Raw genomic sequence first — 72,089 nt, 5'->3', positions numbered from 1 at the left:
AACGGCGATCAAGGGGTCACCCAAATGTTAAATTGAACACTCATGCGCAAATATTGTTTCAGGTGGACGTTGCACAGGGCGATAAGGCGCAGCGCTTCGCCACAGCCGTAGTTACAGTTGCACAGAGAGAGTGATGTCCTTCCAGGAAAGCCCCCACTTGCACATGGGTAACTTCCTCAGGCTCACTCTTCCCTCACCACTCCACTCCACTCCTCTCGCTCTAAGCCCCCAAACTCTCCACCCATACTCGAGGACAGGGGGAGGGAGTGCAACATCAAAGCAGGGATGTCAAAAGAGCAGGATTCTCAGGCGCTGGTGTCTGACTGTCTTGCTGATTGTACTCCTGTTCACAAAGAGTTTGCTGCATTTCTATGGTCAATAGAAATGTGGATAGTGCAAAAGTCAATAAAGAAAATGACACAAGAACTGAAGATATCCTGATGAGATGTGATGTCTATTCAGCATGACTGCGGGTTCTTTATTTTTAATCATTTTCTGATCAAATAATGTAAATGTATCTAATAGTGTCTCTAAAGAATAGTTTGTCCAGTCCACTTTCTGTAAACTAAAAATAAAACTCAGAGATATTAAACAGCAAATGAAACACAAATTGAGTAAAAATACAAATTCATCCATCTGTGTGAACTTTGACCTAAAAAAATGTTTAGGAACCTGATGCTGTGACAATAACAAAAACATTGCATCACCTTCCTGTCTCTGTATAGGAACTTATTTAGAAACTACAAAATAATTTGAAACATGCTTTATTTCACATCTTAGATTATTGAAGTGATTTTGAAGCTTTACTGTTTTTTTCACAAACAAAATAGTTATGGGCCCATGGCAATTATGATAATGCAAAGCTGGGAAATACTTTGAAAATCCTCTATTTCAAAGTTGAATCTTTTATGAATTCTTGTACTACGCACAAAAGCACTGGCGGCCAGGAATGCAGATGATGAGAAGAAGCCCACAGTGTTTTCTAGGGCCTTTTTAATGATCTCTTCAGGATATGACTGAAGTTAATGAAGTCTGTCCCACTGGGGCTTACCTTTGACCCCGAACTGAGAGGTTCTCACTCTGGTCTTTCCATTTTACTGTCCTTGTTGCTGTGGATAGCTTTCAGTTTGTTGATGTTTCTTTCCCCTCATTGTTTTCCCAGGAAGAAGTGAAAGCTGCAGTGTGTGTGTGCCTGTGTGTGTTTAGTCAGTACAGTAATCTTGCCTTGGCAGCATCCCAATGGAGTCTAGGTCTTACTTTTTATTCTTTTAGTTGTCCTGTGGTTCATTACAAGATGGCAGAAGCCTCTTCAGAAGAGCGGCTCCAAATATTATCTACCACATTTCGGAAAACATGGCGTGCTGACTTGTTTACGGTTTGGACAGACCTGTCATAATACTGCTCTGTATTGGATTTCAAAACAATTAAGCAAGAAGATCTTCGCTATAATGAATTACAAATGAAACCTTTTAAAATGTCTGTTCTGCAGATCTGGGTATTGCAACATTGTGGGCTACAGTTGCCGCAAAAAGGAGCCACTCGCTCCCAGAGGAGGCACCAGCAAGCTGTTTGTGAGAGAAAAGCATGTACGCAAGCTTAGCACGAGAGAGCTCAGGCAGAGAGCCAAGAGCAACTCTGTGCTTTGCAGGATGTTATAAAAGTTGGAGCAACAGCTGATGTCTAAGGCCATGGCGGTGCACTGGTTCCCAACTCTGTGCTCAGACATCCCTGTCAAATTTGTCCTGGGAATTGGCAGACTCAACCTACCATGGAAAAGCAGTGAGAACAGTTGTAAAGCAAGACATGCGGCTAAAATGTCTAGCAGCCTGAATCAGAGCCTCTGAAAACATAAGAGCCATGAATGAGGAATGAAAGATGCTTAGGTCCTGGACCCACGGACCCGGAATGAGCATAGAAAACAAAACAGAGATATGGATCTGCATTCCTCTCCGGGTAGATATCCAGAACAAGTGATGTATGACCGCTAGCTTGCTATTTAAGGAGTAACAGCGTATCAGATTTTTCCCCAATAAAGGATTGCTGCTATTAACTACAAACATGCTCGACATACTCATGGAGAGTTCTAATGTTATTTCCCCTTTTGATTAATAACAGTCTATTTAAGGAATGGTGGCTTGTCTATTATTATTAGATTGTGTTGTTTAATAAGCTAAAAAGAGAAAAGTTCTTCAAGACAGTGTAACTAAATAAGGCAGAATTATGGTAGCATTTTCTTAGTACTTGCACTTGGGAGCTATTGGATTCAGGTGTGTTGGACCAGGGAGACATTTAAGAGTTGCACAACACTGGCCCTCGAGGACCAGGAGTGCCCACCTCTGGCTTACAGCCAAGTCTGTTTCAGAAGTCTTGTGGTTCTTTCAAATGTAACTTTTGAAACCAAATGATTGCATTTTAGATGCATTTGCTCTGCTTAGTAACATGCTTAAATCCAACCACTTGTCTTATCAGTCATACTTTGTTTAAAAGAAAGATAGATTCTTTTAAATGATAGTGAACCCCTGCCTATTTGTGAATTCTTCCTTGGAACTTGACTTATAAAACTGGCCTATTCACTGATTTTTTTTCCATAGTGCACATCTATAATATTTAATGAAAAATACAGCTTGGGAACCACAAAAATGCTAGGCTCACTGCTACTTGACACGCTATTGACTAGCATTTGCAAAGCAGCCAATCTGGCGGTGGCATTCATTTTCCTTGCCACTGACTGACCGTACCACAAAAAGCGAAGACAAGTAATACTCTAGATGTTAACATCTGTAGTAGTGCTAAGACACTTTGCATTAATGCATATTAAGGTATATTTGGTGTGGGTAGTTTGTTGTTTTTAGAAGTGTCTCAAGCATTTGCAGATTTCAGCTATTCGTAAGTGGCTGTGACCCTTAATCCTCTGCAAATACCAGGGGGCACGCTGTAGATGGAGATTTAGAAATGTATATGTTTTAGAAATTGTAACTTTTATGCTGCTAACAGTTTATCAAGAAAGTTGGAACTATATCTGCTAACGACATCCATTTCAGCTGTGCCTTAGGTGGTGTATATTTCAGCTGTTTATGTAACCACAGCACTTTCCAAAAACCAACAAGTGGAGCTGCTTTGATGAAATACAAACCGTCATAAGAACAAGTTAAAATTTTATGCTCTCTATGCACATGACACCCATACTGGATGGCATTTGTGAGAAATCTCCTAGTACAAATTAAGACTAGAAGGGGGACTAAGGTAGATTTTAGCAATTTTAACCTTAAAGTACAAATGCACCAACATGCTGACCAAACCCAGCAAAGTCTCAGATGTCGATCATGTAGAAATCTGCAGAGAATTTGGCTGTTGATGTCATTTAAATCTTTTTCTTTCTTTCAGTAATTATATCCTATTAATATGGTACCAGATTTGTAACATCAGCTTTCATCTGTGTAAAAGTGGTAACAAAAGGAAGACGAGACACAGTTAGTTATTTGGAGTAACTGTAATGTTTTTAAAATTAATGAGAGGATTTAAACTATTTAAAAGGAAAATGTCTGCTCTATGGCATGCAAAGACATGTACAGTGTTCATTTAGACTGAAAGAGCGTCACTTTGAACAGATAACAGAAAGACTTAACTGAGTGCAGCAAAGTTGCTCAATTTGATCCTTTTAACTGTAGGGGGACTTAAAAAATGTTATTACATATTGCAGTCATTGCAGTGAATGAGGGACAAGGACAAGATCAAGCAAATGTTTATAAACATATGTTAAGCTTTAAGGAATTGAAGTGCTTGGGAAGAGACATATGATAAATAATTGTATTTTAACAGGGATGTCATGGCAATAGCCTGTCCAAACTCTAATACAGTTTTAATTTATAACTTGCCGGGCATTAAATTTTAGCTACAGCTCTGCCAAAACAACTAAAACTGAGACCAGTTGCATTGCAAGCCTGGAAGAAAAACACTGTATAAAATAAATCATAACTCATGTCTGCGGCTAAAACCCAGCAGGCATTAATAAATACAAATATTCTCCTATCAAAACACAGAACCCAGTATTTGACTCGATGTAATCTCTGCTGCTCATTATAACAGAAAGGTCTGAATTTAAAACAGGATCAAATACACCAAAACATTTTAAAGTGCAATTTGATTCCAATTCAGGTTGTGATACACACACAATTCTATAAAGTTGTGCCTTAGATTGTAAGTGCTGCAATTACACAGACTGATTCTGGGTGATAAAACAGTTTGTAAAAGACTCCTGCAAATCCCCAACTTTTCTTCAGCAAACACAGTAATTTGGCTGCTTGCCATGCTTCAGAGCAGAGGATTGTAACCCAATGCTGCTAATGCTGGAGCATTTAGATTTTTTTTTTTCACTGAATAAATAATTTTATCTCTCAGACATTAGTCAGCCCTGGATTACATGGCTAATCTAATTTAAGAAATGGGTGAATAACGAGGATTATGATTACAAACCTGGGAAAAGAAGATGTTTTAGTCTCACCATGAACTCCATAACAAGAACAACTTGAATTGTACTCTTTGTAAGTTGAATAAAAGCCTTTAAAAATGATCTTTTTATTACAATAACATTGTTTTACTCCGCGCACCTTTCCAGTAAGTACATTTATTTAGTGAGAAAGAAATTCTATGTTGAGGTACAAAATCACCTCTGGCACAATTATTGATACCTTAAAATATAAATACCGTAAATTATTTTTATTCAAACGTTATTTTAAGTTAATCAGAGTTTCTAGTAACTTTTAGCAATCTATGGCTTTGATTTTCCTTGGTGTATAAATGACAAGACACAGAGACATTTTCTTTTAGCCACTGGTCACTCTAATGACCGAGAAATAGCTAAAATACTGGGTGGAAGGAAGCGTTGGTGACTTTTAAATTATCAACGCTCACTGTTGGGTTCACAAAATAATAAAAAATAACATAATAACCATAGTTGCAATTCTCATGCTAGGAAAAAGTTGATGACAAATGACACATTTCCTTCTCACCTCTCTTTGTTTTGCATCATCATAACAATTTTCACAAGACCGTCCCTGAACTCTCTGATCAGGATCGCTAAGCTCTGTATCAGTTGAATACATGGAGGAGGATAATTAAATCCCGTTCCAAATGGCCAAATATTTTATAGGATAGAGGAGTTTTAAGGCATAGCACTTGAAATACTGTATGGTAATGCCTGCAATTACATTGTTGCATGCATTCATGTTGCATTGACAACTGAGGTTGAGTATATTTTGGTTAAACAGCAGGGGGGCAATTATTGTGTCATGACAGATTTTATTAAACATTATTTCATGCTGGAAGTTTCTAAAATTTAAGGTAGAAATGCATCTTCTGCATCTTCACTACTACACAACTGCTGGCATCTGTGTAGTGGTTTATGTAATTGATGTCATAGAAAGTTGTTTTTAGAAATCAACTGCTGTTTTCTAACCACAGTTAAATATAAATTAAATTTGCAATTTTTTTAGTTTTCTGCAGTGCCACTAACAAAGAGATCATAGCTGATCCCTTTTATAACATTAAGCCTGTGGCAGTTTTGTGGCTCTGCAAGCTGCTCATCATTGTTGGAAACCAGCTTCTTTTTACAAAAAGCCAATTAAATGGTGCAAATTGTTCTATGAGCCACAAAGAAATGTCCACAACTTCCTCTTTGGATTTGTTTCTGGGCCAGAGGGGTTTGTATTGTCAGCTGTTAGTGTCAGACACCCATACACACTCAGTGTGTGGGGGCATATTTGTCTCAGCTGTAAGCCAACATTGGGAGGAGACTTTCCCTAAATAATTCCAGGTTTTTAAAAGAAATGTATGGATGTTTGTCTGTGTTGTTGCCAAAGGGCAAAACAAAAAGTATAAAGCAAAAATAAAAACCTCCCAGCTCTCTACTTTTAAAATGTCAGTTTTCAAAAATGAAACACAGCCTTGTTTTGGGCTTGATGCTAGTCATAGTGCATATTTGACATTATCCAGGGACTTTTTGAAAGAGCCTGGAGTGCAAAAGGTCAGGATTTTCTCAAACTACGGAGGACATATAATCCTTTAATTGAAGGCAAAATACCAAAATCCTCCCCCTAATGCTGTAGTCTGAAAATAAAGACAAAATCAGAAAGTGAACCAGTGGCAAAGTTTGGGACAGTTTAGTTTATTGGGGTGTAAAGGGGTGGAGAGAGGACCGGGAGGGTGTCAAAGGCTAAGCAACTTCCGTCAGCTTCCCAGCATTGAGAAGTAAAGAACAACTGAATTGCATGTCAGCTAGACCTTTGCTTTTAGTCAACAAATTCCTGCTAGATTAGGCAACAGGCCACAGTTTCTGCCCAGTGCATCTTAAACACTGTGACAAACATTCCAGAGCGGAGACTCGACACATGACTTTTCTGTTTCTTCCAAAATTAAATGCTAGTAAAATGAAGATTTAAAAAATATACCTTTTTAGTGCCTTGCAAAAGTATTCACACCCCTATAAGTTTTGCGCGTTGTCACATTACAGTCACAAACCTCAGAGAATAGCACATATTTGTGAAGTGAAGTCATCTTTTCCTGCAAAAAGCTCATTTCTGCTGGAATAGCTACTCAGTGTTTGAGTGTATATTCTCAAGCCATGTTACAGATTTAGGCCCCGTTTACACGGAGCCAGCTTGTTGCAATCCAGCCACTCGTTTACACGTCTCAGGTGACCAAAGTCTCACATGATTAGGTCTGGACATCCCTAATGTGCAGTAACAGTTTTGATTCTATGTAGTCCACAGTTCAAAACTTGTCAACAACAGCTGTCTTGACCTATAGATTTCTCCCACATGAGCTATGGACTTCAACTCCTCTAGCATTACTAGGCACCTCTTGACATTTTTTAATGTCAAGGTTTGCCTACTCTGCCAGTTGAGGTGGAAAGCTATGTTTTGGTTTCTTTACAGTTGTGCCAAACCTCCCTTTTATTTTCAGATTCTGAATTGAACAGAACTCTGAGAAGTATTTGGGGTTTGGAATATTTTTTTATAACCTAACAGTGCTTAAAGGACTCCCCAACTTCTTTAACAAACCCCTCAGGCTTCATTGAATAGCTGTGTTTATGCTGAGATTGAATTACAGTTAGCTGATCCAGGTTTTATGTACGTGTATCTGGAAAGTTGAACTGAGTAAAACTGGACGGTGCCCTTTGAAAACCATGTTTTTTTTTCCTTTCACTTTACAATTGTTTATTACTTTGTTTTGTTCTGTCTCATAAAGTTCCAATAAAAAACTTTGGATTTGTGGTTGTAGCTTAACAAAATGCAAAGGCAATGCAGATTAATTAACCACTTTTCTCACTGTTTAGAAAATATTTCTGCACAGTGAACTTCTTCTGAACATAAACTCCTCCAGGTACACTCCTGCTGGAATAAATATTGTCTCTCTTTGCCTCTCTTAGGGGGAAACTTCAACCTTGTGGCAAATTTCCTGAGGCGGCACTCCAATCTCAGATGTGTTGTCGAGCAGGGTATGTGACCTACATATTTTTATGGACCCCTGTCCCATTTGAAAGAATCAGAAATGGGTTGTCTCAAAGGCTCATTTTCAGCCAAATTTCCCACAGAAAGAGCAAGTCATCTGCAGCTCTCGTGTTGATTTTTCTCCCCCCCACTTGTTTTTATGTCTTGTCCCTACCTGCTTAGGGTGCTGTTAAAATAGCCCCCTTGAGAGGTTTCAGGGAGTAGGAGAGAGAGAGGAGCAGTGTGACTGTCTATGGAGGGCAGTGGGAATCTATCTTCACGGCCCATATAGTGCCTCTGACCCTTGGTCACCTTTTCATGGGACCAACATGGTTCTCTTCCTGTCAGTAAAGTTAATATCTGCTCCCACAGGACGGAGGCCTGGATGTTGGGGCAACGGTGATCTGCTGCAGAGTAAAATGACGGGTTCTTTCAGTAGGTCCGTCACAGATCAAATTAGGCCTGGTCCTCTGGGGTCAAAGGTTGTGAAACTTAGTCTGCTGAATTCACTACGGCCTACACATGTGGTTAGCTAATGCCAAAACATGTAATTAGTTTTAAATTGCATTTATAAGAAGTTCTTATTATAATTACATTCTGATAACAGTTGAAAGATGTTCATTTCAATAAGCTGGGAAGTTTTATGTTCTTCTGCCTAAAATGATTTTGAGAAATTTTTGAAATAATGTTGTTGTTGTTTTTTTTTACAGCTTTTAATTGTGCTTTAATTAATTCCAGTTTAACAGTGGAAGAGCAATAAAAACAACACCAAAATGGTCAAATAAGATTTTGTTTATTTACAATTTTTATGGCTCATCTCGTTTCTACTTAAATTATGATCTTACCTATATTTGTATACGAAGTCCACGCACCTACCCGTCTCCACAAATATCTTCAACACTAGGGCTCAGCACTGCCCCCTATCAGTGCGGCCCGGTACTTTCTGCATCACCTTGCGTATTTTCACTTTGCATGTATGGCCGATCAGTCTAAGCATGTCAAGACAGACCGTCTTGTGTATTTAAGACGCTAAACGTATATTGCTCACGTGTAGCACATGAGTAATCCAAGATGTATATTAGTGATATTAAGAGAGATGCCAATGGACATGCCTCAGCTGCTTGCATAAGTGCCTCCAGATGTGGCAACATTTAAAAATGTTGAAATAATACACAAAAAAGTGCCTCCCCTGACTGGATGCCACTGCTCCTCATTATTTCATTGAATTTTTCCACTGCATCAGAACCTCTAGCAAATCAGCCCATAGCATCATGCTACCATCACCAAGCCAGATAGTTGCCGCAGAGTAAGTTTGGAAGCTTCATACTCACTCATTCAAAGATACTTTCTGGTTTTGTCGCTAACTAGCTCAGTGTTTGTCTTATATTTATGTATAAAACTTTCTCCAGAATGCATTTGACTTGTTCAGTTGGGAGTTGCAAGTCAATCGTAAAGGTATTATCTTTAGGAGCAGAATGCCAAACAAGGCAGAATCTTGTTTGGCATTCTGCTTTTCAGTGGTGAAGTAAAAGTGGTTTCTCTATGGGCATTGGTGTGCCAACAGTTTCCTGTTCATGGGAGGCCTGCACTTGGGTGGTTGCTGTTATTTTTTTATTTTGAACATCAAAACTAATTTTCTTTGTTCAGAGGTCGACAGTTTAGGTTGGATAATTAAAACTTGGATGGAACACGGTGTTCCAAAAAGACAATTATCCCAAAAACACATCAAAACTCGTTTTGGAATCAAGAGATCACGTTTCTTGAATGTGTTTCCCAAAACCCCAACCTCAGTTCTGTTTAAAATGTGTTGTGTTCTCAAAAGTGGCAAACCTTTTCTGCCATGACTAGTGATCACTCATTCGACAGGAATGAACCCAGAAGTTTGATGATGGCTGCAAGTGTATGAGAGAGGTGCAACAATCATCCAGACAGGATGTATTGATATATTTGAATCTGCATGCATTGTAGCATAATGTGATTGTGGACTAGAAAAATCCACAATTAATTTATACTCATGCAGATTATTCTTGTTTTATATTCCAGCTCACTCTGTTAAAAAAACGATACTTCGTTCCTTCCAAAAATTCAGTCCATTCAAGTTTCTTTATGTTTTTCCCTGCTTATGTATATAATTTATTAAGCAATCTATTGTGCATTTTAAGTGTTCTGTTCTCTAACTGAAAATGGTGTCAAATCTAAGGCAGGTTTTGATAATTAGGGTTCAAGTGTAAGGCTGTAAGGCAATGAAACAATACTGAAAAGCAGCAATGTTTCAGATCTTCCAGCCGAACATGAAACCCAGTTGTAGTTATTGTTTTCTGATTAAAATCATAAAGCAGCATGAACTAGAAAGAAATGCATACTTCCCTATGAATTTGTGTATAATTACTGCACCATTAATAAAGCTGCACACATATCCCAAACATATGAAGAATTTATTGTAACCTATATTGTAATTGCATCATTGTCAATGTTAAATAGTTTTAAACTATGAAAACCCATGCAAGGCCACAACCATTTTTACCTGAAAATCTGTTGGTACAAACCTTGTACAAGATCTCAACCTACTTTTAAGACTGAATCGCCAAAAACCTTGAAAACCTTTAGAGAATAATAGAAAATTTGTCAGGTCTGCAGGTGAAGTTGTTTTGAGAACCACAGATGCATCTTCTGCCTATTTGGGTATCTTGTTTTAGTATAGAATATGTTTGAGCTGCTTTGATTAAAACACATATGAACTTTGAATACTTGAAGTCATGTTTGCTGTTTGCTAATTGCTGCTGCTGCTAGTCTGAAGGTGCTGATTGGGGGGGGGGGGGGGCAGTGGGGAAAGGGAGCTCTGTAATGTAGAAGCTCAGAGGAGCTTTGTGGAAGAGGTGAAACTTGGCACCCTGAATGGTTGCCACCAGAGATTAAAGGCATCTCAAAAATATGAGCAAGAATTAAACCAACATAAGAATTAAAGCAACACTCCAAGTATGTTTTTATAAAGGGATAATATTATAACATAATATAAAGCTCCTAAAAGTCAACTTTCTCCTAAAAGTCTCCCTTTCATTAAAAATTGCTGTATTTTATTTGATCTTTTAAGAAGATTATAATTTCCATCCATCATCTTTACCCGGTTGTTCATGCAGTGTTCTATGTGGGCTGGTTGCTATTTTCAGCAGTCATTAGGCAAGAGGTGGGATACAATTTGGACAGGGTCCAGGGACTTTGTGTGTCCCTGTCCGTCAGGGGGACACACAACAGGACAAATAACCATGCACACACACACACCTTGTGACCAATTAACCTAAGCCGGAGAACCCATGCATTCACAGCGAGAACATGCAAACGTTTACTAAGATCTTACACTACAAAGAAGAAACAAAGTACCCTGGAGGTTTGCACATGATCGTTCTGAGAGCTACAGAATGAATATGTGTGGGTCGGGCTTTGGACACCCCGCCCTAAGGCAACATCTTCTAAATGGTCTTGAATGGCTGCAGTGCATGTTGCTCATGAACAATAGAATATTAAAATGAGTTATACTATCTACAGACTCTGTTGAAGTAGCTTTTTTAGAAGTTTGTAAAACTGATCTCCTTAATCTTCAAAAATCTTACTGAACAATAGGACTGCATGATATCGCTCTTCACTTTTCTCTTGCCCATCATTACAGTGGATCCGTCGTTCTCCATGAGCGTTCTCATATTTGTTACAAAGGTGTATTTCGGGTGAGGACATAAAAAGTGATGAGACTTTCTTTCTTGCTTGATGTATTGTTTCCAAGGAGATTGGAAGAACCGAATATAAAAACTAAGTAAATGCTGCATCTATGCAGTGTTTGCTATTGCGACCAATGCTGCCTGACTTGGGAAGAAGGGTTCTGACTTGTTTTATTAGTGCTTTCAGTTCTTGCCAGAAATTGTCACAAAGTTTGTTGCAGTAGTTGCTTAGACATCTAATATTAATAATACATAGTACATGTAAGTAATAATTCTCCACACACGAGGAAAGTCATTGAAGAAGATTTAAAAAGGGAGCTTATGTGCTATGTAGCCCTCAATTAAAAAGTTACAGACAAAATTAATCAAACCGGAAAGTTAGAGATTTATTCCTTTTATTTTTTTAAATCCTTTCTTGTGCTGGTTTTTTATTAACTTTAATCTGTTTTTCTTTGATTTATATAAAACAAAATTATATGGAGCCACATAAAACAAAATTTGTTTTTGAATTGGACATATTTCCTTTTGAAATCAGTTTAACTGTAGGTTTACTCCAAAGCCCAGAGTTAATGTAAAAATGTAAACTATTTCTATGTTATTGACTCAGCTCATAAAGTTCTGGATATATTTAAGCTCCCATTGTGTGATGAATAGTTCGTAGATGTTAATTCAAGCTTTCACCACAATTCCTCCTGTCTGACATGGACTGATAATTAGAGGTAAGCCCACATTATTAAGATGTGTGCTGTTTCCCTGCCTGCTTTCAGATTTGCGTTTGTTTCCTGAGCGATATGTCGTGTGTGTGAGCTGCCCAGAAGATGCCTCGGTGCACCATGGAAACCCGAGCCTGGCCGCGGTGAGTGCTGTTTATACTCCTCTATTTCCCCTTCCAGTTGCTTGGCAAAAAGTTCAGCATTGGTCTGTGTGTTATTATAGAGTTTCATTGCCAAATTGTGCTCTCCCTTTATGCATAGTGGTCTGCTTTACTACAGGACAGGGGGTTTGAACTCTGTTGGAGCATCTTGTAGACCTAGAAAAGAAAATATGAAGAGATTTGTGTCAAAATGTTCAGGGTCGCCTTTTTTGAGAATAAGTCTAACCTACCACAATCAAACATGAAACATTAATTACATTTTTATAGTTTTATGTTGTTGAAAGAGAGATTTATCAAATTGTAGCTAGCTAATTCCAAAGCTTTTCTACACTTCTAAGTTCATTTTGGCATTAAAGTCAGCCCTGATTGTTTCAGGAGTTTTTATTGGCAGCTTCCAATTGCCCATCCTGTCTTTCCAGAATATGTCAGATTAGATGAAGACAGTCTGTTTAAATTTTGCCACTGATTCTCAATTGGATTAAGGCCTGGACTTTGACTGGATCCATTAAAAAACTTAAAGGGTTTGGTCTAAATTTACCAATATTCAGTTTTCTGGGTTTTTCAGCCCCTAGCAGGTTTTCTGTCTGTATTTAATCACATCCATCGCCCCGTCAACTCTGCTGAGGAAAAACATTCCCACTGCATGATGCTGCCACCACTATGGCTCACTGTAGGATTGGTGTCCTGTACATTCTTGTGGCAAAATGCAAATAGGACTTGCTTTGGCTTTTTTCTTGCCAATCTACCATAAAAGCCAGATCTGTGGAGTGCTAAACTACTTGTGGTCCAGTAATTATTTTCAGATCCTCCAGTGTCACTATGACATCTTTCCTCCTTGCCTGTTTAAATGCTTGGCTTCTCAGTCTCGGGGGATAACCATGCTTTGGTTGGTTCACAGTTAAGCCAAACTCTTTCCTTTTTAAGTGGAGGAAAAGAACAGAGCTCAGTAAGATGTCCAAACTTTGGAATTTGGTTTTATGAACTGACTTCTTCACAAAACAGATATGGCCTCTGTTTATGTGTTGGGTGACGTATAAAGCCTGTTGTTTATCTGGGAGTTAAAGGGTCCATATACAAATTTCTTTAAAAATCTGAAAACCATTTATAAATGTATTTTGTATTCATCTGTCATATAAAATCATATTAAAGGCGTTTGTGGTTGTTATACAATATGGATCATTTTAAGGGGTGTGAATACTTTTGTAGAGCACTTTAACTTGAGTGGATTAAAACAAGTAAACTGTCTTCATCATTAGTGTTTTAACAGAGATCTATTACATTATTTTGCAGTCTAAATGCTGTTTTTCCTTTTTAATATAATCTACTGTCCTATGGTCAGTGTACGTATATTTGATCCTGAAAGCCCCCTTGAGTATTTTAGGAATTGGCAGTGAAGCCTCTCACCTTGGCACAGACATTGCACCGCCTTCCCATCCCATGATAAGTGGTTTGCTATTTTTCTGTGAGGGATTTTTATTTAGATTTTTTTTTTAAATACCTCAGCCTTTTCCGCAGCTCAACTTCCAATGAAAGCAGCGATTGTAATATTTTTGTCAAGCTGCATAGTCGTCGACGAAGAGTTCAGATTGTGTAACCGATTTTCCAGTTCAAGGAGGCATTGCTGTCGATTGCGTTTCTCTGCTCAGGATGTGGTACTCTGGGATCATACAGTACAAGCAGAGGGAATTGGAGGGTGGGAGTTTTGTGGTGGGGCTCTCACTAGCTCAGCCGTGTTTGTGAGGGGAAAGATACCAGACAGAGAGGCACAAGGATTTTCACATGACAAAAGAAATCATTTGTTCACTTTCTCTTGCTCTATTCTTAACTTGAAATGCACGTCAGAAATCAGAATTCTCTTGTAAACTATAATAATGTTGCTGTCTAAGATGAATGTGGTCTTTGGAGCTTCTTTCAGACTTGATCTTGCTTTTGAAGGTTTGTAATCCCACAATGCTTGACAGCATTTGCATGCAAGACTTCAAAAACAAAAAAGAAAAAGAAAAACTTTTCTGCTCTTTACTTTTATTTTACCACATTTGGTAAAATAAAGACCTGAAACTTTAGAGAAGTTTCAGGTTTGTCAAGATTCAGTTTTGTGTGACTTGCAGAAGAAAAACTGTAACCACAGTGGAAATGTAGACAAATGAGAACATTTTATAAGGTCAGAGGAGCTGAGTTGTGAAGGAACTGAGGTAACATCATGGCATCCATCGCGGATCCTATTCATGCAGGATTACTGTACACTCCCATCCTCTTCTGGGACAAAGTAGCAATTTTGTTTTTTCCTGGCTGTGAGTCTGTCGAGACAAATTTAATAACTTCCATTTGACAAGAACAAAATACTAGACTTTGTTTAATTTTTTGTCTGTTAAATGCATCAAGTCGGGGCTTTCAGCCTGTTGTTTTATTTCAAGATTTACTTCATTGAGCTTTCTTAAAGGCATTAAATTCTGTTTCTCCACACATGCACCAGTCACAAGTTTCCATTGTTGTTCTGTTTAGCAACTTTTGAATCAAATTTTTAATTACTTCCTTGGCATGCCAACAAGTTTTTCTAAGATCTGGTCACTTGATTCAGGTGTGCAGGAGAGCCGGGATTCTTCCAAAGGTTGTAGAACAGTTACACTCCAGGACTGCAGTTGCAGACAGGCATAAATTGAAATATGAAACGGAACTATAAATAAGACATGACTTAATAAAGGCAACCAATGCTAAATTATGATCCCATATACGCTACTCAGAGGAATCCAGTAAATGTTTGACAATCTCCCTATTTTACTGAAGGTATACAATATAATGAATTGCATTTGATAAGATATAATAGTTGAAGTGTTGCGCGTTGAAGTTGTACATCCCTGTTACATACCTGGCCAGATGAATGTACTTTGGACGATAAATGCTGGACGATAAATTGTCCCAGAGCGTATTACGGTAAAAGATAACGTTGTCGTTTTGAGAACATTTTCAAGTAAAATAATAGTAATAATGGTCTAAAAATGTAACAACACTTTCTCAAAGATCAATAAATTTTAAATTCTATTGAACATTTAAACACTGGAGCTGAAAGACATTTTGAATATCCAAAATAAATGTAGAAAACAACAGAAACAACAAATATAATAAATTACGACGTCTCTATAAACAAAATTATCTTTCAAAAAAAAGGGATAGTTGAGACCAAAGCACCAGACTGGAGACTTTTATCAGTCAGTTTTTGGTAAAAAGAGAGAAAAAAGGGAAAAACAATAAATCAAGCGAATAAAAATTGAGTTTCTTTTAATTTGGTTAATTGATTTATTGTTTATTGTGACAGACCTATCTATGCTGTCCTCACTGCATGTAGATATTTAGTGATTGAGTTGGGGCAATTGCTTAATAATAAAGAAAGGAAGATTATGATTAAAACATTATCTAAGCTTAAACTCGGAAGACAAAAATTATTAGTCCACCAAAAAGTCAATAATTATACCCATAAGCACAAATAAACTCAGCTTCAGTATGAATAAATGTCATTTCCTCCAGTTTAAAGTGTGGACACTTACTCAGCATTTTCATTTGTTTCATAGATACAATTTAAATGTTGTTCTTGCAGACATCAGATTGTTTTAAACCAATGGCCATAGTGAAGTTTTAATTGGTGAGAAACTTTCATCTTCCCCTGTTGGACATCTGACTTTAGGTCTCCTCCCTGTTTATTTTTCCAACTTGGAACTGGAACATTTTTTTACTTCACTCACGCAGCACAAAAGGATACGACAAAACAGCAGAATAAGTATTTATCCAGTTTTAGTACTGCTTTAAAGTATCTCAGTATAACAGTACTTGGAAAAACTTGTAATTTATGTGGTACTAACCCTCTGAACACACTGCTGGCGTTGCTTCTCTGCTTCAGTTAAACAACTTACAAATACAATCTCACTCTGCATCACGGTCGCTGTCACATGACCAAATAAATATCACATGGCCCCTCCCCAAACACAAAGAGCAACAAAATGGAAGTATTAATATTGGACCAGTTTTACTTCTCAGACTAATACCGATGTGTTAAAAATTGACCAATACAGGATTTAATGGAGATATATCTTGCAACCCTACTGTTAATTGCTGTTCTCAAAGAGAAAATGGAATAATCTATTTTCAGTAGAGATACATAAGCATTTTCCAAAACCAGAGATCTGGAATTGGCCTAAGAACTCTGATCTGCACATCTTTTTTTGATTCTGTGTTGCTCTAATTAATGCCAAACTTCCACTTCTCTTCACTCCCCAACTTTTACACAGATGACCAGTGCTCATCTCACCGCTTTACTAATTGAATCTGTAGGACTCCTCTCATGCCGACAGATGTCTTTTTGTTTAGTATGTGATTGGAGGTCGGGCCTAAATCGGTTTCTCTGGACTCTGTCAGCAGTTCTTAAGTTGTCATTCGCAGTCGCTCTTGTTTAACAGATAGAAACCAATGGTTTGTCAGGAACAGTTGAACTATCCAACAAATGCTTTGGTTTCAGCACAGCGATGCCTTTAAAGCTGTGACAGAGATGTCTGGAGTTTAGAGAAGTCAATCTTGACATCTATATTAGCCAGATGCACTCAGTCTGTTATGACCTAGAAACCTTTAAACAACCGTGGCTCAGAAAAGGTTGAAGCTTTCAGACTGCTTTATTTTGCAGAAGACAGTGGGAGGCGAACAAGAGGTTTTGTGTGTTACCAGATTTTATTGTTCTTTTTTTTGTCCTCCTTGACTTTTTGAAAATTTCAAGTCCCCTCATGAGAAGTTGCTTGTGAGTCAGCCTGCAGTGAAGGAGGGCAGTATGGGAAGGAAAGAGCTTGTTTAGGATTGTCGATGTTTTGTAGTCAGGCAAAGAGTGGGCAGCTGAGGTGAACGCCGTGCTGCGCCGCAGAAGTTTGGATCAAAGGGAGCACAGATGTGTTTCCAGACCCCCCCGCCCCGATCCGTCCTCTTCTGAGCCCTGGACAAGGCTTTGTGTTTATTCATGACCTCAGCACGGCTCTGTTTCTCGCAGCTCCCAACAGCTAGCTGCGGCCGTTTCCCAAACCTCCGGGATCTACCCATCTCCTCTTCTAGGTCAAATACACGGGTGGGATTTCTCGCAATACATCGTTAAGTCCCTTTGATTCCACTTGGCCTTTTGATGTCTTTTCTGATTTTTGTCAAAGTGCAAACAGTTAACAGCTCTTGCTAATCCATCCTCATGGGTGGATCCAAAAACTTTAGTCATTGTTGGAGGATAAGAGCTGTCCTCTGTTTTACACAAGTCTGTGCCCATGCTTATTGACTTTGTTGCAGAGAAGATGTGGTGAGCTTAGACAAACATGGCATGCTTTTCTTTATGGGAGAAGGGTGGGTGTAGAATGATTGGTGGAATGTGTGGAATAAATTTGTGAACATCTCGGCAGGAGGTATTTCTGCCTGGAAGGCTGGTGTTTTTGTTTCTTGGTGCCAGTTTGAAGGTTTTATAAACGTGGCTTTCTCGTGGAAAGAATAACTCAGTATTTAGATGATTTGAGGGACTCAGGCATTTCATGTTGATGTGAGTTATTATCTCTCCAACGATGATGAGTGAGTAATTGGATTTACGGGATAAAATCTGACTGGCTTTTTGTGTTAGGCGAGACGTAAAGATTTTGGGTAATCCAAGAACAAACAACCTTGTTTCCAGTATTTTACTGTAGATGAGAGACAGTGGGTGCTCCCCACTCTGATATTGCTTTTGATTTGCTATGATGAGGGGTTTTTTTTGTTTTTGTTTTTATAGTTGTTTCAGATTTCAGACAAATTTGCAATGCCCCTATGCTTGACTGAAAAGGTTTAGACTTATTTAAAAGTCACTGCTTGTCTGTTTGCATCAAGAAACAATCAAATGTAACAACATCACTTTTAATCAGTATTTATAATCTGTGAAATTTCCATATTTTGGCAATGACACATTTCTATGTTGTTGTTTTTTTTTTATACTTCAAAAATGTGCTGGAAAGGAAAGTCAGAAGATAAAACCATTTACAGTTTTCAGTTCAGAGAATATTAGGGAAGCACACATAGAGGGAGATGCTCTGGTCAGATGTAATGAGCTGCATGTACATTAACGTAAGATTATATAAATTCACTCTGCACCTTTCAGATGTTTCTTTAAACCATTTATTGGACCACATACCACTTTCCTTCTACTTCACAATCATGCACTGATTTGCATTAGTTAATTTTATGAAATCCCATCATACATCTGCTTTCATTATTTCTGTATAGAGTTCTGGGTTCTGTCTGGACGCTCCACTTCCTCCCAGTGTCCAAAGACATTCATGTTTGATAATTGGTCTCCCTAAATAGCCCTTAGGTATGATTGCATGTTTGTCTTTGTTTGTCCAGTGTTCCTTTGTATAATCCTTGAGAAAGCCAGTCATTGCAGCAGTGGAGTGTTTTAGATCAGTCGGACCGTTTTGCCGTATCGCTGCATTACTTCAAGTGCAGCTGCATTACAAGATAACCAACATAATCCCCCGCTGTCTGTACTCCTGCCTTATCTGAGGTGACAGAGGAGAAACTGGTGTTTTTATGGACTATCTGCTTGGTTATCTTTTTGAAGTTGCTTCCAGGAGCCATTAAGAGCTGGGTTAAGTTATAAGAGCGTGTACCAGCATCCATTTAAACCAAATAATTCATCGTCTCTGGTCTCACTGCCCTTTTGCCAGGCTTATCTTTATAAACTGACATCCAGATGTGCTCCCTTGTTGCAGCTGCTCTGGTGGAGCTTTGCTGCTTTGTGGGCTTCAGGAAGTTCATTTTCAGTGACATTTTTACTGCCTGTCACTGTTGCTATTCATAGGACTCTCCAGCTATTCAACTAATCTCCCCACAGTACAGTTTTATCCACAAGGCTTATGATAAACACAATGTTGACTGATTTCTTTCTTTCAGACTTCCAGACTTTTGGCGTAGAAAAATTAGCTGCCCAATAAATCGGTGCACCCTTAATTATATCCAATTGAGAATCTGTTGGAAACTTTTAATGGATGCTCTCCATTCAATCCGATTGAGCTTGCTCTGTTTTGCAAAGAAGAATGTGCACATTTTTTGATGTGGAGTTATGCACTGCAGGTAGAGACATAATTTCCCTTCCATTTCAGTTAAGGGTATGAAAACTTTACAATGGTGGAGATTGAAATTATAAAAGTGCAAGCAATAATATTCAGATGGGGAAGGAAGTTTTACGTGAACATGATAAAAACTTTGAAACGAACCAATCTCATTGGATAAAAGGAACACCGGATACGTTATTTACAATCTTGACTTTCAGGGTCAAAGGCAGACAAGAATAATTTAAGCATTGCCTCCTTCTGTCGATTTAATCCTCTTTATTTCTTTTTTTTTTGTCCTCCTCGTACATCCGACCTTCCTCTGTTCGTCCCTCTTCCTTTCCAAGACTCAGTTCTTTCACTCTCTTGTTCTTTTGAAGTCTCTCCGACAGGAACAGAACGACTCTAAACTTTCCCAGGGAGCCTCCCTTTGGCTCCTTGTTGATTTTTCTTTCAAGTACACGTTCAAACAGGATTTATTCATATTAAACAGCCGATAATGCATATCAAGGCCTCACAATGCTTATTGTGGCCCTCACGTTTTGCACTTTCTTGCCTGCTGCTGTTGTTGGGGTGGGTGCGTGAGTGTGTGGGCGAATGCAAGTTTGTACGTGTGTCCCTGCCGCCAGTCCAAAGGCCAGCTGTAGCTCTGGCTTCCGAGTGAGAGCAGAGAGTGAAGCGCTGCCCACACTGAAAAATGAGTCCGCTCTTACACAAAGAGCAGCTTGTGGACAGCTTCCTGTGTGAGGATTCTTACTCTTGTGGGCATGTTGAAGAGATGTCTGAGGTCAGGCGGTGTGACTTTGGGAGGTGCTTGTGCTTTTGTTGTGCTCCTCTCCAAACACTCTTTCTTATTCTGCCTGTCTCTTTTCCTTCCTTTTTACTTTTCCTCCTTCGTTACTCTCCCTCCGCCCGGCCTCTTTAGTCTCTCTGCAGTTACTAGGTCTCAACATCCAGCGCTAAGCCACAACGCTCCATCTCACTCCTGCAGCTTGGGTCAATTACTCCTTTTCTCTTGCGTTGCCACTGGTATCGTGTTTGTGGAAGTGGACCTTAATGATTTTTCATCCTGCTTTAGAAACAACTGGCGGACGCCAGCGCTCACCACATCGGCTTTCCCCGTCTTAAAGAGCACATTGATCATTTTACGAACCAGTTTATAGGAGGGCAATGATCTGAGAAATGGCCGATATTAAATAAACATGGCGGCCACTCTGTTGAGTTTTCCCAGATTAAACGTCCATGTGGTTTCTTTTCCCCGCTGTGACAGTCTATCATTTCCAGTCATGAAGGGGACACGGATCTGTGAGTTGCATTGTCATCTTGCCCTGAATTGTTGTCCACAGTGAAGTAACCTCACTCATATTGGCTGAGACACTACTAATGCCTTTTGGTAAAACCCTGATTTTTATGTCTCTTTCATCACAGCGGTTAAATTTTCCACTTATCAGTTCAATTTCTTAAATTTTAGCGGTGGGTCACATTTCTAATAACATGACCTGCTAAAGTATTCACATCCCACATTTTTTTTATGTTACACCCACAAACGTCAATTTACTTTAGGAGGATTTTATGTGATAAAACCAACTGGTGCATAATAAATGCTCTACAACTCCAGTCCTACAGCGCGGCTGTCCTGCAACTTCTGGATACATCCCAAGATTTATCTTCACCTGGTTCAAATCCTGTAAATAATCATTTTTAAAAATCAAGCACCTTTTTCTGTCCAATTGATTGATTGAAAAAATAATCAACAGAGCACCGCTACACTGTATAGATGTTTGACATGGTTTTAGAAGTTTTTCTAAAAAAAAAAAAAGGAACTGAATTATCTATTTGCATTTTCTTTTGTATTTTTAATATGGTATAAAATAAGCTGGAGTTGTTAAATGAGAAATTAGCAGTTTTCCTTTTTTTTTATTTTGATTAATTGCCACAATAGTAAATCACTAAAATATCAGCCCTCCGGTGGTCTCATGTTCTCATGTTCAGGGTCGTTCTGCTGGAATGTGAATCTCAAGTCTGTTCAGGTTCTCCTCCGGGATTGATTTGTATTTAGTTTTGTTTATCTTTCCATCAAGTCTGACCAGTTTCCCTTTCACTGCTCAAGAAAAGATGAGATTCTCCCACCCGAGATCTGCTCCTCTGCAGCTCTTCCAGAGTTATCATGAGCCTCTTTTCTGCTTCGCTGCTTAATGCTCTTCTTCAAGCCCTGGCAGTTCATGAGGGCGGCCTTGTATTTGTTGGGTTGCAGTCGTGACCGACTCTTTCCATTTACCGATAGTGGATTTTCACAACTCTGTGAGATTTTCAAAGCGTGGGAACTTTTTATATCCTAAGACCTGCTTTAAAGTTTTGCAACTGGTAATTAGGTAACTTTTGAAGGTAATTACGTGCACTGGATTTTATTTAGGGGTGTTCAGATTTTTAATTTACATTGTGCTCGACTGCCACATAAAGTCATGACTAAATGTGACAAAATGTGAAAAGTTCACTGGGTATGAATACTTCTGCAATTCTCTAATAATAGAACAATCTACCACTGGCTCTTTCCCAGTCTCAAATGGCCCTGCTAGCACACTGTGCCCTTATTATTGCAATTAATTTACAACAAACTGACAGACTCTCTACCTCCAAGTTCTGGTCAATTTACTACCAGCATCTTCTGTTCTCTCATAAAACTGGAGTCTGTTCTCGGTCAGCCAAGGAAAAAAAGCATGTGATTAACCTTCATTAGTGGCCCGTTGAGGGCACATGTTGGTGAGATCCAATTTTTGGCTTGTTCTGTGTTCTGCCTCAGAGGTTCCCCCTCTCTAGTATGTGGAGTTATTAAACTTTCACCCCAAACTTAACCCTTTAGGGAGCTTGTTATGAGCTTTTTCTGCCATTCGAATGGAGTTATGATTATTCTTATTTCCCTTCCTCGCCACACGCGTTTACATTTCCTCCTTCCATCAGGGGATGCTGCCAGCTAAATCCTCTTTGTTTACACCTTTTCTGTTTGTCCTTTCTAGACTGAGCTGAGTGAGCAAACCAGATCAGAATATTTTTCCAGTGTGGGAGAAACCCGAGAGCTTTTACGCAGCCCGAAAAAAACAAAGAAATCTGTGCTTCAAACGATGTAAGTATGATGTAATGCTTTCCAACCCCACCAGTCAAAGAGGACACTCACACAATGTTTGTTCCTATGCTTTTAGCTGTTTTTTTTTTTTTGCAGAGCCAAACAAGCTTGTGTCCATCAAGAGATTTGTGGTTCCACGACTGAGATGCAGCCGATGGAGCAGAGTGGCTTTCCCAAAAAACAGAGACTTGAAGGTAAAGCTGGGGAGGCAGAATCGAGGCCGGAGGCCGTGCCCAGGTCTGAACTGAACGCACCCCTGGAGGCAAACCACAAGGTGCCTTGCAGCAATTCCTTAATTGAACTTGAGGCTGAGGTACGGTCTTCTCAAAGGCAGAAACACGAGGCAGAGAATGAAATAACACAGAAGACCAGCAAGAGGTGCGAGAACAGGGAAGATCCTGGCTCGCAGCTGGCCAAGAAAACGTGCCTTGGAACCTGTTCAGCCCCAGCGCAAATCCACTCCACCTCGCAAACACCCAACCATAACCTCCCTCCCCTGCTGCCACTTCCTCCAGTCGGAGCGATGGCAAACTCCAAGGCTTTCCTTGTCTCCGAGTGCAAGAAAACCACACTGGAAGTAGAGCTGCTTACTCCAGGGAAACAGGCCCAGAGGCTCCTCCTCACAAGCAATAACACAGCAAAGACAAACCAAAACAGGCCAGCCGCAAGTCTGAGGGGCCTATCTGTCAAGCCCGCATCCTCGAGCTCCTCTATTGGTTCCAGACCCGCGTTCGGAGAGGAGGGGAGTGAAAACGTGCCCAGAACCTCGAGATTACGACGAACGAAGAGGTCCTGAGAGGGAGAGGAAAGCTGAAGTAAAGATCCCTGACGCCAAGGAGATACACATTTTATTCTGTCGGGCTGCAAGTTTGCAGCTCATGTGGTCTCTTTAGTCGGCTTTACTTGTTATTCTTAACATGTTGTTCTTGGGATTCGCATCAGATGCTAACTGCTTTGTGTCAGTTCAGACTTGTGTGTTATAGTTTTCTCTTGACAAATACACAAAACAGGCTGGTGCCTCTCCCATTTTTAGTAGCGGTGATCCAGAGATTTCTGCAAATGGAAGTAGAAAACCTTTATTGGAGAATAGATTTTGGTTTTATGTTAAAGATCAGGGATTTGAGACAGGCAGGAGCCGCGCAGTACGTCATGGCTCTCAGTCTGAAGCGCTGGCTCCTATGTGTCTGAAAAGTGTCCAGTATCCCCACTGAAGCTCTGATGTGATTGATGGCAGTTTCCAGACTTATTTCATCGCCTCGTTCTTATTTTGGTTTGACTTCAGTCACTTACATTTAACCTAATCCATCGCTCCTGAGCAATTGAAGGTGGTACATTGTAAAAGTATTCACACCCCTCGAGCTTTTTCACATTTTCTTATGATGTGTTTTGTCTGGATTTTATATGATAGCCCAACATAAAGTGAGACTGTGAAGTCACAGGATAGCAGTATTTTTTTTTCCTTTTTGCAAAAACAATAAAAAAAAAATCTGAAAAGTTTGTTGTCCTTTAGTATTTGGACCCCTTTGTTCCGACATCTCTAAATGAAGTTCTCAAAGTAGCAAAAAGTTACCTGTGTGTAACTCAGTCAGATTAAGTGGAAAGCAGCTGTGATGTCAGAGATCTCAGCATTTAGGTCTAGACTTTCACTGGTCCATTCTAATGCATTAATGTGTTTTGATTGAAGCCTTTCTAAATCTCCTCCTAGATGTTTAGCTGGTTTCCTTTACCCTAGTCTCAAGTTTTTTGCAGCTTCCATCAGGTTTTTCTCCAGGATGCAGGAAGCACAAATTTCCTTAATTTTGGAATTTCGGTTATCGGCCAATACTTACATGTGACGACAATCTTATCCCCTAATCTGATCTACCTCAGCAAAGGTCTAAAAAAAGCAACCACTGTATGCTTCTGCTCTCCCATGAGAGACATTTGACTGATAGACTTTCCTGCTATATTTAGCAGACACAATCGGTACTAGCCAAAATCAGAATCGGCAGGTCAGGCTTTTTAAAGATTGATAATCATTGGTGCAGCTTTTCTTAGGATATTTTATAACCTAAAACCTGCTGTAAACATGTCCCTGACCTGGCTGCTGTTCTCCTTGGTCTTCATGATGCTGGTTGTTCTCTAACAAACTTCTGAGCCCTTCACAGAACAGATGGATTTATATTGAAGTTATATTGCACACAGCTGGACTTATTTAGGTGACTTACACTCCACTTAATTCAGGGGTATTAGAGTTCATGGGGACCTCTTTCAAACTGGCAGATTTTTAGTCATTAATGAATCATCCTTTTCCTTTTTTCCCTCCATATTTATGCTCCACTTTGCCTTGGTCTGTCCCAGGGGTCAGCAAGTATACAAACTTGAGAGGCATTTCTGTTTTAGCTCCAACTAAGCAAAATTTGCTTAAAGCCGCATAAGATTCAACATTAAACAAATTATCTTGTTGAATTTTTTTTATTAAAGAAAACATATATATATAAACTTTTAAACAAGACTTTTTCCAAGAGAATGTAAAAATAAGAAAATTGTCAAAAAAGCTCATTTTGAAACTAAAAAATGAGAATGTCGCTTTATTTAAAAATGAAAAAAATCCTTACACTACTGCATGAAAACAGCATTTTTGATCAGTTATTAAGAGCCACATGTGACTCTGCAGCTGCAGGTTGCCTATCCCTGATCTGTCCTGACATGTAAATGGTATAACTTAGCACTGTGACAAAGGTATAAAAGTTTAACAAGTTGGAATACATTTGCAATAACTTTGTAAATTTAAAATCATTTCAAGGATACAGAGTGGCTTTTATTCTGGTTTCAAACCAAGTATGAAAAACTACAGTACTTGGGCATAAGTGGTGATTCACTCATTATACTTTACCCTTTTTTTTCTGTTTTTCATGTGAATAACTGATTTGATTTTTATTATTTTCCATTTTCTTTCTCACACGCATAACAGATTGGGACAGCTTGCCGGAGTTGCCGTTGTGTGCTGGAGCCAGACTAGGTTGGCCCAGGTCCCCTAATGTTCTAGGGTCATCCTCGGGAAGTGTTGCTAATCCCTGGTCTCAGTTTTAATCCTGTCAAACATATTCCCAAGAGATTCTCCTTAAACTCTGATCCCTGCCCTTCTGTAAGGTTTGGAAAGAAAAGCCCAGACCAACAAAGGGAAACATTGTGAGCGGATCATGGGGTGTGAAGGTATTTTTGACTCGATGCGAGGATGGCCAGCCGGCCGCAACACCATTAGCAGTAAACATATTTGGACAGGAACTTCGTTGGGAGCCTATGAAGTGTCTCCAGCTCCGGTTCCCACGCCAGCTACATGGGAACACGCTCATAATGCCCTCTGACATGTTCTGGCCCCACATGCGTCACAGACACAGACTCTGAACTCGATTTCTCCAGAACAAAGACGACTTTAATTCTCTTTTCATACAAAATATTTAATAAATATGACTTTTCAAAAAATATATTGCCAGATCAACACATAACTCTCAAGTTCATAACACAAAACAAGTCAGAAAGGACAAAGTGTTGCCAAGATCTTAAAGGGTTAACAAATGAGATCTTTAAAGAGCCTCGTCTTTTTTTTGTTTTTTTTTGTTTGTTTTTTGAAATGTGCAGAGAAACAAAGCGAACTCTACCAGAGGAAGGCAGTGTTTGCATCAGTGTTCCCAATGCCCCCCTGCTGTTCAAGTATTATGCCGACTAAAGCAGATGGGAATTCGACAACCATTGAAATACATGGGTGGGTGAAAAACTGAAACTGCTGAAGAATTTTTGTTCCCTTACGAGTGAATTTATATCCATTAGTGGCAAGCAATATGTCTGCCACCATGTCCAACCGTCGTAGCCGAAGGAGATCTTTTTGTCGTCCTAACCTCACTTGGTTTCAATTAAGGTCCTGGCAACAAATAATGAAATGTCAAATGTATTTGAAAAAAAAACAAAAACAAAGAGTGGAGTTTTCAGGCGTGTAAAGTTCCCGTCTCTTGTCTTCTAAATTTTGAAATTTGCCTCTTTTAAAAAAAAAAAAAATTGTTTTAAAAGAAATGGAAAGCTATCAGAACCTTCAAACTAGACAGAACATATAAATAAAAAGGAATGATATCTTTAAGGCTCTTGATTATTAAGTTAATAAATCAAATATACACAATGATTAATAAAAAATTTACATATCTACAAGTTCTAAATTGTCACATAAATTCTTCATATTGGCAGCAACTGCTGACACTGAACCATTTGTTCTCTCTTGCTCCCCCCAGAAAATTAAAATAAATAATAAAGTGGATTTTTTTTTTCCTCTTGACAGTTGCTCGAGTCTAAAAGCTGAAAAGGCACTTCCTCCAAATGAAACTAGAAGGAATTCAAACATGTACTAAAAAATAATTAGCTCTAGTGTCAAACACGTCGTGTAGTTTTAGTCATTCAACAATTATGCCAGAAGCCCCCTTCCATTTGTCCACTAAATTAAAAACCGGGGGCTGGAGGAGGGGGGAGTGGAAATGAAATGCACAAGAGGACACTTTTGCAAGTAGCTCTACGGTGAAATGTAGACCAGTGCCTTGTGTTTCCAGCCAACCAAAGCAACCGTCACTGCCAGTGTAAGCCAGCTTGTCAAAACTTAAATTAACACGGGGAATATGTGAAAATACTGACGGGGTCAACAAATGACATGACCGTTTTATTAACTACACATGCCGAGGCTCCCCGTTTTCACCCACCACCTGGGTGTGAAGGAATAAGGCTTGGTTGCACAGCAACACAGCTGTCTGCTATACGATGTAGTCCATCCTGTTTATGCTGTTTGCCGTCTCCAAGTCCCTGTTGTCCTGTTTATTAGTCCAGTTAGGATGCTTGGATGTTGGGTTGGGATTGGAGATGGGCGCCTTCTCGTCCCTCTCCACCAGCGTGTATGCTGGCTGTTTGGCGAAGCGGCCCTTCTGTAAGTGCCTCTCCTTGTCGTCCTCATCCCCTTCGGGATGATTTGTCCTTATTTTGGCGATGATCGAGTTCTTGTTTTCATAGTCTTTGATGGCCACCGTCAGGCCCACGTGCTTCTCTATAGGATTCTTGATCTGGTTGAGGTGCTCCCGCACGTTGTTGGTGGTGTTGTCCTCTGAGCCGCTCTGCAGCGTCCCGTTGTGGTTGCTCTGTTTCCGCCGCCGCCGCATGCACCACAGCAAGACGGAGACCAGCAGGAGGAACCAGATGACGATGAAAATGGAGGAGAGGAGGGGCACAAGGTAGTCTGATGGAGGAAGATGAGAACATGTCAGTCAGATCCCAAAGAACTCTACATAAAAAAACAACACTTTTTTTTTGCATTACAATGTCAATGGATGGTTTTCAAACTTCTTTACACATAAAAATATGTTCAAATTTAAATGGATGACATGATTTGTATTCAAATGTACAATATTGTTAAAGATCCAGTAAAGTACAATGAGGTGAAAGTTGAAGATTTGCCTTTAAAAGGCACTATCTGGTCAACAGACAGGCTACTGGTACTGCGTTGATGGACAGTGGACATGCAGAAGTCCAATCACTCTCCGAGTCCACTGAAATCCACGCAGCAAAGCAGCTCTGCTCTGAATCCTGAACTTCTGGCTAGACTTTAACACTCTGCTAACCGCCATCACATGTCAGACCTGGGAGGTTTCATGTGTAGGAAGGGAAGGAAAGGCTCTTCAAATAAACACATTTTTTTTAAGGTTTACCGTCATATTTGAGGTGTGGCATTATCAACTGATCAAGTGTGTGCACGTCTGGGAGAGATAGACTCGTTTCATACCAGTTTTGCTGGGTCTTGACACCTGAACTTTGACAATGGCAGAGAGGATTGTGTTGTTCCCGTTGCCCTTGCTAACCAGGTCAATTATTCGGTCTGTGATCTCTTTGATGGGATTGCGATCCAAACGATGGTCTTCAGTAGACTAGATTCAGAGAAAGGTTTCAAAATCAGATTTGTTTTTTTTTATACATCACATGTTTGATTGTTCCCCTTTAACCATCCAATATAACTCTTTCTAAGCCCGTCCCATTAAACATCTTTTAGTGCTGCTGGGAATTCACGCTGCTGGCTATAAATCAAAGCAAAGTTTCCTGAGAAACACATGGCAGACTGAGTGGGAGGAGGCACTTACCAGGCAGACGTGGATCTCGTTGCTGGCCGAGAACGACGGGTCACAGGTTATAGTCACAGAATGCTCCAAGGAAAAATTCCTCACTATGTTCAGGTTCCTCAGCTGCTTACAAACTCCTTCCACGGTCAAACCCTACACATGAAGAGATTAGTTAATGATGCGGCAAGAAATTAGGACTAAAACCAGAAAAAAAAAATTTTTTTTTAATCTTATGTGGTTCAAGCTTATCTAACTTAAATTACACAGCAAGTAGAGAGTCTGTCCCTTGTTATAACTAGAAACCAACCAATCAGGATTTTCTTGACAGATACAAATTCCTATTTACATTTCTTGTAGAAAAAAATAAAAAAATTGATTGCAAGTTTTTTGGAGACAACACATGTAGTTCACCATTACATGATGATCCACATTTATGCATTAAAACATGCTTTTATAGAGAAACTTCACATACAAACACACTTCTAATCACACACAGTTGTTTAGATTCAGGTGCTTTTCAGGTGCACTGGGGTGTGGTTGCCACTAAATGCATCTTGTATTAACTTGCACTGTGTATGCTGGATGATGTTATTATCTGTGTTGGTTGTTGTTGTGGATTCTTGGTTTAGTTTTTTTCTTCTTTCTGCAGGTGTAGAGGCAGACGTCCAGGGCATCGACTTGGATTCTCTTTATGCTCATTTCTCATTGTTACCTTTAAACCTTTTCCCCATTTCAGGTTAAATAAATTCAAATGAATTTCTAATAATGATCAACACGTCGCAATAAAGCTGTAATACTCTACTCATGAAGGTAAATCTGTTGGGCTTCACCTTGACTCTCAAACAGTGCTGAATGCCACACCACGGACAGGACACACACAAAAAAAAAGCTTAAATACAAAACAAACAAACATGCTTTTAGCTGATTTTTAGTAAACTCTAACAGTTTATTTGTACATTTATATGACTTTGATCCATTTAATAAATGTATTGATCAAAGAAAAAATCTGCCAGTTTCCATTATCTCCTAAAATTAATCTTCTAATGTGTTCATATAACTTTATTTCAATAACAAAATGGAGATTAAGACAACTCAATTATAAAGAGCTGGAATATTCACATGCTTTATGAACTCAACATATTTAAATGGCATGAATGAATTCTTAAGTTGCTCGTTATCCGGAGGAATGGCTTTCTCTAAACCTGATCCTTCCCACAGAGCTGATCTAATTCATTTACGACCTCCTCCCACAGGAGAGGAATAAAACAAAACGATAATTTAATCTCTTCATTTCTAAGTGCCGAGGAAACTTACCGTGGGCATGATCTCCTTTTTTAGGATGAAGGTGATGTTGGCGCAGCTGTTGTCCTGGTAAGAGGAGCTGGGGTGGCATTTGATTCGAGGCTGAGCGAGGCCAGAGCCCCAGCACTCGCCCAGCTCCAGGCAGGGTTTCACAAAGCAGTGGGCTTCTCTGAGGGGCATGCAGCTCTGATCCGGGGGGCATCCGCCTCGGCCTTTGGCGCCGAGTTTGCACGACTTCGGGCCGCACCACATCTGCAGTGGGGGGAAAAAAAAAAAAGACGTGACATAAATTACACAATCCTAAAACGTGATCCGTTTTGGGTTGGGTCACCCTTGATCACTTGTTCGGTCTGTCTCGCAGCTCCACATCATTTCACATTTTCTCCTTTTCCTAGCCCATTACGCAGTTCATCGTCAATGAGTCTCTTTGCCACTCTGTGGGTGTAACCCTACCAGCCATGAGGGATGAGGTCACACGCATTTCCATGCAATATCAGGGTTATTTAGGAAATGCCAAAAAGCATGCATCATGTGGGATAAACGCCTTAAAAGTGACAACAATGGTAAAATCGTACACTTCCGGATCATTTTCTCCCCTCCGGCTGCATTACTAAAGCCATTGTGGATCTAGTGATAGCCAAGCATGATAGCACAACCCCAAGGTCCGTTTGGCCCAGTGCGGCTGTGGGAACTTCACTCGAAAATTCATCCGACACCAATTATCAATACAGCCTTTGTGTTTCTTTACAAAACAAAAACTGTATCATCCCAGTATAGAATTTGACGCTCCCAAACCGGCTCCACCCAGATACAAACCGTGTTGTTGTGGATGAGTGGCGAGCCCTACCTACTGCCGAGAGCAGGACACACCCACCACACAACCTTTGTGTCAATAACCACTTTGTGTGAGGTTCCCCAGGGAGCTTCTGTCATCAGTAAACAGAGGCATCATGCACTTCACGGCTAAACGCTGCAGTATAAAGTTTCACTCAATGTTTAGGAAATGTACTTTTAATTTGGAGCACAAATCCTGATTGTTGATGCTCCAAACACCACCTTTAAAGATAAATGCATATTTAAGGCCAGAAAAAATATAAATAGGCAAACATAACCCCTTTCTTTTAGCTAAACCCCAAAATGATAAAGATAAAAGAACCTGGCATTTCAGTAAGCCAAATGTGTGCTGATCTAAATACATCAAGAAATGCCTACGAGAAAAAACTGGAGCTGCAGCAAACCAGATTGGCTGAGGATTAAATTAGGGCTCTTTACATAACTGACATTAGCTGGCAGTATTTTGCCTAAAATCTTAATCAAATTAGAACAGTTTTCCTCAAAAATGGTGTGTTAGACTTAGTTAATCTTATTTTGTAGAATTGAGGAAAGTGCAAAATGTAAAAATAAAATAAACATTTATTTTTCTTGGAAGAAAACTTCATAAAAAATAAGTCAGAAATCAATAATTTTGCTGCATCCCTAGAACAACCCCCCTCAAATCTCTGTTAGATAGGTATGTAAAAACAAAAAACAACTTGCAGTCACCAAAGCAACAATTTCAGATGCTATCAACATCCTAGGTTGTTGTTTGGAGTGTTGTCAGAAGAAAGAAAGCCTTTCTGTCCTACTACTGTGAATGTTAACTAGTAGAGTTTTCTAAAGTCTACTGGGACTTTGATTGCATCTTGTTCAGACGAGACAAAGGCACAACCACTCAGCAAAGAAATTCTCCAGGTGGGTTTGTGATAAAACAATGGATGAATATGTCAAAAAAATATACATATATCATGCTCACTGTTAAGTACGGTGGATTATCTGTGATGCTGTGGGCTAGCTTTGGAAGAAAAATAGCATCACATTTTAAATTACAATTTGGCAAATTTTTTGCCAAGAAAAAAAAAAATCTGTCTTAATATTAACTCTCTACATTAATACTAGTGTCAACAAATATGTATCAAGTAATTTTAGCAAATTTTCCGATTAACCAGGGTGCCAATAAGTCTGTCCACCACTCTGTGTTTTGACATACCTTTGTGCACAGCACTTTTCCATTGGAGCAGTGACAAATGTTGCAGTCTTCTTCCCAGCTGGCTCCATCAGGGGCAACATGCCCATTACTAGAGCAATGCTTTCTCGTTTCTACGTTTTAGAAAAAAGAAAAGCCAAACAAACAAAAAAAAAAACCATATTGTTAGAAACTTGATTGCAAAATAATCTGCTTACTTTCCCCATCCTGCAAGGACATACTGTCTTGACAGTAGAGTCCAGTTCTGTCTGGGGGACACAGGCAGCGATATCCGTTGATCTCGTCCACGCAGGTGGATCCCAAGGCGCAGGGAGAGGACTGGCACTCGTTAATATCTGTTACAGCGAAGCAGGGTGAGAGAGGAGAAATTGTTTGTTTATGGAATAAAATGCACAGGCATGCAGAGTTCAGATATTGGGTTAAGTTAAATCAGTGCTCAAATCTAATTCTTTGGGATCATGTGTCATGAAAACTGTGGCTTTATGCACATATATCTAACAAAAAAAGAAAAGGAAAACTAAACAAGCAAACGGGCCTAAAATGAGCCTTGGACAGCCCCCCCTGTAGCTTTTATAGAACGTCGTCATTAGCAGGTATGCAGGAGCAAAAGGTTGGACTAAGCAGAACAAAGGGTTTGCAATGGGAAAGAATGTGGCCATCTGAAAGCCTTTAAGAGGGAAAACAGTCTGAGTAATCAGTGTCAGAGAGCATGGCTGATTAGCTGCTGGCTCGCTAAGCTGCTTTACCCCTGGGGACACCAACACGGCCCGGTGGAGTGACACCAAAATGGCTCAGGCTGGCCTGCAGCCCGGCGTTCAGATAATTGGCTGACTAGACCTTCCGTTTGCAAGTGACTGATTGTCCGGCTGCAAGCTGTGATCCGACTGACTGACAGGCTCAAAAGTAAAAATTCAGCGATCAGAGTTTTGTGGCAGAAGTCTGAGCTTCTAGAGGATTCGGATTTCTACTTGAGGACTATATCAGTAAATATTTTTCCGGCCTTCTTACCCTAAATTGTTTGCTTACCAAAACAAAACAGAAGTAAGTAGTTTGTACTGTCCTTTCACATAACGAATCTGTGACTCAGTAAGTTAACAGGTTGCAGAAAATATGATTTCCAGATAAATGGTGTCATAAAAATCTACAAGCCTCCTCTGATTTCACAGTTAAAACCTCACAGATTGTGAAAACAGATAACCTTTCAGTCTTCTTCCGTCAGCAATGGTGTCCACACTGAAGAGTGTTGCCATTACTTAAGAGCGTTTTGATGTGGTGCATTCAGAGATCGGTAAAAGATAGGATTTTCTACGTTTCTGAGCAGCTTGGAGAAGCAGCAGAATAATCTACCAATTTTGGTCATCACAAGATTTGTCGTTCCAGGTTTTGTTTGAGACATGTACAGGGAAAGTGTATGGGTGACCGGATGCGTTTCTGGGTGTATGGAACGACCCCGACCCCACTCGTTGCTGTGCACTGTCAGCTGGCTGAAAGAACACAAAATCCAACCCCGAGCAGACTTACTGCTGCATACATCTACTAAAAAACAGGCATAAAGTGAAGGCAGGTTTAATACTCACTGATTCGACAGTCTGGACCGGCGAAACCTGGGGCGCATTCACAGCGGTACCAGTTATCCCCGTCTACACAGGTCCCACTGTTGTAACTGAAGGTTTAAAACAAACCATGTCAGGTTGGATTTCTTTTTAAACAAACATAAAATCAGACTCTCAATAATGTAAGATATATGAATCAGTTTTTTAGAACTATATAAATAATGGGAAACGTGTGCTTAAGAATCTGAAAGCGTTTTTAAGCAAGAGTCACACGTGGGAGAGTTTGCAAAACAGGGTTAGGCGATTGCATCCCAGGAATGAAGGGAGGTGTTCGTCCCAATTCTCAGCAGGAAGAAAGCATGCAGGTGAGGTGAGCCACACAGGAGGAGCAGCTTGTTTACACCAGTTGAAATCTACAGGAAATGTTTGGCTTCCACTTACCATGGGTGGGGACTGCAGTCGTTGGTATCTGTGCAAGAAAGAAAGAAGGAGGGAGGGAAAAAAAAGAGACAAAAACTTGTGAGTGCGGTGTGATTTTCTCTCTCTCCACCCTCATGTGGAGGTGCTCGGCACACATTGGCAGCAGAAAAGCACGTCTGAGCTTGCGATCACAGAGGCATAATAGGTCCACACTGCCTGATCACTGTGTATTACTACCAAAGCACTAAAAAAAAAAAAAAAAAAGACCGTACACCTCCACGCCCTGATTTCCCATTTCTTTCTCCCCCCTCTGAACGAGGAACAGCCGCAAGAGGAATTTATGTTCTGGACTACAAGCGTACAGGGCAGGGATCCCAGGAAAGTTGGGGGAATACAGGAAGGCTGTAGAACAAGCAGACATGTCACTGTTTGGACAAGAATGCAACGACAGAAAGAGGGATAGGGCTGGGGTGTGGGACCGGGGAAGAAACATCTGTCTTCACTTTTCTCTGCCCTTTCTTTCTCTCTCCTCTTCTCATGGCCAGCATCAGCCATGGAGAAGAAGGAGAAATTTAAAAAGAAAAATTAAAAAAGAGGGAAAAATGACTGCTGGTTTTAACGAGACGCAGAACTTCACCTTTGCATTAAGCAGCATGAGGTTTATGATCATTTATTCAGCAATAAATGTCCTTCTGTGTTCTTTCCACTTACTCTGAGTGCATGTGGGACCCTCCCAGCCTTCCTTGCAGACACAGGTGAAGGAATCCCCCTTCACCACGCAGGTTCCTCCGTTCTCACACGGGTTGGGCAGACAGCTTGAGTTTTTGGCTGAGAAAGAGAGGGGAGGAAAGTGATAAATGCAACTGCCATTGCAGTGACACACCTTAAACATTAGATGAGTTGGTAAAAAATGATTCTCGGTGCTTCTCTGTTCAGCTGTGATGTGTGCCATCAGCGTAATCAGGGAATTTAAGCCGATATCTGTCAGCACTCAGAAATGGGCGGGGCTGAAGATGGGAGAACTGAGGAGTACTGACAGAGTGGAGGGATAAAATTCATCGCTGTAACACCAACGGAGCTGATGAGCATCTGAGACAAGACAGGGCTGAGCTATAATTTATTTAAATTAGATTTTATGTGTAATCAGTGGGTCAGCTGCACTCCACATCTTAATTAAATTAATGCTTTACAGCCAGGTCTCTGCTGGCATCATATGAAGGTAATTCAACGTTTTAATTCAGCTGTATTGAAAGTTGAAGGACAACTGTTAAAGTTGCAGGACAACTGCACTGGAGCTGCTGTGTGACCAACACTAAGTAGAGTGTACTTGTGAAATGATGGTTTTCAAAACCTCTGCATATAAAATGTGTGACTTTTTACATGCATTTTTGTTAGGAAGAAAAAAAAAAGAAAAAACATCCCCAAAGCATGATGCAGCCACAGCCATACATAGCTCTGTGCATGTAATTCAAAAAGTTAGGACTTGTCATGCGAGGAAAGATTGCCTTTTCTCTTGCCACCATTTCATAACAAGACCAGATCTGTAGAGTGCATGACTGATAGTTGTCAGCGGGTTCTCCCACCTCAGGTGTGCATCCGTGCGGCTCCTCCAGCTACCCGAGTGTGACTATTGTGTTTTGGTAGGCTTGCAGAAAAGCTGCACAGCATGCAGTAATCATCGCCAGTTTGGGAGGATTACCACATTTAAAGTGCAATGCAAATTTCGGCTCCCAAATAAAATATCTGGCTTGATAGACTTTTTCTACCGTTGACGCAACACACAATATATTTTATTGGCTGAGATGCAGTCATAGTTTCATATCAGGACAAGTTTTTCCAGATATCGTGCAGCTCTGGTTTGCAGTTGTGCCACACTCTTTCCATTTTCCAGTGGATTGAAGAGAGCTTGGTGAGATATTAGGATCTTTTTTTTTTTACTTATCCCAGCTTTAAACTTCTCCACAACTTGCCCCTTGACCTGTCTGTTGTGATCCTTGCTCTTAATGCTGCCATTTGTTCACCAATGTTCTCTAACAAAACCTCTCAGAACGTCACAGATCAGCTGCCTTTATACTAGGGCTGGGAGATTAATCGATTTATGGGATTTATTTTTTGAAAAATCACATTAAATATGAAGGATTTACACCAAGCTGCAGTGCCTGCTGCTCACCTATGTTGCAGGTCGTGCCCTCCCAGCCTGGGGAACACTTGCACTGGAATGCGTCACCCTCATCATGGCAGGTGCCTCCATTATTGCACGTAGCTTCATCGCACTGGCTTTCACCTGCAAAGTACGTGTGAAAAATCTCAGGGTTTTTAAGGTAATAGATAATTGTACAGCCATGAGCACATACCATAAGCCTGCACGGACAGACAACACGGGTGTGGAAAATAAAGAAAGGGGAAAAAAAAAATAAAAAATGGGGGAGGCTCTTACGTGAGTGGCAGGTTTTCCCCTTCCAGCCATTTTTGCAGTCGCAGAAGAAATCAGACACCAGGTCTCGACATGTCCCTCCATTATGACAGGGGTTGGTGCTGCAGTCATCTATGTCTGGAAATATTAGATGGGCGTGATTTGAGGGCGGCATTTCAAACGGGCGATGGAAGACACATTTTTCTGTTGAGACGGTTTGAGTAGCGACATGAGGTAAGGATGAGGCGGCGGCATGACTCACTGATCTCGCAGTGGTCGCCCTCCCAGCCGTCGGCGCAGATACACTGGTAAACGCTGACTTTGTCGATGCAGGTGCCTCCGTTGTGACACGGGTTGCTCTCGCAGTCGTTTATGTCTAGAGTTTGAGGGAGACTTGGTGAGATCGACCGTGATAGTGCAGAGTAAATGTGATGCTGCCATAGCGACAGTAAATTCGGCCGTACTCTCATGGCAGTAGGTCCCTCTGAAGCCCTCCTGGCACTCGCAGCTGAACTGACCCCCTGCTTGGCTCCGGCAGCGACCGTGAGGTCCACACACATTTGACGAAATGTAGCGCTCTCCTCCTGGCGTGCTGTTAGATGCCACCGCGACAGTACAGCTGTCAATCACTGCAAAAACACGCCGCCGCCATTAATGGAACAAGTTCTGACCAGAAATATTAAAGATGGATTAACAATTAGCTCTCAGTCTGACGATTCAGAGACAGGGCTAACATTCACACCTTTGACCTATTAAAACCACAAACTGCACCGTTTTATTTGAGATTTTCTTGTACACAAACACAAAGAAGTGTGCAATTTTTATCTGTAAGGAAAATGTTTTCAAAAAACTTTCTACAAATTTGAAAAGTGTTGCATTCAACGTGAAATATCTGAATGAAAAAGTAGAAAAGAACAAATTTGAGAGAGAATGAAAAAGTGTGCAGTTTCCTCATTTTTATTTAATTTTCTTTATTTTCCTTGGTCTAGAAAATCTTTTTAGTCTATTTAGTATGTTCCATAAATCTGCCAACAAAAATCTAATTTTCAAAAACAAAAAGCAAGAAGTGACCATCTGCATCCACGCCACTATTATTTAATTATCTTTTTTGCTTTTTGATTTGTGGTCAGGGGCCGCATTTGGACATCTCTGGTCTGCCGGATTTTCTTCCTTGATCATCCAATCTTTATCTCTATCCATCTTCTCAACAACTCTTAGAGCATCCACTCAGCATGATGCTCCCACCAGCCCAAAAAGTTAATCCGACCAAGGATTCTTGTTCCACATGTTGTCTGAACCGCAGAGTTTCTTTGCCACTCTTAAAAGGCCAGATTTGTGAAGCGTACAAGTAATAGGTTTTGCACCTAGGCTGTGTCCCTCTTTTCCTGACCTTTTAGTTATCTTTAATAAGGTTACAGTTCTGTTGCATTTATACCATTGCACTTGAGTTTATTTGAAAGTATTAGAGTAGAGGGGGATTAATACATATGCACGCCACTTTTCATATTCTACTTTTGTGTTTATCTACTGCATAAAATCTGAGTAAACTGCGCTCAATTAAGTTATACTGTGACAAAATGTGAAAGCTTCTACTCGGCTCTGCGGCAGTGGGGGAGAAGGTCATGGTAGGGCGTTGATGGGACAAATAGCGATAAGCGGTCATGCTTTCCTAAGCAATTTAGAGTGACTGTGTTTTTTCTACCCCGCTAAAATCCCCTCCTTTCTCCCTGTCTGATCAGGTTATGCGCATGAGGTGAATTTGCTTCCTTGTAAATCACTTAATTTGTGCCAAGAGCGCAGAGAATCCCACTGTCTGGTATCTGCCTCTGTCACTGTGGTTGGTCCACTCACTCAATTACATGAGCAGGCACTGAAGACTGTGCGCACTCATTGAAGGGGAAAAGAAGAGGTAGCCCACCAAGTCATTACTGAGAACACACACGGCGCTTTCGGGCTTCTGCCAGATCTTCAGGAAATTTCTGCACGTTTGGGCTCATTGGGAACGGCTTAGCTTAGAGGAGAGAGCATCAAATCTGCTTGACTTCGCCAAGAAACTTCACTGTATGAAAACTAAGTAAGTATTGCTCTCGTGGGAAAAATGTGGGTGAAGTGTTTCACTACTGCACGGTGCACAGATCATCTTTCAGCAGCTTTCTGGAAAAAGCCTGTGGTTGCTGCAAGCGGGAGATATACCTTTACACGTGGTGGTGCGACAGTGGTCTTTGAGGTGGGAGCAGTTCTTTCCCTCGTAGTCCTCTGGGCATGCGCAGAAGTAGTCTCTGGCCCGGTTGTAGCAGGGCGCTCCGTTCTGGCACGGGTTGGGTGAGCAGTAATCTATATCCAGCTAAGGAGAGAGAAAAGGGATTGAATGGTGAGCAGAGAATGTGATAACCGATATAGTTTCTGCTACAGAAAACAAAGCAAATCCCCATGAGCATCCTCCACTTGGGCCGTGCCAGGAAACAACACAGATACACACACACACACACACACACAAGGCAGGGATGAAGAGAAGAGGGGAGAAAAAACAAGGCAGAGACAGGAGCCGTCCTCTTGAGTCAAAACTTCAGTGTTGAGGAATGCTTCGCGCTGCAGCCAGGAGCAGCTTCTAGAAAACCATCCATTTTAAGAGGGGAGGACTGGAGAGCAGCAGGAGTTTAACAGGGTGTGGCTGTAAACGCCACAATACTGCAGCCTCACCCCACAACGGGTTAACAGAACCAGTCCTACACAGTTCCTCAAGATGATATTACAAAACTATCAGTTTGAAGGATGGATGGATGGATGAAGGTTACAACTAATGGTATTCATGAAACTACAGGATGGATGGAAGGATTCAATTAGTTGGAGCAGCTGTGTTAAAAATTCAGACATTTATCGTCTTGCTAACTGTACAAAGACTAAAAAACATTTTTTCTATGTTTTTCCTTCTTCTTGCATATCCACCTACACCTTAAGGATTCATGTTTTTTTTATGCGAACGTCTCACCTGGCACAGGTTCCCAGAGAAGCCGGTCAGACACAGACACTGGAAGCCGTTCACCTCGTCCTGACAGCGGCCGCCGTTCAGACAAGGCGAGCTGGCACAGTCGTCCACATCCCTCTCACAGTGCTCGCCAGCAAAGCCTGGGGCACACGTGCAGCGATACCCGTTCACCAGGTCCTGAGAGAGGCACAAACACAGATCAACGTCGGATGCATGTGACCAATGGCTCCAGCTGAGTGGAGCCCAAACAATAACTGTGAGAAACCAGGGAGCAAGCTGTAGCGGGAACGACGGGGGTGGGCGGTGATGTTACGATTATTTCAACACATTTTCCTGGTACAGGCTCAACTGAGTAGAGCTTACTGTAATTTAATCTGGTGAGCTGGAGAAAAGCGTGTTCCTCCTTTTAAAACCCGTCAAGTCACCTTCCTGATTATAATTTTTAACAGAAACAATTCAGCTTCTGGTTCGAGGAAATCTGATTCCGATGCATCAGATTCAAAAGGTCTACACACCACTGTTAAAATGCCAGGTTTGAAGATCCTGTTTCAGACTTTACTAGGAAGCAAACTGAAGATCATTAATTATTCTGGGGAAACAAGTACGTAATCATTTAACATTTGTCCATACGCCAAATCTCCGCAGGCACAGATTCCCAAAGACAGACCTGACAGAAACTCTAGTAGACGTTCTCCGACATTTCCTCATTCAAGCTTTAGAGCTTAAAAGCACCAGGTGGATCACTATGTCAAAGGTCAATCAGGAGACTGGTAGAAAATAATTTTCAAAGCATAAGATATAAATCCCTGTGAACACAGCCAGCGTTAAAGGGTTAAAACCTAGAACATCTGTGGCATTACCAAGTACTGGATGTTGATGCATCGTCTATAAAAAAAACCCAGATCCTAGAGGACGCCATAACGCCAACAGCAACATTAAAGAGGCTGGATGTGTAGAACCAGTAACAATTATCTCCTTTATTCTTCACAAAATAAAAAGTTGATAGGTGTGGCAAGAAAACCAGTTGGGCAAACAAACCAAATCTTATTTGAAGTCTGCAAAAACATGACACTCTGATGAAATTTAATCCATAATTCAAAAAAAATATGTATGGCAGTGAGAGCACCATACCATGTAATAGATGTTCCTTAAGCTGGAACTGCAGTCTAAAAGAACCCAATGTTTGCACAGAACCACCAAACTTCAGAAGATTGAAGAGGAAGACAACGCCCCAAAGAAAATGTCTTCACCAGAAGAATAACATTTTTGAAAGGTCCAGGCAGACCCCAATCAAGTTTTAATAGGTGTGTAAACTTTTTATATTCGTTGTATTTATAACCGCCCCCGTAAAATTCTCTGTTATTGAGTCAAAGCTACAACCCGACCAAGCTGGCTGGTTTCTGACCCGTTACCTACCTTACAGGTTCCTCCATTCAGGCACTGGTCCTTGCAGTCGTTTATGTCTGCATGGGAAAAAAACAAAAACAAATCAGAGGATTAATTCTAAACAGATCTGCTAAATAGTTAGTCTAAGGAACAAGTCTCTGCTTTATGTTCCTCGTGCACAGGGGCTTTAAAAACATTGCTGTGAGAATAAAGTGCACGATGTGAATGAAGGGAATGCAAAAGGAAAGAAGAAAAAAAAAAGTGCACAACAAGAGTATTGAGCAATCCAGGCGGCTGCCAAGTGAAACTCAAGCTCAGATTGTTTTGAGCCCGTCCTAATCACCACAGACACACACACATACACACAAAGGTCTAATAATTGAACTGCAGACAAGTTTACACTGCACAAGCGTCACTGTTTGCTTCATGCCTTCATGTTGCAGCTGTAAATTCAGCACAGACTGACTGAATGGAAATTATTTCTAAACACCAGCCAGGAGTTGGACTTGTGTCCCGCTCAACAGCTGCAGCTTTCAACTCACTGGTGTCACAGTTCTGCCCCATCCAACCAGGCAGGCACTCGCAGAAGTAGCTGCCAATCAGGTTGCGGCAGGAGTTGGCGTTCACACAGGGCTTGCTGTCGCATTCATTGGCGTCTATCAGACACGTCTTCCCCATCCACTGCGGAGGACAGTGGCACTTGTAGCCATTCACCAGGTCCTGACACGTCCCGCCGTGGTTACAGGGGCTAGGGGAGCAGTCATCCACATCTGCACGACAGCAGGTGGAAGTGGTTAACCTGAAATTATGTTTTCTTTGATTCTGTTAATTGTTGAGACGTTTTAGATTTAGTCTTACTGATTGTGCAGGACGGGCCGCTCCAGCCCGGCGCACACTGACACTCGTAGCCTTGAGCCGTTTCTGAGCAGCTCCCTCCATTAGAGCACGGATTGGAGAGGCAGGCGTGTTCGGCTAAAAAAATAAATAAATAAATAAAAAAATTACAAATTATATAAGAAACGCATCGTTTTATACAACAGAAATACATTTTTCTCATTTTGTCACATTAGAAGTAGATTTTATGTCTTAGATCACTATAAAGTAGTGAAAAAGCAAAAAGTAGAAATTGCCCTTCTTCCAATTCTATTGTAAACAAACTACACATTTTTTTAATGAAATACACCAGCCTAATTTACATACAAAAATAATCTGTAAATCATTTTAGATGTATTCTAACATGATAGGTGTCCCTGTTTTTGTTGTTATTTTTTAAACCCTCTTATTTAGTCTTTTTTAATAAATGAATGTGCCCAATTCTACCTCAGAGTAAAAGTTATCGGATGTATGTTTGTGGTGCTACCTACTGTCAAAGGTTACTTTTAAAATGAACATAAAAAAACATGGTTATTAAAAGTTTAATAGTTCAGGCTGGTGTTGAAGTTATTAATTTTACTATTTTAATTTGCAAGTGAAGCAGATTCCACTTCACATAGTTTTAAGCATTTCACCATCAGTCTAGTGAAATAATCTGTACTTTTCTCGAATTGTGGAAACGAGCCACACAAAATCGCACAGCAGACACCAATTTTTTAGGGTGTCAAAGTTAAGGGGGTGAATATGAATGCATTCCAAGAACATCAAAAAATAAGATTCTCATCCTTCCACGTCACAATTGAGCAGTAATATTTATTTTTTTATCTATCGCATAAAATCCCAATTTACCAAGTCAGCCAAAATTCCTTCCTTTATCACTACAACACATCCATAGATCATCTTCCCCCGCTCCAAAAGCCCGCCGTTAAAAACCAGCTCCAATCTCCCTCTCACTATCCGCCTCAACAGCGTTGTCCGCCAGGAAACCATACTTCATGCTATGCTGACCTGACCAGTGCAGCGTGACTTCCCTCAGACTCCCCGCCATTCTAACGGAGAGGCGCGGACGGGTTTAAGGATGAGCGCGTCCCAAATGAATCAGAAATGAATGATTTACTCCAGAAACAAATAGAGCAGTGAGGGGTGATCATCTCTTGGTATGCCAGGAGGAGGGGGGAGGGGCTACCATAGTCCTGGTCAGCAGACCTCACGTTACAAAGGGCATCGTTTCCTGACATCCCGGCAGTTAAGCTGTCAGCACCTAAAGAGGCTCAGATTTAATGAGAAAAATAACCATCTCCATGGTAAATGTTCACAACAGCTGAACCTTAGCACCGCATTCATCTGAAGAAGCTAAAAGGACGACCGGCCTCTGGAGATCAAAATCAGTGGATTACCTGACTTGGGAAGAGGAGGAGAAGGGCACTTACACTCAAGTGGAAACAGATTATTGCAAGTTACCACCTCCTCTGATTACAAACCCAGAGCACCTCTGACCTTTAGTCTGCAGGCTCACAGAGCCCAAACCTTCTAGCTCTCTGCGGCTGCAAACGTCTCTTTGAAACCCCTCATTAATATCCGTCCCAGAGCCTCACCTCTTTCACAGTTTGCTCCAGAGTAGCCCTCAGCGCAGGTACACTGGTACTTATCAGGTCCTGTGTTGATGCACGTTCCTCCATTCAAGCATGGCTGGTGAGTGCCGCAGTAGTTCAGATCTGGATGAAAGTAGAAATTAGGTTTTAAAACATCCATTGCTCTATAGTCTATCAATAGCCAGATTTATATGATGTGACCTTAACAGAGAGTAACGTTAACATGACACTTCTTCTACTGAAAAAATAACTCAAGAGGGGGGAAAAATAGAAAATAAAAAAACGTGCAAAAGTGATTAAGCTAATAAATGTTCAGACACATTTAGATTTAATCAGACTGAAACCTTGAATAAAGTGCCATTAGTTAAAACCATAATTGGCAGATAAATTGCACAAGATCTTATTGTACAAATGTATCAGTCAGGAAAGGATACAAAACATTTTTACATCCCTTCTAGGTAAATATACCAACACCTTGGCACAGGGAGTGACCAAATATGGGCCAAATATTGGTGCTCTTCCACATGAACAGAAAGCACCTGTTTATGTCTGGGTCACATACAGACTACATAATTTGTGTGAGAATCCATTTTGATCTGGTGAAATAAAACCTGAATTTTTTTACAACAATTCATAAGTGTACTTTAGGCACAAAAACAGCAATCTGTTAACAAAAAAAAAAAAGAAAGAAAAAAAACATAAGACCAAAACACAATGGTGGCAGCATAATACTCTGAGGTGTAACTGATATAGTTATGGATTCATCAGCAGAAAACTACAGCTATAGGACAGCTTATTGTCATTTTTTTGCAAATAATCTATGTGGTCCCTGAGAGGGGCTAAAAACAAGACAGCTCCTCACAATCTGATTTATGTGAGAATTTTTTATGTCAGAATGAACTCAATCATGAAAACATTTTCTTTAACAAAATATTTAAGATGCACAAACTTGAACAACCAAGCTTATGAAGTTTAATATTTAGTATTTTCGTCCCAATATATTCATTTTCCTTTTTTGTTGCATTATTAATGATATGGGTTACATTTAAGGTGGTTTTCATTGTTTTTACATGTCAAAAACCTGCCACTTTAACCGGGGTGTGTTTGTTTTTGAGATCCACTGCAACTGTGAATGTAGCCAAAGCTAAGGAGAGTGAGCAATAACCTTTATCACAAAGGTGGCCGCCCCAGTTGAGGTCGCACAAGCACTGCCATGGCTCAACGCAGGTGCCGTGCACACAGCCTGGGTGGGGGATGCATTTATCGCAATACAGGCCCTGCCATCCATACAGACACCTGCAACACAATCAGAAACGAGACAAGAGGTCAAAAATAAAAAACTCCCGCACGTGCAGAATGTTATTTACAACAAGGCCAGATAATCCCCATGGCATCTGTAAACATCCTAATCCTCCACTTATTCCAGATTCCTTCCTAATAATCTGATCCTAATGAAGTACACAGCAGCATTTGCAGCCCAGGAGCTGCACGGACAAAACAAAGAGGCAGTATTCACACAAGAATAAACACCACAAATACATTTTAAGCAGCCGAGTGTTTATGCAACTGCATTTTTACAATACTTGGGCACAAGGATAGATGGGTGCTTTAGCATTTTAACCAAACAGAAAACAAAGAAAAACACTAAATTATAGCTCCAGTGGGACCTTTGGGGTGGCTAACATTAGCATGCGACCAGACGTTCCCTTTAACGATGCTGTGCCTGCGGCTTGGCACTGGCGTCACTAACAGAGAGGAGCGCTCAGCCCTCCTTTCAGCTGTTTCACTGCTGCTCGTCTTGGTTCCCATGAGTCAGTGAGCAGGCCGGTGCCTCGAGGCTGAGAGCAGGAGGATAAACTGTTTGCTGACCACTCAAACGTTAGAGTCCATAATTACACCGATAACGTTGCCCTTTTTGTTCTCGGCTCCATAATTGCAACAGCGTGACTGATTTGTCCGCACTTTGGAGGTGGCTGAGCTGCGATACTGTTGTTGCTGTGGAGCCTATAGTGACAGGAAACAGTGTCCCCCTGGAGGAGCGGCGCATTGATTAGCCTCAAAAAAACGGGTGGAAAGTAAAAATAAACATGGTGCTTAAGTAAACACCAGTCCACTCTGTGCTCTTAAAAATGGGCAAATCCTCTATCAGAAGGTTTCAAGCAGAAGCTCAAGTTACTTAGTGCAATGAATGTGACTGCCTGTAGCATGTTTTATTAGCATTACAAAGAGAACCTGTAGCTTCTGTGTGCAATTCCCTAACAGACCTAGATTTAACGGATATAAATATTTCTAAGCATTTCGAACCAATAACAAAAGTTTTAAGCTCAAAGGGATAAAGGAGAAATATCACTCTTTTCTGTTCAGCTTTCCCATTACCTGGTAAAAGTATTTTTCTTTCTCAAAGTTTAAATAAACCACAGACATGCCTGAACACGTCATAGAAAACACACACCTTACAAATAGTTTTTTAGATCTCTCATAATGCAATTTCAGTTTTCTTCACTTTGCAAAAGAATCTTAAAGTGTTAGCACACCCTGATAGCGGGTAGCTATGATGCACTCCCATTTCCAATTCCAGCATGTTTCATATGAAAGAAGAATAAAATAGATATTCTGTTTAGCCTTCCACCCATCCGCTGAAAGTTTGCTCTCTCTCGCCTTCTTGCAGCGGGAAGGCATCAAAAACATGTCTGGACATGTTTGAAAGAGACTTTCTAAGCATTTTATGACTATTTTAAATCCTTACTGATCAAAACTTTGCCTAGATTTGACTTTTTGACTCTTTATAATAGCATCTACATTGAGGAGTGTTGAGGATTGGTTTTTGTTTTCCAACTGGTCTGAGACGATTAGGCTGAATTCCAGCTAACAGCTGATATTTTGATGCATCATCATACAAGACATTTTCAGTCACATCATTTCTGTGGTTTAACATCCCTTCAGTAATAACTTAAATGTTATAACATTGAATATCTACAATAATGTCAGCATAATTCACCAGCATCCTGAATATTCTGTAATGGATCAAATCAGTTAATCATTGGAAATCATTTCGGTTTTTATTCTTTATCCAAATACAACAATACTACGAATCTCGTCATATTAGTCCATGCCTAAATATGACATTACGTTGTACCCTGCTACTGAATCTGCATCAGCAAATTCCTTCATAGTTTTCTAAGAGAACTGGGACTGAAATGAAAGAAAAAAAAAAAAAAAAAAAAACACCCTCAGGAATATCATCTGCTGAAGAACTGCAGACATTAAACTAGGAACAAGGAGGCTGCCCTCGCCTGAAGCGAGTGTTGCTATGTACTGCTGTTATTAAACACACCGCAACCGTCCCAGTGGTGGGAAACGGCTCACTGACTACAATAGCAGCGGACCTAGCTTCGAGAGTTTAAACCCTGAGCTTTAAACATAGCCACACCTGTCAGAAGACTAAAGCGAGTCAACCTCTTGTTCTGCCAATAGCAGCACAGGCTCCTACAAGAAATCTGATTCAGTCAAAAGCTTGGGAAAAACAACAAAGCTGAAAAAGGCAAACACGATCATGCATTGGTGAGCGAGTTATGGCCAAATCAGACAGCTAAAGCAAGCAATGAAATCCTGATCTGTGCAATGAGCTGATCACCAGGACCTCCTCCGAGACGAGGAGATGTAACTGCGCCTCTGATACCCATCTGTGCTTGAGCTTTTCCTCTGGCTGTGTGAATAAATAGCATTAGAAGCCATTAGCTACACAAAAAGGCTCATCCCAATGTTGAACCAGATTTGACTGATAACTTTTGCCATGTAAGCAGATCAATGTCATTTTTCTAGCACTGAATTGTGGCTGTTTAGCATCGTCTTGGCCCAGTCTAGCAGCTTCAATCCAAAACTCAGTTAAGGCCTTGGAAACGGTCCTGGAGCTCAGCTCACATCCCCTCCAAAAAATGTATACACAGTGCCAAGATCTGATTGCAGTTGGTTGTTATTGATATTAGATAGTAGGTTTAGAGTAATAGGGGTTGAATGCAAACACTTTCTAGATTTTTATTTGTAATGCATGCATCCTAATTGTTCCACTTCCAAATTGCATTTTTGCTTTGGATGATAAACAACATGCAATCCCAATAAAATACAACGCAAAACATGAGAAAGGTGACAAAATGTGCATAAATTCAAGTAATATGAACACTTATTCATGGCCCTGCACATGATAAACTCTTGAAAAACAAAACTTAAAACAACCTCAATACATATGAGCGAGATGGTATAAAAATGGGCAATTTTATGAACATCCCAAATTAAAGGAGATTATTTTCATTTCAGAAGGATAAATTGAACATAGCAACTCGAGACACTTACTTGCATTCACCTGGCTCTTTACACGATCCATGTTCAGTGCTGCAGCCTTGTCGACAAATAGCTAGAAGAAGAAGACGAGGATTTTAAAAAATAACTAGATTTATATTTAGCTTGATTTGGTTGCGTTGTAATTATAGCAGTAAATGTAATTACTATGTTGTCTGTATGAATAAACACAGCTGCCAACACCCAGGATTATAGCACTGTAAAATGTCTAATCAGAAACTGACTACTGTGCAGACTGATTTTTTTATTTTTTTTTTTAACATGAAACATCTGTACAGAAGGATAAAAACGGATAATCATGAAACGTCTACAAACGGAGAGAGACCCGAGACAAGGCATTGTTGAATGAAACAGACAGTGCATCAGCATGAATCACAGATTATACAGTCTGCATGGTGAAGTTTTTAAAGATTTGTTCATCAGCATAAAACCCAACTGCCTGAAGCTGCTGCCCGTCACCATTTCCACCGCAGTGACGTGCTTAAGCCTGCCACCTCCGCTGGGCTTACCTGTGTTGCACTCCGGTCCAGACCAGCCTTCCAGGCAGGTCTTGTTTCCATTGTAGTCGCACGTGTAATGTCCGAAGAACTCGTCTCTGGGCCGGCAGAACTTGTTGCAGCCGAAGCCGTAGTAGTGCTCGTCGCAGCTGACCCGGATTTCGTACTCGAACTGAGCGACCGGGCCGTTGTGAATCAGTTTCTGCCACTGTGGGCTTGGGTTGATCATGCCCGAATGAGAGGCTTTCTCTATCAGCTTCCCGTCAGAACCTACAACACAGCGACATCAGCACAATGAGAACTTTTTTCGCTGTTCTGCAAATGCTTGAGAGAACAGCTGTGCAGAGTGCAGCGTCCGACATTGTGCTATTGGGTGTTGTTAACTTGTTAAGTTCTCGACCATAAATTGGGAATCCGAAACTGCCTCAAAAATCTCTGACACAAATTGCAGGAGATCTCTGATACAGCAGATTATATGTAATTAAGGCTACTATGTGTGCTAGAAAGGAAGAAAAGTACAAGGAGGAAATGCAGGAAAAAAAAGGGAAAAGGATGCCTTTAATGAGCGCTTTAACTGCTTTTTTTTCTCACGCTCCCTGTCCAGCTCTCACTGGTTGGGTTTCTGAACCGAAGCTTTACAGCCCATGGATGATACTGGTCTCTGATGATGCTCTCTGCATCTGCTCAGGCGAGGACAGAACCGCAGCCGCCATAAATTACAGTGCGAGGACACTGATGCCTCAGTCACTGCTGGGAGGGCTGCCAGCATGCCTTTGGGACTTTTTACCCGGCTTCTTTCAGATGCATTTTTTTAACAGAAAGTATTAAAATCAACACTTTCACACACTCAGTCTCCACGGTAAAAGTTTTATGTCCCACCATGCCTACAGTTAAATTCCTATAATGAGAGCTCCAGGTGAAGGGAGCACAAACTAACACGGTGTTACCCCTCCCCCACATGTTGCTGTACAGTGCTGTTCAGATCCCTCAAACAGCATCACTTTGATTTTGCTTATGAGAAAATTTCAACTGTCAGAATAAGAGTTGAAGGTTCAGAAGGACCCTGATGACAGAGCTGGACAATGAGTCAACTTAATAACATTTCTGTTTTTGAAAATTTAATACTGGGAAAATCTTGATTTTTTTTAAGCAATGCATTTCTTGGGGTTTCCATATTTCATATTTTAGAGTGATGTCAGCCAACTAAGAACTATAGCATATTTACAGCTTTGATTTTTTTCCAACTTTGAACTCAGGTCAACTGAGTTTTTATGATGCTGTGTACATCAAATGTGGTATGAAAAATCTGGAGATTTTTAACCCGAATCGCCCAACCTTATGACCCGATGTAAAACAGCGTTCACCATGTCATAGCAAACAAAACGATGACACACATCTCCAAGTCTACATGTGTATTTTACAGAACATAGACGCTCAACTTTCAGCTTTCCAAAAGGGTGCCAACTTTTCTAAATCCTGCATCTCTCATGACAAAGAGACTGAAACATCAAATTCACATTTGTCTTTGTTTTAATTCCCAATCTTGTGTCATTTGCTGCACATCTTTCCCTCCTCTCTCCACTGTATTTCCTGTCAATGAGGCAGTAACTCATTACATCTCTGAATTTCACCATTCTAGAAATTGGACAAATTTTCTTTGCAACTCGATTCACTATTTAGCAAGAAGACAGAGAAAGAGCTGTTAGTAAAGCTGCGCTTCCCCTTCCACACAAGTTGTTGAGCACCACCACTCAGCTGGATGATAAACAAATGCTTCTTTCTGTGCATGAAAACAAATGTATCTACTTGGAGACTTGTTCATCAGGACAGTAAGGGTGTAAAAAAAACAACCAAAAAACCACAACTGAAGTGCAACCAATCACTCCGATTTAGAAACAATTGGCAGTTTTAGTGGTTGTTTATTCTATATAATCACACTTAGAATGATAAGTTATGTTATAAAACATTAATAAAACTGTATTAAATCAATATATGATCATTTCTGGAGCAGTGGGTATTTTTTTGTTGTTTTCTTTTAAGTTCAAGGTGATTAGATGGCTTATATTTTTGTTTTAAAACTGTACATTAATGCTGTGATATCATAATACAGCTGTATTTTACTCAAGATCATGAAAAAACCCAGAATCTTCTCAGACACAGAGAAAGTTTTATGGGCCGACTGTGCCAGGAGTAATGAGCTTCACACACAGAGCAAACACACTCGAACTGAGCAAACATACTGGACCCAATCTTTAGACGTGACGCCATCTGCTTACAAGCTCCACACATGAAATGCTACTCGTTCTGCCTCACATGCAGCACTCGACTCACTACCTGATGTCTAATCTTCCACCTGGGAGAGAATGAAAAAGATGTCAGTCATTATTTACTGTGGCTCACACGAGAGCAGAGGTGGCTGACCGTGAGGTGACTCGCTCCCTCTGTAGTGTGATGCAACGCCGAGTGTGTGTGCGTGAGCTGTTATTTATTTACCACACTGCAGCGGTTGGATTCTAAAATTGCAGTGCCCGGCAACATTTCGCAGTACCGTGGAATCCAGAGCGGAGTTGTGTGGCATTTCTCTACCGCTTGCTGGCCTGCGGTGTCAGGAGTAGCAGAGCCGTGTTACCTGCTGCCTGCCGTGGGGCCCAATATAAATCACACCAGCTCCATAAAAAAAATAAAAAATCATTCTGGCACTGAAACATTTTTGAAGCTTTCAATGTTATCTAAAAACAACTCCTGTTCTAACACATTGGAGTGATGAAAGAATTTAAAAATGAGCATCACAGTACATTAAGCATCAGTTTGTCATGAGACAGTTTGATGACCTTGATATGCCAGCTTCACATCAAATTTTAAACAAACTATTACTTCTATGGCTACTAAAACATACTTATTACGGGTGCAAAATATGCAACATTTCTGCATTGGCATTTTGATCTTGAGAAACTTGGGTGTTGAATTAATATTCAAGTGCATACTGTTCAAAAACATTTTTCCTGCTGTTGTTAGCCAGTTAATTAGTTGGTGATTCGTTCTGCCCAGGTAGCATGTTCAGTCTCCCCAACACCTGTTGTGCATATTTGCCTACTGTGAGCTTCACCAGAGTGATGGGTGGCACTCCTTTAGTTTCTACACCATGACTATCTGCATGTGTTGTGATGAAGGTTTCTCAGAATTGTTTCTTTTTACTTAGTGATCAGCAACAGATAAAGAAGCGGCAGTGCCCTGTTTCTCTGTGCTCCAGCAAGAGAAGTACTTCCAGTGCTTCCTAATTAAAATGTTTTTTTTCTAATTTGAAAACATTTTTAAGAAAGAATTATGGACAATTTTAATGTCCCATTTGAATTGAGATGCATCAATCAGATTAATATTAACATCGTAAATTAGTAAATGTCACATTTAGCATGGCTGGTATTACTAAATTACAAAATCTCTGAGCATATTGGTCATAAAACCGAGATCTTTAAAGTTACTCAGATTTAAAAAAAGGATGTCAGTATTTACAGATCGGGCATGTGCCACAACTGACAGACACCAAGTTTAGCTCAAAAGAACTGACTATTAGGATTTCTTAAAAGTTGTCATTTAAATTAAGAAATCTATCAAGCTCAGCCACATACATGAATGCAGCAGAGTTGTGAGCTACCCTGCCAACTATAAAAAAGTTAAACCAACAGTGAGAGCGCATTCAGCGGGCTTTTCACACTAGCGTCCTAATAGTTCTCCGGGGAGCGGCAAATGCAGCAGAAAAGACTGAAACCTCGTCGAGCTTAGACAACACACTTCAGTTGAGGCCCTGCCCTCAATTCAGGTCACCACACCATCTCCAACCTGACCACCAACCAGCAGGAGTCCGAACAGAGGCCAGGATTTAGATTTCTGCCTTGTGTTACCACCATGTTATTCACACACTCATGAGAAAAACGTGCAGAGTCTTTGAATAGCGCACCAAGTCCTCCCAGTGAGTGCGCTCCGAGCTCACCTGCACCAGCAGGAACTTTAATCTGCGAGAAGGTACAGTTCAGAGGCCACGGACCCCTGCATGGAGACTGCAGGCCGGGCTGCACGTCCTGGATGAACTCGTGTGTTTTACGCCTCAGTGATAGCGAGACAGCATGACCCCGACCTCAGTTGGCAGCACCTGCCATCAGTCATCGGCCATATAAAAACATTTTTATAGGCCGGTGTGGGCAGTGAGGCTCCCCTCCTCTGCCTCACTATCTCTTCTTCCTGCACCTCACAAGCACCTGTCAGCACACTTAAAAAAAAAAAACAGCCTGTGGATTTTGAGGAAAAGGGCAGTGGGGTATGGGAAGGATAAACTTCCTTCCCTGACCTTCAACATAATGTCTCCCAGGTGCTACCACAAGGACAGCCAAAAGACAGTAAAGAGAAAATAGGGCAGGACGTAGATGTCAGATGGAAAGAAATACTCACCACCGGTTTCATTGTTGAAGTCCCAGGCCTCCACTATCAAAGTATAGGACCTCTGAGGAAGAGGAGAGAGAGAGATAAGAAGTGTCAGTGAAAATCAGCACAACAAAAAAATAAATAAAAATAATTAGGACATGCATATTTATTTGCAAGTTTGAATTTGTTGGCCCCAACCCTCCGCTATCCAAGTCTTTTCATTCACTGCTGGGCCTGAATAATCACAAAAGTGTCACCCCATTGGTTTTAGATGTTTTAATACTTCCAACGTTTGGAGAACTTTCCCCATTTTCGAAAGACTTACCCATCCTCCCATTGACATTTCATCCACCTCTTTTCTCTAGAATGGCCAACAAAGCCTCCACCAGAAAATTCTGTCAACTCACAACAATTTTCCTGCTGATCTGATTAACAGATAAGCCTGAGGTGGTGCAGAGGTCTCCCTATGATTAGAAAAGTATGGGCCAATGGGCAAGCTGAAAAACACCAAAGATCATCTAGAAGTTCATAGAAAAACATGCACATCCTCATTCTAAGAAAACATTTTTATTTTATACTAACTTAAGTAATTTATGACAGAGTTCTGAATCTTTTCAAGTACCCAGCACAAAGCACAAAAAAGTGATGTGTCCAACTCTGAAAGGCCCATCTACATTTCAATTTCCCAAAAACACCTTTTGTCCAATCCAGAGTTGATCAAGCTCACACCAATATCAGTTTACACATTCACCCGAGCATGCACAACAGTTATGAGAGAATGAAAGCATTGGCAAAGTGAGAGAAAATGAAATCCACTTGTGGTGCTCGAGCATCCACTACTAGACATAAGTGTCACTTGTACTTGCACAGCTCCTTGCAGCGCTGCATGGAGGCATTAAAAAAATTCTGAAGTGTCAGTAAGGCCGTCTTTGTTGCGATGACTTCATGGTAAACAAACCTGCTCCAAAGGAAAACCCCTGCTCACTTTCCACACAAAGAACGCAAGGAGCATGAGTCACTCCAGTGGATTTTTTTTCTCACTTTGCCTTCACCTTGTTCTCAGGCATTCAACTTTCCATTTTACCAGGAGACATTCGTTTGATTCCTTGCCAGTATTTCCCTGCAATCAGGACAACCATTATTTGAAATGCAACACTCATCAAAACTTTACTGTAAGTCTTGATTCATAACTGCTTGCAGTTGCTTAACACTGCACCGAGTCAGTGGTAATGTGATCCCTAATCATCCTCTACATTGTTGAAACCTGCAGCGAGTTATTCTAGCAGTCAGAACAAAAAGTGTTCTGGCAAGTATCAAGTTAAAGCTTTGGCATTCCCCACCTCCCTCCACAGTGTCCAACACCTAAAAACCCAGCAAAGGAACTTTAGCTTTTTAGCGTGCTAGTTGCTGGCAGATTAAATTTCAAGCTTAAACAAGAGCACTCAAAAACATCATTACAAGCTATTTTACTGCATGACATTTTGAAACCTCTTTGGGCTAGGAATGACTAACAGAAATAACTCCCACGCATGTGACAGCAGCTCGATACAAGCAGTGATCTCATCCTAAAAATGGGAACTCTAATGCAATTTCACTGACCACACAAGGCATTTATTCATTAGGAATTCAAGTGTACTTTTTTGCAATTTAGCATTTGGGAAAACTGATTTCCACTCCACTTTAGGTGTGGGTCACTATGGCATTCTGACAGCCTTAAGTAAAAATACCACAATTTCATAATATTTGCACTCAAATTTAAGACATAAGTAAACAAAGGCATGTTAAACAGTCTTTTTGTTTGGTTTAGCAAATCTCCGATAATTTTAAAAGAATCTTTGTTCAGTCTAATGTTTTCCACTTCAAGTTAGACGGCCATAATATTTCATTTTCATTTGTTTTATGACGTAACTTTCTTGAAACAGATGCTAACTTTAGTATTGCTAGCAGCTAACAGTTAGCTAGTCTTGATCTTCTTGCAGTGCACACAAATCATTTATCACTGTTTCTTTTTTTACTGGGTGCCAGAAGTACTACAACACAAAACCTACAAATGTGTCTGATGCTCCCGGCTTCCTCAATGCTAATGTAACCGACTAACAACGGTTAGCTCAAACAATGCTTAAACGTTAACAGTTATCAGCTAGCAGCTAGCACATTCTATTGGTGCTAAACCAAAGCTGAATTTACAGTTTTTAAAGAGATTGAACTATATTTTACTTGTAATGAATTTTATATTCAAACAAATCTCAAAGTTCTACATGTTAAAGAATTTGTTGAAACTCTAAAACTCTCAAACTGAAGTTAACTCAAACTTTAACTCAATTACCTGCATACAATTCGCAAAAACAAAACGGGAAATTTTCAATACTTTGTTGGCATCAGAAACTGCTTAAATTTGAAAATCATAAAATATTATATGGTCTAAACATTCCTGAACTTTAAAATTCTAGTTTAATAGATACCGGTAAGTTGAAAGACAATTTATGTTGTAGATCCTTCTGTATTTTCACAGGTATTTTATTAAAAAGAAATTTAAGCCAAAAAAAAAAAAATGGTAAGATGCAAAAATCAGAGCACAATTTTAAAACCTTGGTAAATTGCTCCATTATACCAAAGCCCATCTCAGTTGGATAATTCTTTAGCGATCTGTACATTCTGTTTTTTCACATTCCAGAAGCATTTCCCTAACTGTTGTGCTATAAACACAACAACCTTAGTTGGATTTCTGCCAAGAGAAAACATCAACAAACCTAGTACACCTCCAGCACTATGAAACGTCATACTGCGTCAATGACTGGCAGGATGGAAACCCTGCTCTGTTTGTCATAAGTTGAAAAAGACAAAAAAAAATTGGCACATTAATCCACAGGGCGCCTCAGATCTTAATACCTGTAAGGCACATTCACAAAAGACAAAACCACACCCAGATCTTGCATGGCCTGGGCTTGCCTTGACATGGAGGCCATTGAAGCACGTTAATCCCAACAAGGCAGATTATACATTAGTCTTAGCCCTAAAAATGATTAAAACATCTTTGATGTTATTTTGAATTCAGTTAGCCCAACAGGTCACCATTTCAGACAGACAATACAAAATAAAACAAAAAAAAACAGTTGCAGAGAGTAAAACACAGCCCCACTCCTCATTCACGAACACTCCATAACTCCTCTGCTCTTATCAGCTTGAAACCGTCTTGCCACTGCCAGGTTCACTTTTCCCAGGCTTCCAGCTGACTCACCGCTTCTCTTTGAACTACAGAGAACACACTCCCTCTTTCCAACACACACATATATAAACACACACACCCAAGTGCAGTAAGTGTGGCCATACGTCTTCTTATCTTTCCTGGCTGAGCAGGCACTGTCCTAGAGACAACCAACTCAGGCGATAAAGATCCTTCCAGTTGAAACCACTCACTTGCCAAAGAACACAACTAAATCCTCTCAGTAGGGGAATTTTCTAACACACTCCCCCTGTCCTCCACTGTAAAAAATTAACCCATCTGATTTCTATTACTAAGAAATATAACAAAATAAGGAGAGCCATGTGTCTTGGAAAAACAAGCAAAAGCTAAAGGTTGAAAAATGAACTGAGGTTGTCAATCTGCAGGACGGAAATGCAAACTCCTTTAGTTTGCACATTATGACTGTGTTTTGTGACTAGAAATATTTCCAAAGGAGGAGTTTTTTGTTGTGGCCTTCTTTAAGCCAGCTCACTGGCAGTGCACAGGCAACAGGCAGAGAAAACCTAAGTCATCCCAGTAATCTTATTTTGGAAATGCGCAGTGGAAATGTTACCATTCTGAAACTTTCTAAATCTCAATACTGGTATTGTGATTTAGCTCAACTTTATATGAAAGCAACTGCTCATAAAAGAAAAACAGAAATATTAGATCTGAGACAACATCTCTGTCTTCAATTAAAACAAAGGAAATACAAATTTGTTATGTTTATACACTATGGCTGCCTGTTTTGTTACCGCATCTTTTCCTAAACTGCCAAATTTGTCTTTGCAAGTGTATCGCTTTTTGAAACGACATGGTCAGCAGTGCACAGCAACAGCAGAAGAAGACTTCACTCACCCTGGCATCTCTCTGAGAGGATTTAAACCATAAAACAAAGAATGGAAGGAAAGGTTTAATTGAATTTTCTTTTTTAAAAATTCTAATACACTCTGTCAAAAAGTTATTCAGCCCAAGCCTAACTTCAAGCTTAAAATAAGATCTAAAAGAAGAGCTTAGTCTTGGTTGAAAAAAGTTGGAGATAAACAAAGGTCTGCAATCAGAATAAAGGAAATGCAAACAAAACAAGTCAAAGAGATGTTGACCCTTTGTATCAGATTTCTTTAGCAGCTCTAGCCAAAGAGAAGCGAGATGGTCTATACAACACCTATGTGGCAGTCTGAGATATAAAATGACAACTCTAATGTAGCCAAAATGAAGGCAAACATTGTAAATATTCCCATCCCAACATGACCCTGAGAAAATACACCATCTAAATAACAGCTCATTAAATATTCCATGAAGGTACAGGATACACCGGAATCTCAACTGCAAGGAATCTCACCTTCTGCCAACATAAACAAAGGCACCGCAAACAGACTTTTTTTCACAAGGCAAACAAGATCAAAACACAAACCCCAGACAAGAGATGAAAGACATGTTGTGCATTTAACTAAACAAGCTTAAAGACAGCGAGGGATCGCTTTTTGGCACGGGTCAGCCTCCATTAACGGAAATGCAAACAAAGCACAGGTTACCCTGATTAAATGTGCTTCAGAATGCATGTGATGCCATGCTTCTGTTCAACTTCAAAACAAGTCTGATAAGCAGTGAAGCATCAGAAGCCATTATGCAATGTCACAGGAAAAAGCACTGCAAGTGCAAATTTTAAAAAGGTGGGGGAAAAAGAAAGCAGAACAGGGTGAGGTACAAGAGAGACATTCTTTTCCCTCTTTCACTTGACTAATCTGCATTTAACTGCCACATCAGAGAAGACTACATAAAACAAACATGTCATTACTCCCATAGGAGCCAACAGCAATTATCCTTCAGGCTGAGCCGCCTATTGTTCTTCGACACACCTTCGTGTTTTCAGACCGCTTTGGCTCATCAACAAAAATCAATCACAGGGATATTAACATTTCCCAGCTCAGAGTAACACTACAAACACTGTGCATGAAGGGGAAGATGGAAGAAAAATTGAATTACGTCATTTGATTTAAATGGATTAGATAGTTAAAGTACAAAAAAACATTATGGAGTTCTCACGGTACCAGAACTAAAAATAAAGTTACAGTATTTACAAAAGATGTAAAACATAAATTTTATTTGTGCTACTACTTAAATAATAATACAGGAGCCTTCTTTCAATCGGCTGACCAGCAGTGCACAGCACAATATTTTTTGTTTTGAATATGATGCAAAATTCTACAATAGCTTTATCACTTTAGCACTCATCAGGGTAAATAGCGGTGTAAATATTTTAAGTTACATATATATAGTAATTGTTTTTACACCAGAATCCTAAAAGAATCTCAATTTAATCTTCAACGCATATCTTCCAACAATCATGTAATCTTATTTTTAAAAGTGTATTCAAGTGGATGATGGTAGTTGATGCCAAGACTGGACAATTAATAGTGCAATGGCAGTTTTGCTTGATACAGATAGAAAATGATGGAAGTTCTTTGGTGTGGTAATATTAAAACAAAACCAAACAACAAAAATATGATTTTTCTGCATATTCCACTCAGATCTGATAAACGAAAAATATGATTCTGATCTTTGGCCAATTAATTTATGCATATGTAGTAGTCTATGTGGAGCTTTTTGTCGATCTTAGCCCAAGTATAACAAGCTGGTATTGACTAGTTACCTAATTAGGCTACCTATTCCAGTTGAGGGAGATGCAATTTGGGGTTTGCCAGCTGTAGCTTAAAATTACACCTTAATAGGAATGTTAAATCTTTTGTTTCTACACCATGATTTTCTGTGTTTTTGCAACTGCAAATAGTTTCAACCAGCCACATTTGTCTTCCTTGTAAGTCTAGGAGCCTCCTTTCAATCAGCTGACCAGCAGTGCACAGCAATTAGTGACCCAGGAAAACTTGGGTCACTCAAGAAATTGCTCCAATTTTTCCTTAAAGAAATTACTTCAAGATATAGAAAAGATTTAACAGATAGTCTTAAGCAACGTGAAACCAGACATTTTTTCCCCAAACTCACTGCTTCTCAATACTAGTTCTGGCCTAACATGAAGAAAAATCAAAATGCAATCTGAGATGTCAAGAGTTCAGTCTTCACTCAATTACTGACTTCCAAACAAAAGATAAATGTAAAAATTCTTCTCACTTTTTTCTAGGTGACCAAATATGCTGATGAAGCCAGAGAGATGTGGTCTTCATCATTGCTGAGTCTACGACAACTGCTTCCTGTTGCTTGCCCTGCGCTGGCTTTACAGCTGCGCTACCTCCATTATGTTCTGTAATCCTCACTGTAGTCACAGAGGGCACCCTATTGTCTCTACTTGATACACCATGAGGGCCAGTGGAGCTGGGACCCCAATTCTCTTGTGGAATAAAAGCCCCAAGCAGACACCCTGAACCCAGCACAAGTCTCAGAAATAGCGGTTCGCTTATGTTAAAGAGGTCCACCCAACATCATCCAGTTCAACTGGACGCCTGGTTCTTGCCCTACCTGATCTAAGGACATGTGTGTAGCCTCATTAAGTGCAGCAGTTACCGTGGGTGGCAAGGTTAAAGCGATGAAATGCCTGCAGTCCAACCGAGCGTGATTTAAACAAAGCCCTTGGTCTGGACAAGAGGCCAACTTCATGCAGCTCACAAGAGAGGTTGAAGGGACGAAGAGGGGTGGGGGAGAGGGCTTCATGAACTCTCAGGACCCAACAAGCCCAATTGCACCACACTACCATCTGTCCACAACAGCCAATCAACTGATGAAAAGGACAAAGAGTGATATCATACCTAACCTGACAATTGTTAGTGTGCACTGGAGTAAAGCTCTTGAAGTGAAGGATGAGAGAATCTGGTCTTTACCAATTCAAGGGCTGTCTGCGTCAAAGCCCTTTGCATTGGAACAGTGGCCCAAGCAATCCAGATGTTCTTATTTCATAGTATGGCAAAAAAATGTTGCTTTTTTTTAGTATGTATGAAACTGAAAGAGTAGCAAGAGTCCTCAAACTTCACGAGGCACCAAGTTTGTTGTCCATCTCTGCTCTAGTGCTGTTGCAAGGTTAACGCAGACTTAATGCTGCCAGAATGGAAATGTAAACAGAAACCCTTGTCGTTTAAAAAATATGCAAGACGCCAAGATCTAAGTAGAGCACAAATAAAATGCACAAAGCATCAAATTCCCACAAGCCAACATAAATGTCCTTTTCTTTTTTTGACAAGATCTGATAGGGTCTACATCAGATATCAAAGACAAAAACCAATCATGATTGATGGAAACAACAAGTCAGCATGAATAATGCTGGATATTACAAGAAGAACTTCCATCACGATAGAGGTAAAAATAGCCTTGATGTAATTGGACACACACACATACCAGCAGACTGTGCCTTTCAGCTATCAGGCACAGTGGAGGAGTTTGTGGGCCAAGCTCTGGGGCCAGTCAGTCTGTGCACGGTCCCTTTTTTTTTTTTTCACTTCATGGAAATGTGCTCCAGCATGGCAAATCATCTCTCTCACAAAGCTCCAGCACTCCCGCTTGTCAGGGTCGTTTATTTACCAAAAGAAGACGAGATGTGTGACCCAAAGAAACCAAAAAGTTTTTTCTTTTCTTTCTACTCTAGAGTTGCTGCAACTTGAGAAGCAACCAGAGGAGGCAGAGGAGAGGAAATCTGTGATTTAAACTGTTCATGTCAACTGTTATCTGTTAAGATTATGCAAACAAGATCAAATAAAGGTAAGACAGCACCAATAGGGGTTCTTAACAGAGTGATTTTTTTGTAATCTAAGGAGTATGATGTGTAGTGGAGAAAAAAAATGTGCTGCAGGTTTTCTGATAGAGGTAGTTTTGCATCCAACACAAACTGAAAGGATTACAAGATTTTTTTCTGACATGTATCTGAACAGTACATTGACTTATAAGTCAATGTGTAAAGCATGGTTTCAATAAATGCTCAATTTTACACCATCTGACACCAGATCAAAGTTGATTGCAGAAATATTGTAAAACTTTTGTGAATCTCTATTTTAACAACTGCTTTTAACACTGTCACACACAAAGCAAGACACAGGAATGAAATAACTCGAGCCACTTTCATCTTTACTCAAACTGATGGGTGCCAGATAGCTATAATTAACTTCAAATCATACTTCTGAATTAGCAACCAAGTGTCATCCCAAGCCAAATTCCAAGTTTAACAATATGCAAAGTACTTTAGCACTCTAAACCAATTAAGATGGACAGGTCTAGGTCTGGTGGACTAAATTAGTGCACACAATCTCAGGACCAGGGTCAGGGGGTGTCAAAAAAAGAAGGATTCCAAAGGGAAACTTTTCCTTTGTTTGTTGCCTTTTCTAACCACTTTTTAAAGGGGGAGGGGGACGTTAAAGTCAGAGTCGGTCCACGTCTGAATGAGGCCCAGAGCAGAATTTAATTTGGGACCCCACAAGTTACCACAGCAGTACCGAGCTCCTGTTAATATTGTCCATGCTAAATTTTTTTAACATCTTTTATTTATAAAATCATATTTTCCTGTTTTTGCATTTAATATGTGTTATTTTATTTTGCATTACCAAGCAACAATGAGAAAAAAGGACTAGCCATTGATGCATTTATGAGTAGTTTAAGTGTGCATTAAAGTTTTTGTTTTTTTTTTCATCGAGTTTTTTTGTTCCATAGAGTTTGGCCTTTTATATGAATTTTCTTTCATACATAAAATGTGTTTACTTCTGGTAGGTTTTCAAACTTGTCCTCTGTAAATTCAAACTTTCCTGGGCTTCCCAGGAACGAATGAGACACAAAAAGTCACAAAGTTTTCATATGTTTCGTCCCGGCCTCCGTGAAGGTGATGTAAGGACATACATCTGCCTTCCGAACACCTATTTTCACTTCTCTAAACGTTTTATTTGGGGATGGAAATCAGGAAATGTGTTTTTTTATTATTTCTTAAATGATTATTGAAGCCTCCACTCACCGGCCAGGCAAAGCTGAAGGGCAAAACTATCCTGGATTTGTCATTCCTGACAGGACTCCTGAAAGAAAACGTATTCCCTCCGAGGACAGGCGTAGATCCCATTCCGAAGCTGCAGGGCCCCGCAGCGGAAACCCTGGACTGGTATTCCTTCAGACAAACTTTGAAAAACGTGTCGCACTCGCTCCGTGCGCACTTTCGATCCGCGGCGCTCCGTGCACCATCGCAACACATGCCGTTGGGCAACTCTCCGTTCGCGTTGTGCATCGACAAGATCTGCAGCTCGAATTGTCCCGATCCCTGCGACACCTGTTGGGAGACAGAAGAGTGGTTATTCAGCGTGCAGACCCGAACCTCTCCTGGAAGCACGACTGCATGTCGAGCTAGCACACAGAACACAGCGGTGCATCCACTCAGCCGAACCGTGTGACCTTTCCCGCTGCTCCCCGACCAACAGATCCACATACCTCCACAAGAAAGCAGAGCAGGAAGAAGGTAGCAACCGCGGAGCTGCGTCTCAAAATCATGCCTGCTGTTTGCCACTCGTTTGTACTAGTCGTCCGGCCGACCCACGGCACCAGAGCTCTCCTCTGGTTTGAACATGCACGAATGGGGGGAAACAGCAGTTTGCTTAGCGGAGCACAGGTTCCAGATTCATAGAAGAGCTGTGGTTTCTTTCCTGGTAGGTCCGTCAAACACTCCGGAGCGTCTGCTCTTCGTCTCCACTTGTTGCTGAGGAAAGTTTACACAGAAGCCATGCGGCGGCCGATCCCACTGCAGACTGACTCACTGACTGCTGGTCCGAGTCTGAGCTCTAGCTACACAAGTTCAGGAGGGGAGTTGCCTCCATAATAATGAGGCAAGCTAGCACACAGCACCGCCCCTCAACCTTAAAGCTGCTTCTCACACTTTCTGTAAAAAACAGCACAATCACTTTAGATGCAGTTACCGCCTACAGGACAATATACAACCTCGCTGTTTAGCAAATTCGCTGTAAACGGTTTTAATCGAGATAAAACCCAGCCTCCCTGAGCTTCCACAGGTACATGTCTCTGGTGGTGACATCACATAGGGCTGAGCAGAGCTGCAAACTTTTGATTGGGGCTTAAAGCACTATCAGGGTGCAGGTGGCGGTGGTGGTGCTTGACTGGGAGGTAATTATATATATATATACTTATAAGAAAAGTAGAAATAAATATGCTTTCACCAAGATACTTTGTGTAGAGAACAACTGAAAATGTGATTTTAACAGTGATTTTGGTTGATATTAAGCAAACCAGTGAAAGTATATTCTTAAATATATATATATATTTTCTATCATTTTACTTAACTTTATAAGTTATTTCCATAATAAATTGGATTGACAAATTGTATTTTCAATAACAATCAATGAAGTTTTTTAAAGATTAGCTAAATCCCAAATGAACATTTTATTTGCAGATTAACTGTATAAACTGCACTTTAATGGTGCTTTCTTTATGTTACTGTGCAAAACGTGACATTTTCATATCATTTTGTTTTGATGTGTCTGGGTTAGAGGTTAGCTACTCCAGTTAAATCTTCCTATTGATAACAAATGTACAGCTTAGTCGATGTCTACGTCACAACCCTGCATCAGGTATAAAACCATCTCACTCAGACACAGTAATTGTTGTTGGAATTGTAGGCATTAATTGATAACATTTTCAGGTTAGCATTTTGTTACCTATAGTCAGCATAGTCTTTTAATTTAATTAGCATTGTGCTAGCTACGGGACTGGCTGAGTCAGTGCCTTGAGCTTGAACTGATAAGGTTTAAACCCGCTGGGCTCCACAAAGCCTACCTTCACCTTTGGTGACGACGGAAAGAATCCTTCACCTTAAAAGAATGATCTGTGGCGAAACTACCAGGTGGCTCTGGTCGCTCTTCATGTTTCAAGCTAGCTGTCACTTTCCCTGTCCTTGACCACACCCCTGCTTAACTCCCTCTGCTCCTCCTCCCCACACTTGGCCACGCCCCTGTCTCTTAGCACTGCCCACTTTGATGGAATTTCCCGAAATATGTCTAGGCATTATGTTTTTACATTAGGTTTAGTTCCACGTTAAGAAACATGTAAAAAAAACAATTATATTTAAGCGAAATTAAAATTTCAGCTTTAATACCCAATTACTTTGTCTAGCATTATTTTTACATTACTAACATTCTATTCACTGTGGAACTGACATTGAAAAGAAGCAACAAAAAATTGTTGGGGTGTATCAAACTGACGACTTTATTCCAGGTGTTCCCTAGGTCATGCCTTGCTGGGTAGTAAACCATATTGCCGCTATTAAATCCGCCACTGACATAAAGAGACTTATGGCCCTTTTCCACTAGCACCTCTAAAGCGTGGCTCGACTCGGCTCATTTACACAGTTCTGGTGGTTTTCCATTACAAGTCTAGTGAGTGTGGTCGACATATAGTGGTCGACCCCAGAGTCCGAAACGTAGCGCAACGAGATCTATATGCTGTACAAACACAACAGTGAAGGACATGGAGGCTATGTTGAGCAGTCTCCTCAATCTGGGGCTTTTTTTTGACTCAAAAAAGAAAAGAAAAAACAGAGAAGTCTGTGGGCAGAGAAGTAAAGAAGAGTGAGAGTCACTTTTGTGATGCAACACCCTAGCCAAGCAGTGACCGACACTCTTCTGATGTCACATTTTAAGCCCCACTTTGCACATTTGGATCCCCAGCTAAAAAAAATTAAAAACAAAGACTAGTACTATGTAGTCAATGATAGAAGAAAACCCTCATAATCATCTATAACTTTTGCAAAAGGGCCATCATGATGCATTAGAATTGTCTCTAAAATTTAATCTTGGAATGATGATGGTCCCAAAAAAGTGGGTCATAGTTGTAAGTCAGAAAACCACTTCTCTATTTAAACTTTTCCAAACTCTCTTTACAATCAAAATCCATCATAAAGTTGCTTATGTATGCAATCGAGATAAAACTCAGCCTCCCTGAGCTTCCACAGGTACATATCTCTGTACCTGCTGTCTAAAGCTGTCTAAAGCAGCTTTTACAAATATCAGATAATCTGCTCGATCTTTGTGTCTTTTGTGATGTCATCAAACCAAAAATAAAAGTCAGAACTGGATATTTTCTTTTTGCCACAGTCTACTTTTATTTTTTGTGAACTCTTGCAGTGGAAATCCATATTTGATTAACAAACTGTTTGTATTGCCAGGAATGATAAAAAAAAAACACACACCTGGATGGTAGCTTTAAGAATTTCTAGCATCACAGTGCTGGCACAATAAAGTGTGAAGACTCATATGACCCGAAGTCATGTTGACGTGCATAAATCTCCACAGCCACAAGCCTAAACAAAAATTAAATGTATTTTTCAAGCATGCCTCTGTTCTTACTGCATGTAGCTCTTGTTCTATTGGACTTCACCACAGCTTTTCCAGAAATTTTTTCTTCGTAAAGATTTATGTCTGCCTGAAAGGTGGACAGATCCGATGTTAGCTTTCACACTCTGATTAGTAAAGGCAACTCGCTAAATCATGTGGAGTGAAAAGAAAGCTTGCATCAAGGCCAGCAGTGAGCCAAGGGCAAGTACTGAAAGCATGGCATTTTTAGACAAGCCTTGGAAGAAGATTGTGAAATTCTACTGAAACATCTTAAACGTCTGCAAATTTGAAGCATATTTTTCCTGCTAAAAATGCTTTGATTGTTGGAATGTCAACAATGTCAAGAGCACACATTGTAAATCAGTTGCTAATCAGAATATACAGTGCCTTGGAAAAGTATTTGTACTTGAACTTTTTCATATTTTTCAAATTACAAAGGCAACTCTGAATGTAGTTATTGGGATTTATGCTATGAAACTAAACAGCTGAGGTAAAAATAAAATAATACATGGTCTTTCTCTACAAATAAAAATCTAAAAATATTGTAAACTGATGCCATTGTTTTGCCCAAATAAAATCAATAGGCTTCAGAAAATGTCTAAATAGTAAGCAGATTCTATATTTGTGTAATTTAATCTCAGAATCAATCCAGCCATTCATTGAAGGCTTCAGAGGTCTGAAAGAGTTGACAAGAAGCATCATGAAGACAAATTTAAATTAGTTTGAAGTCATAAAACAACATGCCAAGCTCTTAGCATCTCACAGAGCTCTGTTCAATGACTCATAAGACAATATAAAGTACAACAGCCTACTAAATTTTGAATGTTCACCTAAGCTGATCAAAGAAAGTATTAGCCAAGATGGCCGTTGTAACTCTGGAGGAGCTGCAAAGAACAACAGGTATAGGAGAATCTGTCAACAGGACAAATAAAAAGCATCACGCTTTACAAATTTGATGGAGAAGCAGCAAGGAGAAAGATGTTCTTAAAAATAAAAAACAATAAGTCTCACAGCAAGTATGCGGAAAATGTTGGTTTGGTGAGCTGAAACTAAAAATATATCTGATCTAAATGTGGCTAAAAGCTAACACCCTAAACACGCCACATCCACTGAGGGAAATGGTGGTGGCAGCATCTTGTTGTGGAGTTGCATTGTTTCAGCAGAGCCTGATTAGGCTCTAACCACCCAACCATGGAAGGTGGTTAGAGTTGAAGTGAATATGGTTGGAGCTACATGCAGAATAATACTGGAAGTAAACCTGGTTTAGATTAAGGCATATTAATGTGTTAGAATGGTCTAGTCAAAGTTCAGATCTCAATCCGTTTTAGAATATGTGGCAAGTGAATCCAAAAATATGTTTTTCTTTTAAATATTTTACATGTAAAATGTACAAAACATGTTTTGTTTTCCTTCCTTTTCACAATTACACATGATCTTGTGCTGATTCTATCCTATGTAAAATAGCACTGCAGTTTGTGGGTTTAATCAGACAAAATGCAAAAAAGAAAAAAAACAAAACAAAGAAAGGTGAATATATCCACAAGTCATGGTAAGGCCAAATATCTGTAGCACTAACAGAATGGATGTCCGTCTAAATGAAACTCCTGTTGACCAGATTAACAGATTTAACATTCGTTTTATTTTCATGTGATTAAGGAAATATTCCTATTGGTGTCAAAGGGTAACTGTGGCCAGGTGTCTCTCTTCTAGAAGGTAATCTGTGAACTAGATCAGTGGCCAGCACTGTGCACTCACCCACCCACACACACATTTATATGAGGGGTGGGAAACCCCCTCAGCTCCTGTCGTTAGTGATTTGTGCGAACCAATTACACAGGTCACTCAAAGGGTCACAATCAAAGAAGCGCCGTTGGAAACTGTGGTATTACATAGTAAGGAGCGAATCAATCAGTAACTATGTAATGCTTCACCATCCCACTTTATAGCTGTTTATGAGAGTGTTGTACTGTGTAGATGTATGTGCTTCCACTAGATAAGCTGAAAGTTTTTTTTTTGTTTGTTTTTTTTTTGTAGATTTCCTATAAGACTGTACAACCTCTACTTTGTTTTGTGTTTCACCTAAACTGAAAAGCAGCAGGGTTTATCTTATCTGCAGAAGCATCAGCGACACAGGGATCCACACCAGCCAGGGCTTGGATTTTCATCTAGTGCAGAGGCCGTGATACAGCTTGTATTCCTTCACAAGGAGGGAGAGTATCTAGGTGTTGCTTCCACGCTCTTAAATCACTGCCGTCAATATTCAAATGTCACATTTCCTGTGGTTGAACTTCAAGATGAAAGATACCACTTCCTTGCCTCAACCACTGAGCTGATAGACATCTCAGGTTGCAGGCCTCATTGAAATGCTCTCTTTGGGTAATTAGGGTTAATTGGAAAAGTTTTTAACCCTTGGGTAAGTTTCCTTTTTCTCTCTCTTTCACTTATTCTCCTTTATGGGAAAAGCTGAAATTGAGTCTAGACGCTATGGACAGTTTGGGGAGGGGGTTGTGTCAGAAATCTGCCTTCAGTGCCCCCACGACCTGCCCAGAGGTGATGCTGCTATGGAGGATGATGGGGGTTGGGAAGAGCTATGGTGAGAGGAGGTGGGGAATGTATACAGACTATACAGTGCTTAGCAAGACTTTTTTTCGTTTTGTCACATTATACAACTCTAAACTTTGATGTACTTTAATGGCCTTTTATTTGGAAGACCGAATATCTGTGGGTCTATGTATGTTTCCGATTGTTGTTTTGCTGGAAGGTGCAGACTCTTTGACATCCTCTAACGGGATTCCTTCCAGGATTTTCCTCTATTAATCTCCATCTCCCTACCTATCAACTCTGACCAGCTTCCCTTCTGTAGAAACACACATTTATACCAGTTGTTTGAATTATACCTATTAACATCTGCCATTTCAAGTGGTGCAGTGGTCCTAGGTTCCGAGTCCAGGATGGGCTCTTTTTTCTTTGAGTTACCGTATTTCCTGCATGCATGTTGGATTGTCTCTGGGTACTTCAGTTTCCTCCTACAATCCAAAAACACTTCTGGCCATCATTCTCTTTAAATTGCTTTGTAATGGCTTAGTGACTTATCCAGGGTTTACTTTACTTCTTGCCCTTTGACCAATTATGTACTTTTTATTTGATATTTGATTATTTGAAATATTGTTATGTCAGTATTTAAAAAATTATGCTTCTTGGAATTTCTTTTTTACCTCAAGCATTTTCTCATTATCGTCAGTCCTTCAAACCAACCTTAGAGCTGATAACTGCACATTTTTGCCTTTTTTGGCATATTAAGTCTCTAAAGGATCTCTGCAGGTCCTTCAGGGGTACTGCCGGTTTGCTTATCTGATTAATGTTGTCAGTTTAGATGGAAGGCCCTGTCTGAGCAAACTAGAACAGAGCTTGGAGAGACGTGGAAGGAGATCTAAAGATGGCACACTTTTTAGATTTTGGGGGAGAAAATCTAAAGGTTTTTAGGGAGAGAAAATGAGAGAGAAAACAAAATCGCATTTTGTTTCTTCATCTCCAGAACGATGCACAATTTTATCTTGGTTTATCAAATAAATAAAACATTTACAGGGTATGTACACTTTTGGCAACACGTTATAAATTTTTTCTTTCCTTTGACAATGATAGATCCAAACTAGTGGTACACAACTGTAAAAAGAACTGAAAAAAACCTGCATCTCTTCTGTTTAACCATAACTACTCCCATTTATCATGCAGCATGTCTGCTGCTCCTTATGAGCACGGTGTGTTGTCCTCATGGAGCACAGACCTGGTTTCTCCTCCGAGGCCATGGTGCTAATCTCATGCAGCCTTAATGTGATTATGGTAATGATCACAGAAATGACCCTTGGGGTTTTGGGGGGCAATCCATGGCTCATACATCCTCACACATGGGTCTGCTGTGACTTCCAGATGAGAACAGCAGACTGAGCTGGTCCTGGTGGCCCCTCTCTCCTGTTCTTGTGTCCTCTCTCTGCTTGGATGAGATGAGTGAATGACCAAATACATTCCAGACCAGGGACACAAAACCTGAAAGGCCATGAGAGGGAGAAAGAGATGGATACCTTTTGTTGTCTGACAATCGATGCCGTATTCCAATCCAATTACCTCAGTCTTTTGCAACCCCTTCTGTTGCAGAGCATGGCATTGAAGCCTGCTGGAGTTCAGACTTCAACAAGAATGTGATGGATTAGGTGCTTAGTGTCCTCCCTTCCCCCTACTTTTATTAAAATCCATGACACATGCTCCCATGAAATGATTTGTAACAGCTACTATCTTTTTAACGTTTAACATTCAGTCACCAAAGTCAGGGAAGAGGTTAATTTCCTCTGTCATCCATAGCAAACAAAATGATCCTGTGTTGTTTCAATAGTCAACAGAGAAATACAAGAAAGCAACATGACTGTGTATTTACCCTTCAGCTTTACATTAAAGAGGAAATTACGTGTGCATGAGGTGCTCTTCAGAACATACCGACACGTTTTGGAGTAATGAAACCTACTCAACCGCAGTCAGTCTTGTGAAACACCTCTGCAGGCTCTTCCCTTTCTTCAAGCAAAGGCTGATGACTGTAGAAATGAAAATAATGTTTCATTTTGGTTTTTTTGCTGATATTTTACTACTGCTACACATAGATGTCAGCTTTCAGAACTGTGAGAATAAAGAGAAAAACCAAAAGGATGAGAATATGTTCCATAACATAAAATTAAATATGATCAAAGATACAATCAGAAGGTTTCATACACTTACCATGAACCTAATGTCATTAGCTTAGACTGAAACACTCATGTACAACTTCAGGAAGTGAACAGCATTTTTTTTCTAATCCACATCGGGTCAAATATATTCATATAGAATCAAATTTGCAACCTTGTAAATATGGGAAAAAATGTCCTTACGCAAGTTGCAGAGAAGCTGGAAAATAGGGCTGGAGGTTTGATCACCATTATTGGCAAAGGTGAGCTGAAGTAAAGCTGAAGAATTTCATTGTTCCAGCAAGTACATTTCACTAGTACAACAAGCAGCTAAATACACTATCAGCATGATACTTCCACTACTATGCTTGATAGCCAGAACAGTGTTCTTAGATCTGAAAGTCTCACCCCAACTCTTCCAAACATCCTTTCGTCATCGTGGCCAAACAGCTCATTCTTTGCCTTATCTGGCCATAAAACATTTTCTCACAGGGTGTTCAGTTTCTTTGGGTGGGCAGCTGCAGATTTCAGTCATGCTTGAAAGTGCTGGCAGCCTCTCAGTCCATGGTTATATACAGTGGGCAGTGGCACTGCTCTTCAAGTAGTTTACATTTGGGAGGTTCCTGGGTTGTTCTTGAACATTTTAACCGATTATCTTTCCCTCTCAGGGGAGCAGTTTGGGTTAGCTGATGGAAACTTGGACACTAATGGTTTTTTCAGTAGGACAAGGATCCAAAAAACACATCAAAACTGGTTTGGGGATGAATTAAGCAGACTTTCATAAATCTGGAATGACCCCCATCTCAACCCTGTTGAGAATTTATAGACTATGTCTAAAAACTGAGTCCATGCAGGGAGACCCAACCAATTTAAATAAATCCCCACCAAGATGAGCAGTCAAACATCCACCCAGAGATTCAACAAAAGCCTGTTGATGTTCACAAATATAATGTAGTGCCTCTGCAATGTTAATGGACATTTAAATGCGCACAGACATGTATATATGTATACAGATGTACATGTATACATATATATGTATGTATGTATATATACATACATACAACTCTGTAAATATGGGAAAAAAATTATATACATATGCAAATGTCTGTATACATGTATCTCATGTATACAGACATTTATATGAGATACATGTATACAGGCATTGAGAAAGATTAGAGACATCCATGAGAAAGTTGAACACTCAATTCTAAAAATAAAAAATACTTCAAGTTGTTTGCTGCATAATCATCTTACCCTGAAAAATAAAATTGTGTAAAGTCCAAAATCAGTATGGGAATACAGTAATATAAACATCTGACCAGATCTGTACATCAAAATTTATTTTGAGAAACAAAATTTGTATATTCTAACTTTCAGGCATTCAAGACACAAAATACTTTATCATATATGTTCATCAGGAAGGTCAACTATGTCCCAGGTTGACCTGTTGACCCAGTGCAGGGGCTGGGACACAGAAGGACTCTGGTTAAAATAACATCACTGTTGGATGTTACCAATGTATGAAACTACTGCTGAACTGGAGAGCTCCTTCAGTGATAGACTGGTGCATCCTAAGTGGACAATGGAGCTTCATCACAGATCCTTCCTCCCAGCAACTTTTAGACATACATATTTGCACTTCTTTTAAGTTTTAATTCAGATGAGAGGGTTCAGTTCAATTCATTCATCTGAACCATTTCTGTTAATCTATAGCTTTAAATAGCTACACAGTGTTATTTTTCTTATGTTGTAAAGTTACTGAACAGCCTGTTATTCTTATCTTCATATATTTCTTACTTTTGTGTAAACCTGCATGCTCTCACTTAATTTTGATTAGATTCTGTAACACCTGAATTTCCCTACTATGGATAGTAATAGTGTATTTCTTCTATTCCTTATTTAATGAAATGGGAATAATAGATATCTATTTGGCACTCTCTTAATTTAAGAAACTCAGCATCTGCCTAAATTTACACGGTTCCCACCTCACTTACAGTAAAAATAAGGTGGAGAGTAGGTATTAATGTATTAAGAGTTTTAAGGACACATACCGGGCAGGAGTAAATGTGTGAGGTGATGAAGCACATCTGAGTGGGCGATTAAAGCTCAGAGAGGTTCCCTTTTGTCATTTGGGGTGTTTTTCCTTTTAAATATACACCACTGTTTACATGGTGTGTTTATGGGAGCTGCTCTTACAAAATGTGTTACAGATGGCATCAGCTTTCTACACTCAGATAAATGCCCCCCTCCCCCTCACCCCCTCCTCTCTTAAACCAGGGCTGCATGCAGTTCAACAGCCTCTTCTGTGAGGTGATGGTATTTGGATGTCTGAGTGAATATGCGGTGAGCACCTCAGTGTGGTGGGAGCCCAGCTGCCATGTGGAGGTTGAGTAAAAAAGAGGGATTACATGTTGAGGGGTTTGGTTTTGATTTTCATTGGTTCAAACTGTGCCTAATTGCTGTGGTGATTCTGTGGGCGACTCATTTATGTCATGTTTATTCGAACTGTCTTTAGTCTTTTCCCCATGCTGAAGTGGTGCAACATATGTCAGCGGGACGGGAGTGGAGGGAGGAGCAATGACTGCAGAAGGATTTAGATGGTTACCTGCAAGTGTTCA

The 72,089-nt window shown here is 40.2% G+C and overlaps 2 protein-coding genes across 5 annotated transcripts in view; one reads left to right on the top strand and one right to left on the bottom strand.

Annotated features, from left to right (window-relative positions):
• The window catches only part of LOC122842955 (SLX4 interacting protein), a 43,505-nt gene extending 19,726 nt beyond the window's left edge, over positions 1 to 23,779 (top strand). For 2 of the 4 annotated variants that reach the window (XM_044137281.1, XM_044137280.1), the window contains exons 6-9: positions 7,427 to 7,495; positions 11,965 to 12,053; positions 22,177 to 22,283; positions 22,380 to 23,779. In XM_044137281.1, coding sequence (XP_043993216.1) covers positions 7,427 to 7,495; positions 11,965 to 12,053; positions 22,177 to 22,283; positions 22,380 to 23,079 — 965 coding nt within the window. In that variant the 3' untranslated portion in view covers positions 23,080 to 23,779. The remainder of the gene's footprint in view (positions 1 to 7,426; positions 7,496 to 11,964; positions 12,054 to 22,176; positions 22,284 to 22,379) is intronic. The other 2 variants (XM_044137284.1, XM_044137283.1) reach the window with 1 other exon arrangement.
• Positions 23,780 to 25,676: 1,897 nt separating this feature from the next.
• jag1b (jagged canonical Notch ligand 1b) lies at positions 25,677 to 62,445 on the bottom strand. The gene is made up of 25 exons (XM_044136225.1): positions 61,851 to 62,445; positions 61,387 to 61,692; positions 52,250 to 52,301; positions 47,819 to 48,076; positions 47,304 to 47,364; positions 44,119 to 44,249; positions 42,957 to 43,076; positions 41,347 to 41,460; positions 41,031 to 41,258; positions 40,519 to 40,565; positions 39,106 to 39,279; positions 38,310 to 38,460; positions 36,581 to 36,745; positions 36,379 to 36,492; positions 36,141 to 36,254; positions 35,874 to 35,987; positions 34,415 to 34,531; positions 33,725 to 33,752; positions 33,308 to 33,393; positions 31,952 to 32,065; positions 31,734 to 31,843; positions 29,720 to 29,959; positions 28,427 to 28,558; positions 28,075 to 28,216; positions 25,677 to 27,531 (listed from the first exon to the last, which is right to left on the bottom strand). Exons 1-25 carry the CDS (start codon positions 61,908 to 61,910, stop codon positions 27,056 to 27,058), a joined length of 3,654 nt encoding a protein of 1,217 aa, XP_043992160.1. The 5' UTR covers positions 61,911 to 62,445; the 3' UTR covers positions 25,677 to 27,055.
• Between the last annotated feature and the right edge of the window lie 9,644 nt (positions 62,446 to 72,089).

The sequence above is a fragment of the Gambusia affinis genome, linkage group LG13 (assembly GCF_019740435.1).
Source record: "Gambusia affinis linkage group LG13, SWU_Gaff_1.0, whole genome shotgun sequence".
Classification (NCBI taxonomy): domain Eukaryota; kingdom Metazoa; phylum Chordata; class Actinopteri; order Cyprinodontiformes; family Poeciliidae; genus Gambusia; species Gambusia affinis.
Note: the sequence above shows the minus strand (reverse complement) of the source record. Positions and strands in the feature narration are given on the sequence as shown.

Bases quoted from the DNA above. Each gene is read 5' to 3' on its own strand.
- jag1b (XM_044136225.1), bottom strand. From the start codon at position 61,910: ATGATTTTGAGACGCAGCTCCGCGGTTGCTACCTTCTTCCTGCTCTGC. The intron at 41,259-41,346 runs GTAAGACTAAAT...GCTGTCGTGCAG, and splicing joins CGGCCCGTCCTGCACAATCA to ATGTGGATGACTGCTCCCCT. The intron at 38,461-39,105 runs GTGAGACGTTCG...CTCTCTCCTTAG, and splicing joins TCTCTGGGAACCTGTGCCAG to CTGGATATAGATTACTGCTC.